Genomic DNA, 72,089 nt, shown 5'->3' with positions numbered 1-72,089 from the left:
TAGACATTTATATTTTTCTTTTCTTGTTTTGTTTAAATAAAAGGTTTTACCCTATTTTAATTCCCACTATATATTCCGTGATTGCTCATATCATCATCTACTAAAATTGTTTCTTTTTTCTTTATGGATATTGAATTATGGCTCGGTAGTTATTATGATTATAACTCTATTATGATAGTTTTGCAGCAGACACAAAATTAAAGTACGAACAATGATATATAATGAGAGAAAGGTTTTCAGTGCATGCTTGTGGTGTCGTTGCTCCACTAGCTACTCCTTGAAAGAGTTAATTGCATTGATTGTGATTGGTTTGTTTCGAAAAAAATCACTCAATATTAACCTTAGGGTATGCCTTTGCTCGATTCTTTTGATCTTTTACCAAAAACTTAAGTTTATGTCTATAGATTTGTTTTTGCTTTGAATTTTTTAAAGATTCATATTTAAATAACAAAATTTTATCACGTCTTCAGTTTTCTATAATCTTAATTATAGATATATGATCGGTTACTTTTTTAATTGGATATGGCATGTGAAAGAGTTAAGAATTTGAGCACTATTTTGAGTAGACATAATCTGTTTTTTTATATATGAAACTCATCAAACAATTTATGCCTTTTTACAAAAAAAATTGAACTTTTCCTTTTTAGATCGAAAAGGTATAATTCAAATTGACAAACTTGAAAAAAAATAGAAAATAAAATATAGTCTAAATGAATTATCTTCTTTTTAAAGACTAATTCTAACAAAAGTTTTTTTTTCAATATTAAGTATTTCATTACTAATAAATATGATTATTGATAGAAAGTTGAACATAAATAGTAAAATACGTCATTAATTCTATTTAGCGATGGATGAGTTACGAATTATCAACAAAATTTCTTAGCTATACTTTATTTACAATTTAAAATAAGTAGATTTTGGAAGCCTGATCAAATAAAATATTAGTTAAATACAATCATTCTTCATTATTTTATATGGAACTTGAATTTTTTTTGTTTTTATTTTGGCTCAAATTATTTAATAATAATTATTTTATTTTTTTCTAAACTATACTCATGGGTAGGTTATTTTTGTTGTGTGTATAGTTAAAATATAGTTTGAACTTTTTGACCTTCATTAAAGGTCATTCAACATAATAGAATTCAGTATGTGTATATATATATATTCTTTGTTTTCATTTAAGTCATTCTTTAGGGTCAAAGTTTTCACTCAAACAAGAACTATTTTCATCAAAACTAAAGTTTTGTGATCACTATTGTATTATTTTGTTGCAATTTATAGGTCGTAGATGAATTTACTGGTGGTAGATGTCGATCGGCTTTAAGGAATTTTTTTAGTTAAAGGTTAGGTTTAATTGTTTTGTTTTTAATTCTCTGGTTTGAGAATTTTTTTTGTGTAAAGGTTAAGTTTAGTAGTATTATTTTGATATCTTTATTATTGTATTATTTTGTGCATTAAGAAAAATTTTTTTGTAAAGGTTAGGTTTAATTAAATAAATTCTTCAAAAGATGCTGAATTTATAATTATTGTATTCATCTTTATTATTTAAACAAATATCCTATTTCATATAATGTTTGAACTCAATCAAATGAGGTACACGCGCGAGGCGCGTACACCTAAACTAGTATATTTTAAACACCGTGAGAAAAGCAGAAAAAAAGACCCAACAATTTTTTTTCTATTACAACAAACTGAAAAACACATAAAATAATACCATAGTTTATAATCTGAAACTACATTCCACGATTTTTTGGTGCTTGTGGTACTGAAATTATTCTCACAAGTCACAAATTCTTCTTTTGAATTCTATCATTTGTTAATTAGCTAAACCTTCTTACCTTCTTAAAAAAAAGGGGGAGTTGCGATAAAATAAAACTTTCTTCACAATTTTTGTTCCTGAACTAAAAATATTTTCATGCTCTTATAAAATGTAAGTATTTGGTGACTATGGATTCATCTCAACTCAGCATGCATTTTCAATATGAAATATAAGTAGATATATAAAAATCATCAAAATATTGATAATTTTTAATTCAGAACCCACAATTTTTAAGGTATAATGAGTTCAATATTCTAAAAACTTTTTAGAATGAACTCATTAAGTTTAACTCATAAAGTTGCCTATGCATATAGTTTGAATCAGAGTATTGAAATATTATAAAACATGTTGCATAAAAATATGAGTCAGAGTAACACCAAGATGAAAATAAGTACAGTAATTCATAGAAGCTAATCAAAAGTTTTGTAGTTTTATTTAGTGCTCAAAATATGTTTAGGCCCTTACATTGCCCTAATACTCCAATAAGAAGTGCTTGGTAAATTCCCCCTCATTTTAGCTTAAGATAAATTTTTCCTCGTGCCAAAGTAAAAACCCAACTTATAACATTAAATAAATTAAACAAAATAATTCATTCCTAATTAGGATTGTTTAGAAATATAATAAAAAACATAAAAATAAGAATTCATAAAAACGTATACGAACTTTTGGTGGCTCAAAATTCAACCATCTTAGCAAACATAGAACCTACTAACCTACTACTGCCTTTCATTTTTACTATTTATGATCATGTTATCGGTCAGCTATAGATGTGCAGGTCTTATCTAATCACCTCATGTCAAGATTTTTTTGATTTACCTTTATCTCTCATAATATTCACTATATTCAACCCTCACACCTTTTCACTGGGATATTTGTGTATCTTTTGTTCTCATGCTCGAATCATCTATTATATAAAAGTATGAGCTAGAGTAGCACAAAGATGAATATAAGTACTGTACTTCATAGAAGCTAATCAGAAGTTATGAAAATTATTTGTTGTCCAATATGTATTTAGACCGTTATATTTGTTAGAACATGCACAGCGAAAGCAACAATTTTATAGGATCAATAACTTACATAATATCTAAACCACATAACCAAAACGAAAATCAGAAAACTTACCTCTTGAAGCTTTCACACAGTTCGTTCAAAGCTTTGTTTGCCAGGTCTGTTGCCTTCTACTACTACCTAACTTAACCTTCACTCATCAAACTTGTGTGGGCAAGTTTTTTAGGATTCAAAGAAAGCATGATCATCTTCTAGACATAACCCCTATTTATTTTCGTTTTCTCTTAAAGAAGGGAAAATCAAGAGGCAAACGTTTTTGCCCTTTTAGTTGTCTAAAATGTTTTCAGCCTTTTCAACTGTCCAAAATGTTTTCAGCCCTTAAAATCCACTTAACGAGCAAAACGTTTTTATATCTTTTTCCTTATAGAACACCAGTAAATAATATTACTTCTTCTAGTAAGTTATTTTCTCTTTTTCAAAATTGATTAGTTAATCAGGTATAGCAGGGACCGCAGATTTAATAAGTGAGGCTTTCAATTATGATATTAATTCGGTGATGAAAGAATTATCATATCATAATAAATTATAAATCATTCCACTAAAAATCTGTAATTGTACTCCTCGATTTAATTTTAAAATCTACCATAACATCTTATTTAACTCCCCATGTTAGAATTACCGACATCAATCAATTAAATTGAATTTTTTGAAAAATTTAACTCATTGATAAATTTAATCCTTAATTTATAATGCTTAAATTATTTCACATGACGGATATAAAATCCACCTGCAGGGTTTTCACGTGAAAACCTATAAGCAACCATAAAGGGGTGTCTTCTATCTCGAGTTCGAGATATGTTTCTATCAACTAATTAATATTTCACTAAGTGATTTGTCATCATCCGACCTATTAGGAATATATTGACTAACAAAAGAGTCTTACCTTTTAATAGATTAAAACAATAACTAAACCACATAGATCATAATAATTATATCAAGATAAAGAGTATAAGTACATGTAATGAACCAGAGAAATTATTTATTAATATTAAGAACATAAACGAATCTCTCTAATTAGTCTGTTCAATACATACAAATGTACTAGCACAAGAAGTTGAAATATTACCATTCCCATAATTAAGATCAAATTATATTTAGTCTTGTGCTACAATCTTCAAGATGTTTGTCCTACCTCATCTTTGATTATGAACATTAATTTCTTACTTATAAAAACCGATAATTTTAATCTTCCGTGCATGAGTTAAAATACTCCATACACAAAATTGTCTACTACATAAGTAAAGGACGCGCATGTTAACACAATGATCTATTCAAATAAAGATTTTATTAATATAATAAATTGCCTTTACATGGAATGAAAATATAATATTATAACACAAACTACATGGTTAAAAGTATATCCTAACAATCTCCCACTTAGACTCATAATCATGAATGCACAATTTTAACACTCATTTCTTCCACATGCTTATCAAAAACCTTCTGGGTTAAACCCTTTGTAAATGGATCCGCCAAATTATTCTTTGACTCAATCTTCTAAACTCTCACATCGTTCCTTTGAATTATATATCCCAAATTAAGTGATATTTTATCTCAATATGCTTACTTCTTTTATGGCTTTACGATTCTTTCGAGTTCGCAATTGCACCACTATTGTCACAGTAAAGTAGTTGTGGTGTTTGCACTGAAGTAATAACTCTAAGCTCTTTCAGAAAGTTACCGAGCCAAACAGCTTCTTTAGTTGCCTCAGAAGCAGCTACATATTCGACTTCCATGGTGGAATTAGCAACACATGATTGCTTGATACTCCTCCAAACAATTGCTCCACCTCCTAAAGTAAACACATATCCTGAGGTAGATTTTCTAGAATATTTATCAGTATACCCAATAGGTACAAGATCCCCGGAGTGAAAAATAAGCATGTAATTCCTAGTCCTTTTAAGGTACTTAATTATATGCTTAACTACAGTCCAATTTTCTTGTCCAGTATTAGACTGAAATCTACTCACCATGCCTATCGTAAAGCAAATATCAGGTTTAGTGGACAACATAGCATACATAAGACTCCCTACAGCTGAAGCATAAGGGACCGCCTTCATTCTCTCTATCTCATCTATCATTTTAGGTGACTGATCATTTGATAGAGTAACTTCATATCTAAAAGGAAGAAATATCTTTTTTGGAATTTTACATGCTAAATCTTGAAAGAATAATATCAATATAAGGTTCTTGAGATAAGCCAAATATCTTTTGTTTGTGATCTTGCATAAGCTTGATCCCAAGGATATGAGTCGCTTCTCCCAAGTTTTTCATATCAAAATGTGACGACAACCACTCCTTAATAGATATCAACATGATCACATTATTTCCTATGAGAAAAATGTCATCTACGTACATAATCAAAAATACTACTCTATCTATATCCCACTTTTTTATAGACGCATGACTCATTTTCACATTGATCAAAATCGAAAGTCTTAATTGAATTGTCAAAATAAGTATCCCATGCCCTAGATGCTTGCTTCAAACAATTAATGGATTTCTTAAGTTTTCAAAACTTATGTTCATTACCACTTTTCATGAAACCTTCTGGTTGTGCCATATAAATGCACTTGTCAAGACTTCCATTGACGAAAGTCATCCTGATATCCATTTGTCAAATTTCATAATCATAATAAGAAACAATGGATAAGAGAATCCTAATGGATTTAACCATATCTACCGACGAAAAATTTTCCTCATAATCAATTTCTTCTTTTTGAGTAAACCATTTCGCGACAAGTCTAGCCTTAAAAATTTACACTTTTTCATCCACACCTCTCTTTTTATTATAGATCCATCTACAGTCAATGGGTTTGACTCCCTTGGGTGGTTCTACAAGTTTCTAGACTTGATTGGAATACATAAACTCTATTTCAGATTTCATAGCAGCAATCCATATTTTAGCATCTTTATCATGTAGTGCTTCAGCGTAATTAAGGGATTCCGTATTAGGCTCTTCAGGGATTCTATCATACAATTCTCCCAAGAGCGAAACCATAAAGGTTTTCTAATAATTCTTCCACTACGACGACTAGTCACTACAGGATCTGCTACTGCTGGAACTAAACTCTGAACACCTTGAATGTCTTCCTGCACTATGACAGATTCCTCAACATTACCTTAAATATTTTCCTCCATAATTTCAGTTTGTCCGTCGTTACTCCCACTACTTTGAAGTAGTGTAATTTCGAGTGTTTACTCTTGTGCAACCTCTTGCCTATTGACATTTCTCTCACTACGTGGATGCAATGGTATGTCAATAATGGTTTTTGGAATTTGTTCTTGTATTTCATTATTCGTTATTCTATTGGTCAATTCTTGTAAAATAATTTTACTTCTAGGAATGTGGTTCATTAAATAATCCTCTTCAAGAAATCTAGCATTTATCGAAATAATTACTTTCTGTTCCTTAGGACAATAAAATAAACCCCCTTTCGTCCCTTTTGGATATACAATAAAAATGCATACTTTTGTCCTAGATTTCAATTTATCAGTTTTTCCTTTTAGCACATGTGTTGGACAACTCCAAACCAGAATATACCATAGACTAGGCTTGTCCCCCCTCCATAATTCAGATGGGGCTAAAGGTACTGATTTTGAAGGAACCAAGTTCAGAATAAAGTTTGTTGTTTCTAATGCATAACCCCAAAAAGAAAAGGGAAAATTTGAATAACTTAATATTGATTTAACCATTTTCGTAAGAGTTCTATTTCAGCGTTCTGCCAGACCTACTTGTTGTGGTGTTCCTAGAGCAGAATATTGAGATGTAATTTCTGATTCTGATAAGTATTTAATGAATTCCACAGAAAGGTATTCCCCACCACGATCAAATCATAATGTATGGATATGTTTGTTATGTCACTTTTTCATTTCCATCTTAAATTCTTTGAATTTTTCAAAGCATTTAGATTTACGACGCAACAAATAAATGTATCCATATTTTGAGTAATCATCTGTGAAAGTCACAAAATACTCAAACCACCTCTTTCTTGTATATTCATAGGACATCACAAATCAGTATGAATTAATTCTAACTAATTACCGGCTCTATTTCCTTTGGTAGGAAAAGGTCTCTTGGTCATTTTACCTTCTAAACAAGATTCACAAGTTGGAAGTTCCTCCACTTTCAATGAACTCAAATGTCCATCAAAAACCAATCGTGAAATCCTATTTATGTTAATATGACCTTGATGTAAGTGTCATATGTATATTTCACTCAATTCCGAAATACTTTTTCTTTTATGTGATTGATCAATATTATTAAGTTTCATTATTTGTGGCATATTATGGGAAACATTCATTACAAACAAATCATGCATTCTAAGAGCAGAAATAATAAAATACTTATTAAATTTAATAATTGGACAATTATTAGCAAAATAAACATTATAACCAGCATTCATTATTCTTGAAGCTGAAATTAAATTCCTTCTTATAGAAGATACATAAAGAACATTATTCAGTCTTAAAACTCTAGAACTACTAAACAAAATGGAAATATTTTCAACTGCTAAGGCTAGTGTTGGTTCCCCATTTTCTTGAAATACAGTCAATTTATTTTTACTTAAGCACCGTGTTTACTAAAACCCCTGCAATGAAGTGTAGATATAATTAGTGGCTCCCGAATCTATAGCCCAAAATTACGTAGAAATAGCCGCTAAAAATATTTCAACGACATATGAAAAAGATATACCTTATTTTTGCATCTTAGCTATATAGCCGAGACACTGTTTCTTATAATACTAGGTTTCTTGCAATGATAGCACTTGAACTTAGGCTTAGCCATACCACCATTAGCACCTGAAACCTTATGAGGCTTCTTCTTCTTTTTCTTTTCTCCTTTCGGCTTAGAAATCGAAGAAGAAGGTTTGTCAACTATCAACGCCGCAGGAGGATCTTGTTTCTTAATGATAGATTCGGCCGCTAGGATCTTGTTGCTTAATGATAGATTCAGCCGCTTGCAGCTCATTCAATAGTTTTGCAAGAGATAAATCCATCTTATTCATGTTATAATTCAAGCAAAACTACTGAAAACTGTCCGACATAGCCTGTAGGACCATCTCAACCTGAGATTCCTTATCAATAACCGCACCAAGAATTTTTAGCTCATTCAACAAACTTATCATTTTCCCTAACCGAAGCTCCTTCAACCATTTTTGTGGTCAAAAGGGATTTCATGGTTGTCTGCTTTGCAGCAGGATTTTGCTCACCGAACATCTCTTTGAGAGATTCAAGCATATTCGTAAGCAGTAGTCATAGATTGATGTTGATGCTGCAACACATTTGCCATGGAGGCAAGAATGTAGCATCTTGCCATCTCGCCAGCCTTAACCCACTTATCGCAACCTTTAATTTCATCATCAGTGGGTTCATACGACTTAACAAGACATTCCTCAATTAGTACAAATTTAAAGCCCTCGACAATAAGAACAATATCTAAATTTCATTTTCAGTCCACATAGTTAGGACCTTCTAATTTGTTTTTATTCAGGATAGAATTTGAGGGATTGAATGAAGGCATGGTTAATCTGTTATATAATCCAATTAAAAACAGATCATTAGACATGCTACAGAATAATAAAATTCTTAAAAAACACATCACATATATAACCATGCACATAAATAGTTAGAATCGTTAGTGAAACTTAACCATTTAAGCAAATATACATGTAATGTAAAATATTTCATCTCTTAAATGAAACAAAACCAACACAGTTAGAGAGTAAATTATTGACTTAAGTTAGATAAATATCACATTTTATAAGTCTCTTGTACCATTGAACCAACATGTAACTTAGTTAGAAAGTCAATACAAGTCATAAAAAATATGAGACTAAAAAGCAGTATTACACTATACAAATTTATCTGATATGGAAGATGACCTACGTCAACATGTAAACTCATATTATATTCTAATATTAACCACTAAAAATCATAAGGAATGATCCCTATCACCACTGGTGCAAAAATAATTTTTTCAAAATTTTTAATTATTTTTAAAAATATAAAAATACCCCAAAACCCATCAAAACAACCCTGAATGGCCAAAAATGGCCTAGATCACAACTTCTTATGAGTATTGTTTAGTAGGTCATTTTCAATGAACATAGTCATTCGGAGTTCGTCAAAAATTTAAAAACTCAAAAAACGATCAAATCAGCAATTATTGACTAGGCTGTTTAGAGGATTAGGAGGGCTGCTTGCACTGCTTGGCCTTACCACTACTATTTATACAGTGAATAATAACTATGATTGTGCTTAGTCATAACTAATCATAATTTTACCCTTAATCCGCAAAAATAATTTTTACACAACTATGCAGAATTCGTTATATGCTTTCTTGATGATAAACTTAGATTCTCTTGAAATCAATAACACTATCAAAAACACGAAAAGCAGCCAACAACAACATGATTTATACAACTATTATCCAAAATATGTACAACAAATTATGTAATCTCTTTTACATTATCTAGCATATGTAATAAGACTGCAGATACCAATTATAGAACATGCACAGTGGAAGCAACAATTTTACATGATCAATAAATTATATATTATCTAGATAACATAATCAAAACGAAAATCAAAAGACTTACCTCTTGAAGGTTTCACACAATTCGTTCAAAGCTTTGTTTGTCAAGTCTATTGCCTTCTACTACTGCCTGACTTAACCTTTGCTTATCAAACTTGTGTGGGCAAGTGTTTTTGAATTCAAAGAAAGCATGATCATCTTCTGAACACAACCCCTATTTATTCCCATTTTCTCTTAAAGAAAGGAAAATCAAGAGGCAAACGTTTTTGCCGTTTTAGTTGTCCAAAATGTTTTCAGCCTTTTCAACTGTCCAAAATATTTTTAGCCCTTAAAAGCCACTTAACCAGCAAAACATTTTTATTTAAAGTCAAAAGATATCCTTTTCCTTATAGAAGACCAGTAAATATTATTATTTCTTCTAGTAAGTTATTTTCTCTTTTTCAAAATTAATTAGTTAATCAGGTGTGGCAGGGACCGCAGATATATTAAGTGAGGCTTTTAATTATGATATTAATTCGGTGATGAAAGAATTATCATATCATAATAAATTATAAATCATTCCACTAAAAATCTGCAATTATACTCCTCGATTTAATTTTAAAATCTGTCATTACATCTTATTTAACTCCCCATGTTAGAATTACTGATACCAATCAATTAAATAAAATTCTCTAAAAAATTTAACTCATTGATTAATTTAATCCTTTATTTATAATGCTTAACTTATTTCACATGGAAGATATAAAATCTACCTTCAGGGTTTTCACATGAAAACTTATAAGCAACCATAAAGGAGTGTCTTCTATCTCGAGTTTGAGACATGGTTCTATTAACTAATTAATATTTCACTAAGTGATTTGTCATCATCCGACCTATTAGGAATATATTGGCTCACAAAAGAGTCTCACATTTTAATAGATTAAAACAATAACCAAACGACATAGATCATAATAATTATATTAAGATAAAGAGCATAAATACATGTAACGGACTAGAGAAATCATTTATTATTATTCAGAACATAAACGAATATCTCTAATTGGTTTGTTCAATACATACAAAATGTACTAGCAAAAGAAGTTGGAATATTACCATTTTCATAATTAAGATCAAATTATATTTAATCTTGTGCTATAATTATCAAGATGTTTGTCCTACCTCATCTTTGATTGTGAACATTAATTTATTACTTATAAGCATCGACAATTTTAATCTTCCGTGCATAAGTTAAAATACTTCATACACAAAATTGTTTACTACCATAAGTAAAGAACACAAATATTAACACAATGATCTATTCAAATAAAGATTTTATTAATATAATAAATTGTCTTTACATGGGATGAAAATATAATATTATAACATAAGCTACATGATTAAGAATATATCCTAACAACATTGTCCTAATACTCCAATAAGAAGTGCTTGAAGAAACCCCTCATCTTAATTTAAAATAGATTTTTCCTGAAACCAAAGCAAAAATCAACTTATTACACTAAATAAATAATATATTTCATTCCTAATTAGAGTTGTTTTGCAATACATTATCAAACATAAAAGAATAAGAATTCATGAAAAATTATACAAACACAATGGTGGCTCAAAATTCAACCAATATCACAGAACCTACTAACCTTCTGCCACCTTTCATTTTTTCTATCTAAGATCATGTTATCGGTCTTCTTCTACCTCTTAAAAAATATTGAAGTAATCAATGTATAAGATTACAACTTATAGTACTTTTCATATAATTTTTGAATATCTAAATTTTAATTTCAAGATATGGAATTAGCTAATCTAATTTAACTTTAAAAATTAGTCAATTGACTCTCAAGAAAATGAAACATGACAAGTAACAACTAAAATAAAATGGAAGGAGTATCTATTAAGTCCACAATTTCGAAACCTTAAAGAACCGAATTTATGGGAAAAGTACTCCCTCCGTCTCATTTTACTCATTTCAATTTGACATTGCACATTGATCAAGAAAAATAATTAATAACATGGCTACTTTACCATAGTACTCCTATTAAATAATGTTTACATTTTAATTTGGAGAAAAAACAATTAATACTAAGGGTAAAAGGGGAAAAAGAATTGTCTTGTCTTGATTAATAAAAAATTGTCTTGATTAATAAAAAATGACAAGTAAAATGAGAAATCAAATTAGAAAATTTGGGACGAGTAAAATGATATGGCGGGAGTACTGTTTTTAATTTGCATAAACAACAATTCCAACTCTCAAAATAACTTAAGCTCCAAATGTTGAAGAATACTATACGGTGTTATCCAAACAACAATTCTAACTCCCAAAATAACTTAAGCTCCAAATGTTGAAGAATACTATACGGTGTTATCCAAGTCAAAATACCAACTTCCAAAATAACTTAAACTCCAAATGTTGAAGAATCCTTCAAAGTGTTATTCAAGTCAAAATACCAACTTCCATAGAGCACTACAACTTAGGCTTCAATTATTAAGGAATGCTCGAAGGAATAGCTAACGTAAAAACTGAAACAACCTGAAAGAATTCACTGAATTTGTTATTGTTGTTGTTGTTGTAACCTGAGAGAATGAAAAAGACAATATCACCTGAGAGTAGAGTAGAAATAGAAGGGTCAGGCTGAAGAAAACAACACCAGCATTTTGTAGACACCAAAGGCTTCTTTTCAAAGAAAGAAAATTAGAATTAAAAATAATAACCTGCATCTCAACCGTCATATTTCTCAAAATATATTGGTCCATTAAAGGTGCAAAAATATCTTTGAGGCCTTCCTTAGCTATTCTGGCTTTCAAGTCCTCCAAAGGTTTCTGATACTTCAAAATCAGCGATAATAAGTATCAAATCATGGGGAGATTAATTATCAGCACGTGATAATTCTACTATACCAACTTTATGTTTCAAACATTGTAAGAAAGGTGTTGGAAATTCAGAATTTACTATATGTCCTCAACGTTATTGTTCAAATATTATACGTAGAAGCATTAAACTCAAAATTTCTTCAAAGAATAAAATTTAGCCAATTATACAATTCACTCTTTCTTGTTGTTCCCAAAGATTGTATGTTCATATACTACATGTAATAAAAGCATATGCACAGAAAGATATGCAGATGATGGAAAGAAGAAGAGTGCTAAACCTCGTGAATAAAGGAGGTTTCGATAGAAGAATAAAGCTACAACCATATTCAGTGGCAACAAAAACTCAGTTAACCATAAATCAATGTTGATTCTTCAGCTTCGATTCATCTGTTTCTTACTTGATTTGTGTTGGAAAAAATGCAACAATATTGATATGAACATGAAATTAATGATAGTAAAAGAGTTGTCACAAACACTGTGTCGTGGCAAGCCACTGCCTTGAAAGCGATTTCAGCCCGACTCTGGTGCAAATCCTTCTAGCCGGTCACTCCCCAAGGCTCCAAAGCTACTTCCAAACACGTGCACTCATGGCTGGAAGTTTGGAGGTTTTCTAAACCAATTGCCCAAAATTGTCAAAGAATAAGAAGCCAAGATTACGGTAGAGAATTGATGAAGGGGGGAGAGTATTTATTTCCTATATTTCCTTCTTGCATCTTTAGTTCTAAATGATACTCCATAAATAGGCATATCATTTACGTTTCATTCATCAAAAGAATGAATGAAGACAAACAGAGTTAATGTACATAAATTAACATTACTCTTAAATTAATGGCAAGTCAAAAAGGGTAGTAACTTTTAAGACTTCTGATTGTCTTTCATTCACAAAGTTACATTTAATCGTCATTTGAATTATGTACATTTATGAAGTAGTAACTCCCAGATCCTATTAACTCTTATGACTTATGGATGTTCACATAAAGTTATTAGAGAGAGTTATGAGAGTTTTTAATCTTTGCATTAATTAAGAAGGAATTATCCTTCAATATGTAGGCACCAATTAAACAAAAGAGAATCTCTAAAATTCATTTGCATTCAAGGATATCTTTTATAAACTATGTCTTATTATCATCGTTCATCTGTCTTCAAGATATCTATAAAATTAATGAAAAGCAAATCAAATATTATCAATATAATTTTCTGAGGAAAAAAAGAATAATCCAAATCAAACAACATAGAACATATAGGGTCTAAGTATGTATAAACATGAACCGTCTTCAAGAATATCACCAGGAACACGAAATAAGTTAACATGTACTAAAAATTCATGTCTTTGTATATAAAGATACAATGTAGAGTTGTGCGTTTGATATTACCCCTCCTAATAACTGTGTGGAGTACCAATACAGCCAGAAGTTTGCCTATTATAATGTGAGTTTAGGTAGTAAGGATTCTTATTCAAATAAATGACTTGAAATATACATGAAAAGTTGAAAGTATTTACCTTCCATAAATAATGACATAAAAGGATTTAGTACACTTAATAAGTCCTAAACATTAAAGTTATAATTAAATATATATTTTTAAATGTTACAGATAAAATATTTGAATAGATTTTTTTTCATAAAACTTTCAAAAACACAGCCTAGGTGACCTTTATTTTTTAGAAAGGCAGCACCCAAATTTATTTAGCCGACATTTTTTGTTAAAACTTATTTAACGAAAATTTTAATTTTTTATTTTTGAAAAAGTAACCTACCAACCTAAAAACCTAACCCATACACGTAGAGTTAGGACTCTTTAATTTTTCTACTCAATATTATAAAAGTAATTAAAAAATAAAAAGATGATTTTGTCTAAAGGGAAGTCTTTTAATGAAGGGCAAAAAGTTCAAACAGCCCTTCACACTTTTAATATATTAGAGATTAGAGATTAGAGATTAGAGATTAGAGATTGAGATTGAGATAGAGATTAGAGATTAGAGATTAGAGATAATATATACCTTTTATTTTCTTTTTAATTTTTTTTAACTTTACATTATATTATGAATTAATTCTTGAAGTACAACCTGTATTGATGTGGAAAACTAATAGCATAGAATAACCAAAAGGTGGTAGTAATTGTTTTTCAATTAATTTGTTTATTCAACTACTGTTGGGGCATATAAAAAGGTTTTACTTTAATGCCTTTAAACGTTAAGCTTTTATTGCACAAAACTATAAATTGAATGTTAGCAAATTCAATCTATTTATTAGGCACCATATGAATCTTAATTATCTAAATATTTGCAATATCAATATTGAAAATTTCTAACAAAGTTTTCTATTGTTGTTATGCAGGATGCTAGTGCTAATGATATTTCACAGGGAACTTTTGAGGTCCAAGGTTATCCTGTAAATTTTTATGGCCCACATAATTAATTTATTTATTGGTTTAATAATAATTGAATAAGTTAAATCCTTAATCTATATGGAAAGTTACCTAGTAGGATAATTACTGACTCCTAGTAGGATAATAATTGTATCCACCAATCACGTTGATGGAACGTGAAAACATAACTGACTATTCCCATTATTAAAGGGGTCCTCTCTTTGCCAAAAGAAGAATAAGCTCCATCACAATTATTCTGAAAGTAAGGTAAAGAGAGAGAAACAATTCAGTGTTTCTGCTAAGTAAGGTAAAGAGAGAGAAACAATTCAGTGCTTCTGCTATTAAGCTTTTGCTTTCGCTAAAATCATGGAGAATTCATGTAAGTAATTCTTTATTGAATTACTTTTATTATGTGTACGTGAAAATCATTAAGTTCAACATTCCTGAATAATACAAAGGATTATGGATAGGATTGCTTATGTATAAGATTATTTAAGTTTATATAATCTGTTTTATGCTTACATGTGGTATCAGAGACTGGTTTTCGGAATAAGTGATTTTCCATTAAAATTAATGTTTCTCCAGATCTTGTGAATTTTAATTATGTTTGTTAGAAATTTCACAATTATTGAATAATGAAATTTGAAATATTGATATTATTATAATTGATTCTATTTAAAATAACATGAATTTAATCTTTGTTATTTTAAATATTAAAGAAACAACTCTTTGTTGTTAGAACGTTGTAGTATGCAATAATAAAATTTATTGTTTCTTAATATAACTTGAAATCATATATGTAAGATTCATTAATCACTAAAGTGGTCGAATCTTTATGAAATTAATTCCAAAATAAAGGTTAAAGTTTAAATTAATTACCCATTAATCTTGATGCTTATAATTAATCTAATAATTATGGGTAAATTAAATTTTTGGTCATAAGACATTTGTGGATCACCCAAAGGTTGATTGTTTGTTCGTATGACCAATAAATATTAAAGAAATAATTTTGATGTATCGTTAGTTTTATTTATTTATCCAAAGATGATAAATATTATTAATTAATGCATTAAATATTATCGTTTTGTGTTAAATATATTTTAAGTATCATTATGTTTAAAGTTGTATTTTGATGTTTCGCCCAAAGGAGAACATCAATATACATTTAAGTAAGTTATTTCTGAATTTGATAATGTGTTTAAACTCGTAACTCAAAGTATTAACAAATGAGCATGTTCTATTTCAGCACTTGCCCTTCATTAGCACTTTGCCTCTATTACGACTTTTAATGGCTTAACTTTTCAGATTGGTGAGAACAGATCAAATTCCATCTTAGGGTTTTAGATCTTGATGTTGCACTTTACTCTGAAAAGCCAACTGTTATTACTAAAGCTAGCAGTGATGAAGAAACGTCCTATTATAAGCACTGGGATCGGTCTAACAAATTAGGCCTAATGTTCATGCGAATGAATATTGCGAGCAACATTAAGACTACTCTTCTCAAAACTGAAAGTGCGAAAGAACTTCTGAAACTTGTGGAAGAGTATTCCCAAACTATTGATACGTCTCTTGCTGGGACACTAATGGGTACTTTGACCACCATGAATTTTGATGGTTCACGTACTATGCATGAGCATGTCACTGAAATGACAAATATAGCAGCAAGACTTAAGTCATTGGGAATGAAAGTGGAACAGAATTTCCTTGTGCAGTTCATTATCAACTCATTATCGTCTGAGTATGGTCCTTTTCAAATGAACTACAATACCATGAAAGACAAATGGAATGTGCATGAATTGCATGGTATGTTGGTTCAAGAGGAAACAAGGCTTAAGAATCAAGGAGCCCATTCAATTAACTTTGTAAATCATCAAGGAGCTAAAAAGAAATGAAAGAAGCTTAGTAAGGGACAACAGAAGCAACTTAATGTTAATTAGTCCTCATCTCAAGTACATAAGAAAGGAAACAAGAATAGAAAGTGTTATTTCTGTGGAAAATCTGGACACTTTTAGAAAGATTGCTTGAAATGTAAGGCATGGTTTGAGAAGAAAGGGATTCCTTACAATCCAAACTATAAACAAGAATGAAAGATTTGCTTATATGAGGAATAGAGTGAAGGCTCCAGTTGAAGCTGTCGGGACTTATCGTCTGATTCTCGATACTGGGCGTCACTTAGATTTAGTTGAAACTTATTATGTTCCTTCTCTTTCGAGAAATTTATTTTCATTGTCTAAGTTGGATAAGACTGGATATTCCTTTAATTTTGGTACTGGATGTTTTAGTTTGTTTAAGAATAATTATCTCATCGGTACTGGTACTCTTTGTGATAATTTATACAAATTGAATCTTGATAATCTGTTTGCCAAAACACTCCTAACTCTGCATCATAATGTTGGAACCAAATGAAGTTTCATGAATGAACAATCTGCTTACTTGTGGCATAAACGTTTAGGTCACATATCTAAAGAAAGGCTGGAAAGATTAATTAAGAATGAAATTTTTCCAGATGTAGATTTTACTGACCTTAATATTTGTGTTGATTGTATTAAAGGAAAACAAACAAAACACACAAAGAAAGGAGCCACAAAAAGCACACAGCTTCTTGAAATTATACACACTGATATATGTGGTCCTTTTAATATCACATCTTTCAATAAAGAAAAATATTTTATCACTTTTATTGATGACTTTTCACGTTATGGATATATCTATTTGTTGCATGAAAAATATCAAGCGATTAATGCCTTAGAGGTATTTATTACTGAGGTTGAAAGACAACTAGATAGAAAAGTAAAAATAATCAGGTCAGGTAGAGGTGGTGAATATTATGGAAGATATGATGAAAGTAGACAATACCCAGGTTCATTTGCTAAATTCCTCAAAAAGGATGGCATATGTGCTCAATACAAATGCCTGGCACACTACAACAAAATGGTGTGGCAGAAAGGCATAATTGTACATTAATGGATATGGTTAAGAGTATGTTAAGTAATTCATCTTTACCTTTTTCATTATGGATGTATGCTTTAAGGACTGCCTTTTACTTGCTAAACAGGGTTCCTAGTAAAGCAGTCCCAAAGACACCTTTTGAATTGTGGACTGGTAGGAAACCTAATTTGAGGCACCTGTATGTTTGGGGTTTCCCGGCAGAAATTAGAGTTAATAATCCACAAGAAAAGAAACTGAATTCAAGAACAATCAGTGGTTTCTTCATTGGTTATCCAGAAAAATCAAAAGGGTATAGATTTTACTGTCCTAATCATAGTACGAAAATAGTTTAAACTGGAAATGCTAGATTCATTGAGAATGACGAAGTTAGTGGGAGTGAAGCACCACGTAATGTGTAAATTAAAGAAGTTAGAGTACGAATTCCTCTACCCGGTACTTCTTTTAAATTTGTTGTTCCTGAAGATGTTGTACAACAAAGTAATCAACAAGAACAACAAATTAATATTCCTATTGATGAAGCCATAATTGATGAACCTGTAGTAGATGAACCACAAGAATTAGCATCAAGAAGATCTCAAAGACAAATGAGATCTGCTATTTTTGATGATTATTTGGTATATCTACATGAGTCAGAAACTGACTTGGGAATTGATGATGATCCAGTTTCATTTTTCACAAGCCATTGAAAGCAATAATTCTGATAAATGGATAAATGCTATGAAAGATGATTTAAAATCTATGGAACAGAATAAAGTTTGGGACCTTGTTGAATTACCCAAAGGTTGCAAAAGAGTTGGGTGTAAATGGGTTTTTAAGACCAAACGCGACTCAACTGGCAACATCGAACGTCACAAGGCTAAACTTGTTGCCAAAGGTTTCACTCAAAAGGATGGCATTGACTATAAAGAGACGTTTTCACCCGTCTCTAGAAAAGATTCACTCAGAATTATAATGGCCTTGGTAGCTCATAATGACTTAGAGCTACATCAAATGGATGTGAAAACAGCCTTTCTGAATGGAAATTTAGAGGAAGAAGTTTATATGAATCAACCTGAGGAGTTTTCTATTAAAGGAAAGGAACACATGATTTTTAAACTTAAGAAGTTAATATATGGACTTAAACAAGCTTTCTAACAATGGTATCTTAAGTTTAATGAAACGATTGTCACCATTGGATTTAAAGAAAACACTGTTGATCGGTGTATATATCTGAAGGTTAGTGGGAGTAAGTTAATTATGTTAGTCTTGTATGTTGATGACATTTTGTTGGATACTAATGATCTTGGTTTGTTACATGATACCAAGAAATATCTCTCTAACAACTTTAAAATGAAAGATATGGGTGAGGCATCCTATGTGATTGGAATAGAAATATTTCAAGATAGATTACAAGGATTGTTGGGATTGTCTCAGAAAACCTATATTAATAAAGTATTAAAGAGATTTAGAATGAAAAAATGCTCATCAAGTCCCGTTTCAATTTAGAAAGGAGATAAGTTTAGTCTCAATCAATGTCCAAAGAATGACTTAGAACGAAAGCAAATGAAAGATATTCCTTATGCATCAATAGTTGGGAGTCTTATGTATGCCTAAACATGTACAAGACCAGACATCAGTTTTACTGTTGGAATGCTGGGTCGATATCAAAGTAATCCTGAAATGGATCACTGGAAGGCTGCAAAGAAAGTGTTGGGATACTTACAAGGAACGAAAGATCATATGCTCACTTATAGAAGATCTGATCATCTAGATGTGGTTGGATATTCAAATTCAGATTATGCTGGTTTTGTGGATACAAGAAAATCCACATTTGGATATTTGTTTCTATTAGCTGGAGGAGCAATATCATGGAAGAGTGCAAAGCAGTCTGTTATAGCTGCATCCACTATGGAAGCTGAGTTTGTGGCATGCTTTGAGGCCACAGTCCAAGCTAATTGGCTGTGGAATTTTATTTCAGGACTTGGACTAGTCGACAATATAGCCAGGCCGCTAAAAATTTATTGTGATAATACCGCCGCAGTTTTCTTCTCGAAGAACGATAAGTATTCAAAAGGTGCTAAGCATATGGAATTGAAATACTTTTTGGTTAAAGAAGAAGTCCAGAAACATAAAGTGTCAATTGAACATATTAGCACTAAGCTTATGATTGCTGATCCTTTGACGAAAGGATTACCGCCCAAAACATTTATTGAACATGTTGAAAGGATGGGTCTTATTGATAGCAATGAATGATTTTATGTAAAGACTTTATTATGTTTATGAAATTGACACTTTGAGCTCAAATTATATATGTTTCTGTTGTTACTTGTTTTCTCTTGTCTACATAATATTGTGAATAATGATGATAGGTTCTGACTTAGATAAAGGATTCTAAGTATTATCGTTGGACCCATTATGTATTTGAAAGGTTATGTTAGGTAATATACTAATATTGTAGTACATGGAAGGAACTATGTCAAGTAAAGGAACATACAACCGCTATGACTCATTTTAGTTGATCTATTTAATGATGACAAATGATGTTGGATTTAACGTTAATAGCGCACATGATTGACGTACCTATTAAATCATTAAATTAACATTGTGTGTGTCAAATGGGAGAATATAAATTTCTATGGCCCACATAATTAATTTATTTATTGGTTTAATAATAATTGAATAAAATAAATCCTTAATCTATATGGAAAGTTACCTAGTAGGATAATTACTGACTCCTAGTAGGACAATTACTGACTCCTAGTAGGATAATGATTGTATCTCTTATATCGTTCTACTTTTTGTTTTTGTTTTTTTGAAACTAGATAAAGAAAAAAATCATAAAATTAGGATAATGCATTTCTTAATCGCGCAAAAAAAACCATAAAATTAGAACAATACATGTTTTGTTAATTGCGCAAAGCGCGGACATATTTACTAGTGTACTACTAAAGCAGTAACTTAGCTTAAAAACAAAATCGCCTGTGAAATGATCATAAGGTTAATTTATTACTAATTACTATGTAAAGAAAGACTACATCTAACTTTATACATTATTATAGCTGCACATTTCTTTCAATAAAGCACATTTTATAGAAAAATTACATGTTATGGTAATCCAAAATATTCATAGGATAAGTTAAATTAACATGATGTTGTTTCATTACGATAATGTAAGCGTGCTGATAGTTTGCGATTTTATAAAGAGTAAAGATAATATACTGAATAAGAAACTCCTGATAAGATTAATTAGATAATTCCTTTCAAATTCAACTTTATTGATTAAGTAATAAAGAGTTTTTACAAAATAAAAAAAATCCTAAAGAAAAAAGTAATATCCAATTTTTTTTTATTAATTTTAACATCTTAAATAGTAAGAAATGATTAAATGACGATCTTGCTTAGTGTGGGTGAATTGCATTTTTTGTCAAAGATCAGCGTCTTTTAATACAACTAGTTTTAGTGCATATGAATTGCACGTATGTATCATGTCAATTGATAAATATCACTTCTATTTAAATATGTAATTTAAAAGTATTTGAACATAATACTAATAAAATTACTTAATTAAAGGTCATATTAATAACAAATATAAATAATAATTCACATGTTATCACATCAACATAATATAGGGGCGCAAGGCTATAACATATATGACTCTCTTGAGTACTTGTTAACTAGGGTCTACCATATAAACTATATAATTCTTATATTTTTATGATTTTTAAGATGTATCAATTTCTACCATGTCTAAAGTGTTTTTGAGCTTTGACGGTCATTATAAAATATTTTCAAATTATGTTTAAAGAATTATTTAAATATGTAATTTAAATTTATTTGAACATAATAGTTAATAAAATTACTTAATTAGAGGCCTGAGGTCATCTTCATAAAAAATATAAGTAATGATTTGCGAGTGATCTAATCAGAGTAACATAGTGACTCTCTTGGGTTATTGTTAATTATGGTCAATGACTATGAACTACAATATGGCTTATGATTTCTATAATGTGTCTATGTCTGCTATGTTTAAAGTGTTTTGAACATCCTTCCAGAAATACTTTTAAGTTATATTTAAAAAGTTATTTTAAAGTACAGTTTAAATTTATTTAAATATAATAATTAATAATACATTTTTTTGGTCAAAAGGAGATTTTATTCATTACTAATAATATGCATCAGAGTCAGAAATAGTAGTAGGTAGTAGCTTGTACAAGCTCAACGGTAGTATGCAAAGGCCTAGCACTATTATTACAATAAGAATTTAAAGGAGGGCGCAAAAGGCCCATCAAAAAGAGGTTCATCAGTGTCAGCAGTGATTAGAGGTTTAACAAAATTCGGTGGTTTAGTCCATGCTTCAAAACAGCTACTGGAGTCAACTTCTGCCCTTGCTTCGCAAGCTTGTCAGCTACGTCTCGTAGGTTTATGCTACATCACTGGGCTCCCCGGGCTGTGGAGAAGATCCCTACATAAGAGATTAAATTATTATTAGTTTGTGTGGGTGAATCCAAGGAGTTGATTACCTCTAGAGAATCCGTAGCAATTTCCAGATGGGAGACCAGCATATCAGTAGCAATAAGAAGGCCAAAGAATAGACTGGTTGGTTCAGCTTCTAAAGGTGAATGGACGTTAATTCTAGATCTATAACCTTTCACCCAAAATCCAAGTGGATCACGAAAAATCCCCCCCAACTCCTCCAGCCTTCGTTAAGTGATTATAAGAACCATCAAAGTTTAGGTTTAGGCCTTTATTGGGGGGTTTTCAAGTTGTTTGAGGTTTAGGGATTACATGAGTAAGGTTCGTAGCCAAGAAGAAGTATTTTGCAACTCTAGTAAATGGAGTTGAGAGAGGGATATTAATTTTGGAGCCGTTGTAAAGGTTGTGGTTTTGAGTGAGCCATATATTCCACAGATAGAAAGGAAAGGCATCTTTCCAAGCTATTAAGTTTTGAATTGGAGGTGCTTGGATTTTGCTACACAGACATAACTAGTCTTCCCAATCCGAGGTCGAATTCCCTGGAAATGTGGGAGGATCTGCAGTTGGTTCCAGAACTTTTTGATGTTGGGACATTGAAGAAAGATATGTTGTATGGTTTTAGGTGCATTACATATAACACAATTTGGGTCAATAGTAATGCCAAGACGGAGGTATATTGTAGGGAGACTACCATGGTTACTTATCCAAAGAAAATATTTTATTTTGTTAGGGCAGTTGAGTTTCCATATCCAACGATGCTTAAGGGTATTAATTAGTTGCACTAGTTTATCTTGAAGGAGTCGAACACAAGCACTCTTAGTAGAGAAGATTCCATTTGGAGTTAGGGACCATATTTGAGAGTCCTTCATATGAGAAGAGAGTGGAATGGGGATGGATTTGATGAGGATTTTAGTGGCCAAAAGGAGGGGATAGGCCAGGTTATTAGTATGTCATTTTCCATCAACAATGATATTAGAAACACGCATGAGCATATCAGTTGTATGCAAGGGACCATGAAGGATTTGTGATAGAGGTTTGAGGTCAGGGATCCAATTATCACTGCAAAGTGATATATTAGTACCATCACCCAGAGTCCATCGCAACTTTTTTTCACAAAAATCCTATCCAATCATGATGTTTTTCCTTATAAAACTAGGTAATTTAACATGCTTGGATCTGTCAAGCAACCCGTACCTACGAGTGTACTTATGGATGAGGAGAGAAGCCCATAGGGAGTTATGGTTATTGAACAATATCCAAGAAAGACGGGCTAAGAGGGCCTCATTTTTTATACTACTTCTTTGTATGGCTAGGCCACTTTGGTCCTTTGGAAGGTTCAGGGTTTCCCATTTTATTAGGTGGAGTTTTTTACGAGTTGTTTTTGTTCCCCAAATGAAGTTACGTTGGAAGCGATCGATTTACTTGGACACCTCGACCGTAAATTGGATATAATGCATCAGGTGAGTAGGGATACTGTTTAGGGATGGTTTTGCAAGAGTAGTACGGCTAGCTATATTGAGGAGATTTGTTTTCCAACCCATTAGTTCTTTCCGCAGGTTATCAAAACAATTAGGAGATCCACTTTTGAGGGGATTTGTTAAGAATAGGAAAATCCAGATATTTATCAAAGTCATTACTTCTCTTGATGTGAAAGGAAGAGGAAATGAGCTTTCAGGTGTCAATGGGACAGTTTTTTTAAAAGATAATTTTAGATTTTTAGAGATTTATGCTTTGACTCGACCAAGTACAGAAATTGGATAAGATCAATTTTAAGGAAGTGTGGCTATCATCTTTAATAGTAGACATAAGAACCAGGTCATCAACAAAGAAGAGGTGGGGCAGAGGTGGATCGCCTCTAAAAATGCGAATTGGATCCCATTTTTGTAAGATAGCTTCATTAATGTTATGGGAAAGAACTTTCATTCATAAAATAAAGATATACGGTGATGTCAGGTCACCTTGGCATATACCTCTAGTTGAACTAAAGAAGTCAGTTCTTTCACCATTTATAAGAACTGCAGCAGTACTTGAACAAATACAGTTCATGATGAGATTAACAAGATTGGATGAGAAGTTGAAGTAAAGAAGGGTATGGCGGATAAACGACCATTCCAGTTTATCAAAAGCCTTTTTGAGGTCAATTTTCATTATGAATGAACCAACTTTCCCTTTGGTTTTCCTAAAGTAGTTAGTAACTTCTTGGACTATTATGGCATTATCACCCGCTTGATGGTTTTTAATAAAACTAGACTGGCATGGCTCTATGAGGTTGCTCATTAGAGGACTCATTCTCCTGGCTATAAGCTTAGTAATGATTTTGTAGGAAGTGTTACAGAGATTTATAGGCCGTAAGTTCTTGAGAGTAGTAGCATTATTTCATTTAGTGATTAAACAAATGTGAGTTTTTTTTATTATGTCAGGAATTCTTTCATCTTTAAAGGCTTGGAGGCACAAACGAGTAATAGAGAGCCCCACAATATGCCAATATTTTAGGTAAATAGAGGGTCCATACCATCAGGACCAAGCGCTTTATAAGGATGGAAGGAGAAGATAATATCTCAAACTTCCTTTTCAGTGGAGGGATTGCCCAGGTTTGCTTTATCAATATCCCTAATCTTAGTGGCATTGATGATTGGGGTGATCGCTAGAGATTTTTTATGACTAGTTTGGAACAACTTTTTAAAAAAGCAGTGGGTATGGGCCATGATGCCATCATGGTTGGTGATCCAATTATTATTTTCATCCTAGAGAGAGAGAATTCTATTTATCCTTTTTCGAATAAGAGTGGACGTGTGGAAAAAATTTGTATTGGCATCTCTATCGTGAAGCCAATTAATTCAGGATTTAAGTTTCTAAAAATCTTCTTACAACTTAAGAAGGTGATTAAAATCACTGATAAGATCATGTTCCATATTAGTAAGGAAGGAACTATGAGGATAATTGGGGGAGTTTTGAATTCCCTGAAGCTTTCTTCAAATAATTTTCTTTTTTTGAAAGATATTACCAAAAGTCTCCTTATTCTAAATAATGACATCTTTTGAAATTTTTCAATAGCGTCAGTCAAGTATGGGTTATGATCCAATTTTTTTTGGACCAGAGAGGGAAAGTCAGAGTGGGAGGACCACATAGTTTCAAATATGAAGATACCAGATTTGATCCTAAGGTCTTTTTTATAAAGTTGTAGGAGTTAAGGACAATGTTCAAAATGGGTCTAGGGTAGATGAATGAGTTGGACATCTGGGTGACTAAGGAGCCACTCATTATTGGCAAAAAACGTCCAATCTTTCGTAAATGAGAGCATTTTTTATTTAAAATATTTATTCAGCCACATGCATTTACTCCCATGAAAACCTATGTCAGTGAATTCATATAGTTGACCATGTCCCAAAAGTCCTTCGTGCGAGATTTATTAAGGGGGTTACCACCTTTTTTTTTCAGTACATAGCAAGAGTCCATTGAAGTCCCCACCAATGAGCTACTTACCTTTGTAGTTGTCTTTAATAGATTTTAAGTTTTGCCAAAGGATTTTACGTTTACATCTGTAAGTAATAGCATAAACACAACTAAACCACCAGGAAGTGTTCTTAGACGTTACTGTTATCATGGTGTGGATTTCCTGATCAGTAGTTGAGATTTGATCAAGTTCTAAGAAATTGTCATCCCACAGAATGGCCAGTCCTCCTGAGTTTCCTATTGCTGGAATATCAATCATTCTTGTAAAGGGAAAGTCATCAAGTAGGACTTGATAATCCTGTATTTTTGTTTCAAGAAAGGCCACCATAGGTGGCTTATGTCAATCCAGCAGAGACCTGAAATTTTGCCTAAAGTCGGGCCCATTCCCCCATCTACAGTTCCATATGATGATGTTCATGGATCTATTTAGGTAAGAGGAGTTTATCATGGTAATGTTTGTTGGAGGTTTTAGAGTCAGTTTCGGATCTGGGGTCCTCATTGTGGGTCCATTATCAGTACATAATTTCCTATCTGCGGGTTGAAAGGACGTTGTATATCGGTGGAGATTTTCTATAGATTCGGGGGACATATTACTATGAATTTCTTATCGTATTTCTCGTTGTATATCATTACTTTTAGGCATTTTACTACCATTAATTCTGTTCGAGTTTCTCGCATTACCTCGAGAGCCTCTTCTATTTCCTGAGTAGTTGTACGTATTGTTCTTAGAGGAAGTCAATTTAAAAGATTGGGTACCTGAGATGAGAAGGCTATGTTGTTTGGGTTGTTGGCTCTCATGGTCTCCAAAGACCCCATCTTCCCCACACCTTGGTAAAATGGCATCGCTTCTTGGGTCATACCCTACTCTTGTCAATGGTGATAGAGTGGGTCTATATTCTTAAAGTTGGGCATAAGTGGTGAAATTAATGGGACCCCCATCATGTTCGGCGGCTGAATGGGCCCCATATTGGGGTCTCCCAAACCAAAATATTGAAGAAAGGTATCACTGGCAGCTGGTAGTTCATCGGCAGTTGGAGAACCATAGACATCCACAAGTGGTGATTGTCAATTTTCATCGCTCTTCTCATCACGTTCAATGCTAGGATGTCAAGAATGGCTGGTTTTGGAGAAGAAGAATCATCTCTGCATTTTCCAACTGGACATGGATCACAACTAACTGCCCTTGAAGACATATTTCTATCCAAGAGTTGGGGTTGGGATTTGGCGGGACTTGAGGAGTGGTATATATTGGTATTGTTCAAGTTAGTAGACCCTTCAGAGGTACCAGTTGGATGGGAGGGAGTATCTTCTAGGCAGGAATGAAGTTCATATTGTAGTAGAATTGTGGGTTGGAGTTTTGAGAGTTCGATCATTGGGAAATTAGTGGTCTCCTTATCCATTTAACTTGTGGAGAATGGAGTATGAGAGAGAGAGAAATAAGTTTATAGTGCTTAATGTACTAGGAATATTTGCTTTATTTAAGGAAGGTATGTTATCTCCAAAGACTTTGGGAGGAGATTTATATATAGTGGGACCTGTACTTGCTAAATCTAACACTAGCAAAGTGTTTTTGGGGCTACTATTATTGGGGTCAATTACTGTATGACCAGTTGGAAAAGGGCTATTTTGTCTTAGTAAATATGTGGTAAGAGAAGTAGCCACATTAACTGAAGAGATAGCAGTCTGAAGATTTTTATTAGCTGGACAAGTAGAAGTTTGATGTGGCAAAATATGACCCTTTTTGTTTTGTCGAGTGGGGCCCTGGGAAATGGATGACTTAGTAATGGTGGTGAAATTAGAGGTATTTCGCTAATATGAAGGGGGGAGAAGTAGGGGTCATATAGGTTTTAGGGGTAGGGTTCACTGTAGGATGAAAAGTAGCCGTAAAATAATTAAAAAGATTATCATGTTGGATCCCTCCAAATTGGATTTTTCTATATATTTAAAAAAAATTGTATTAAGGAACTTACTTGTGTCTGCATGAATTAGTTTAACTGAGATACTTGGACTGTCATCACGATTAAAAGCTGGTCGTAATCTGTTGTTTGATGGGCCAGCCACATCCTTTTTTAGTGATAAAGTGTTGGGCTGTTGTCTCCTTTATTGAAAGTTAACTGTTTTCCAGTAATCCTCCTGTGAACGGAGAGATTCCAAAGCTTTACCAGTAGGAGCAATGGAGTTAGGTTGTTGTTTTCCCTTATCAGGACTATTGTTATTATAGTTTGCTGTGCAAGAGAGTTTTGTGTGGCCAATACAACCACATGCCTTACATAGAAGGTTTTCCCCCTCATAAAAAATTTGTTGTTTTAATTTTCCAATGTAAATATGGGTTTTGACTGGTACATCCATTGGAAGCTCGGCACAAATGCCGGGCATATCTTCCACGAAGTGTAGATGAGGTGCAAATATTTGTCTTGACCAATTTACCAAGTTTACTACCTATTTTTGAGAGGATAGTGTGATCATAGTATTTAGTGGGAAGTTTGGACAGTTGAATCCAAATGGCCATAAAGGTTTCGTGAGCTTTCGAGGGTACGAAATTAGGATACCATTTCCTAAGGGATAGATAATACCCATTCACAAACCAAGGGCCTTTCTGTAGTACATTAAGCATATTTTCTTCTTTAATAAACTTAACGGCATAATAATCATAACCTAGGCCCATGAGGGTCAGACTTTCACTGGGTTTCCAGAGACTGGCTATCTTTGTCCGTAGGTAATCATGAGCTACTTTTTTCTCATTTAATTTAATAATTAAGGAGAAAACCTAAGGTTTATAGATTCTAGTTTTATCTTCATTTGTATGGGTAATAGCAGCTAAATCTTGGAAAAGGTCTTGGGGATTTGTATTTTCAGTGTAGTTCATATCTTCATAGGTTTTCTCTTCATGGGGTAGAGAAGAGGATGGACTAGTACTGTTGGAGGTTGTGCGGGGAACCGATTTCAAAAGAACATTTGCAAAAGAGGATGGTTGGTGAGCCAAATCAAGGTATCTGGATATCTGGTAGATCCGAAGGAAAGGGTGGTGGGTCTGGTAGGGAAGGCGGTGGATTGGAGGAACTCATGGTGTTTTCTAGAGAGAAACCCGCTTTCACTTTTTAATAATTCACTTAATTAGAGTTCATATTAATAATAAATATAAGTAATGATTCACAAGCTAGACCACTGTAACATAGCGCAAGATTACAATAGTAATACATGACTTTCTTAGGTTGCTGTTATCTAGCGCAACACTTATGAACTATTGATTTTGTTACGATCTTTATAATGTATTGATGTCTAGCATGTTCAAAGTATGTAGAGTTTTGACTTTTTGTTATTATTTTTTTTTTCAAATTACATTAATTTTAAAAATTATTTAAAATTATAGTTTAATTTTGTAAAACATAATAACTAATAAATATACTTAATTAAAGATCACATTAATTATAAATGTAAGTAATGTTTCACAAGTTATCAGATGACAATAATATAATGGCACATGACTACAACATTGGAGTGTGACTTTCTCAAGTTGTTGTTGACTAGAGCAGATCCTATGAACGATATAATTTTTATGATTTCTATAATGTGTCGATGTCTATCATATCTAAAATGTTTAAATTTTTAACTATCGTTGTTGAAATATTTTTAAATTTATATTTTTAAAAATTACTTAAATATGCAAAAAAAAATTATTTAAAACTCGTAAATATTTTAAATTTAATTTATTGAATATACCTTTAAACTTGTAATATGCAAAATTTTAGATTTACAACTCTTAGATATTTTTAATTTAACTATATTGCGCTCGGTTAAATAACAAAACAAACTAAACCAACATAGAACTTTTTCCAATCAAGAAGAAATTAATTGTTGTTGTAATAAGTGATGAAGGGGTTTAACATTGTGGGAATTTGTCATTTCCCACTGAATGGGACTCCTCCATATATTGAAAAATATAACTAATAATTAATTAATGAGATAATTTAAAATTTTGAAGAAGACGGTCAAAAATGTCAAAAAGAAACTAGTTTAAGTGCGAACAGAACCTTTTACTATTGTAATCAAATTTTCGTCAAATTTTATGGCAAAAAGGATTTATTCATATATCTCAATTCATTGTATAACTTTATCTATCCTATTTTCAATACCAAACAATTCCTAAGTATTGCTTAAAGCATCTTTGAACTCTCCTTATCGTATTACTTAGAAATAATCAAAGTCGATGAATATTGAGAAATATAACTAATAATTAATTAATGAGATAATTTAAAATTTTGAAGAAGACGGTCAAAAATGTCAAAAAGAAACTAGTTTAAGTGCGAACAAAACCTTTTACTATTGTAATCAAATTTTCGTCAAATTTTATGGCAAAAAGGATTTATTCATATATCTCAATTCATTGTATAACTTTATCTATCCTATTTTCAATACCAAACAATTCCTAAGTATTGCTTAAAGCATCTTTGAACTCTCCTTATTGTATTACTTAGCGATAATCAAAGTCGATCAAGAAAGTAAAGTGTTCAATTTTAAAGCCCGGTATATATGCATTATTACTCCATATTTTATATGTTTGCAGGTTGTTGGGCCCACTTCTCTAACCAGGAGTGTTTTAAGAATGCATTTCTTTTTCATAGTTCGTTGTGTATTTATTTTATGATATATTAGTTGTAAAGTGTTTTACTTACTTTCAAAACAGCTTTGAGACTTGGGAGTGTTTGAATTCACTAGTTTATATTTCAGTAAAATAATAGTGTTTCTGTCCTACCTTTCAAAATTGCAATGTATATTTTAAAAAAAAATACTTTTTTTTCTCTCTTCTATATTTATCCTCTATTTCTCTTTTTTTTTAAGAAAATAAAATTCTCTCTTATATAACTAACCTTTACTTCTCTTTCTTGTTTTTTTTTTCATTCTCTTCCTATTTAGTTTCCTTTTTTTATATTTTTCTTTCTCAATTTTTCGGTACCTCGAGTACAAGTGACGCATGATGACAGAAATATCATAGTTGCTCATTGTATTTGTATTCACCATCATTTTTTTAAAAGAATTTTGATATTGTATTTGTTTTCTTTTTTTTTTTCTTTTTTGATTCTTTCCTTTTGTTTTGATCTCTCTTTTATCTCTAACTTCTATTTCTCTTTCCCACTTTTTCTTCTTTTTTAATTCTTTTTTAAAAAAAAAATCCTTTTTTCGTGTTTTTTCCTTTTATTTATTTTTGATTTTTTGTTCTATTTTTATTTTCTTTTCACTTTTTTTCCTTCCTTTCTTTCTCTCTTCACTTTTATTTCTCTTTCCTTCATTTTTGCTTTTCTATTTTTGGTTTTTAAATTTTTTATTTTAGTTTTTGTATTTTTTTCTTTTTTCTTTTTTTGGTTCTATTTTATATATTTTATTTCAAAAAGTATGGCTACGCTGAACACAAGTCATTGTTGATAATAAAAATATCATTATCGCTTATTGTATTGCTATTCACATCATCATTTATATTTTTGTATTCGCTTAATAATTATATTTGTATTTGTATTTTGTAGTTCGCGCTTGCATTTTTATTTATATTTCATAGCTCGTATTTGTATTTATATTTTATTGTTCACACTTATATTTGTATTTTATAGTTCGCATCATCATTTATATTTTATACAATCAGCACTTGTACTTAAAAAAAGATTGTATTTATATTTTATAGTTGACTTCATATTATATTTGTATTTTATGATTTTATTTTGTTTGTATTTGTACTTATATTCTATTTTCGTCGATGCACTTGTATATTTAAAGAACTATTTTTTTATTGTAAGTTAACCGCATATTGTATTTGTATTTGTAATTTCATTTATGGCATTTGTTTGTGTTTAAATTTGTGGTTGACAACATCATTTGTATTTTTAAACCAATTGAAAATGAATTGATATTTTTCTTTCTATGAACACTTGCATCTATATTCATTGATATGATTGTATTTTATTTATGCATATTGAATAATACAAATTTAAATGATATATTATAAAAATGTAAATGTTCCAATTGTATCAAATGATACATGTTTATACAACTTGAACCATACCTATACAAATGACACTTGTTTATATACAAATACAAAGATCAATTTGACCTATAAATACTAGTAATACATTTGCATTGAATGACACATTGTATATTTGTATATTTTAGAATTAAACAAATATAATTAATTCATATACTTGTTTGTATATACATACCATAAATTGTACATATTCACAGATAAACTATCCAAATACAAATAATAAATTTATTTAAAATATATAGTATGATACAAATAAATATATAAAATATAAAATACAACGACAACAAAAACAACAAGAAATGAGACAATAAAATATCAAAAAAAAATGATTAATAAAAAAGCGAAACAAAAATAACAAAAGAAAATATAAAAAAACCTGCAAAGAAAAAAATAAAAGCGAAAAAAGAAAAAAATATTAAAAAGGGAAAAGGAAAAAAATGAAAAGAAAAAATTAAAAATGAAAACGAAAAAGAAAAATAGAAAGAATAAAAAAGTTGAAAAAAATAGAAGGTTCATCCTCCGTTCTTTACTTCTACTCACGATAGCATTAACTAAATACTCCAACCCTATTTACTTGAATACATATGCACTTGCCTTCACAATTAGTAGGTTGATTTTATGAAATTTAGTTAGAACGAAATATGGTTGGGGTGGGTAATGGTGGAATAGGGTCATGTCTTGGGGATCCTAGGGGCCTGAGGGTGGGGTCAGCTTCGGGTGAGGGGTTAAACTTGAGACGCATAGGGCGAGGTGTTAGGGGAGGAGATTCGAGAGATGATAGGTTGAGGGTTGGTTCGTGGAACATAAGGACCCTTCAGGGTAAGTCGATAGAGCTAGTAAAGATCCTTAGGAAGAGAAGGATCCAAATTGCGTGTGTTCAGGAGACCAAATGGGTAGGCACTAAGGCTAGGAACGTGGATGGGTACAAGTTGTTGTACTCAGGTGGTGAGAGGCGTAGGAATGGAGTAGGTATATTAGTAGATGAAAAGCTTAGGGAGCAGGTAGTTGAGGTAAATAGGGTTAGTGATAGGGTGATTACTATTAAGTTGGTCATTGGGGGGCTTACGGTGCACATCTGTAATGCTTATGTGTCGTAGGTGGGCCTGGACGAGGAGGAGAAGAGGAGATTTTGGGAGGTTTTGGATGAAGTAATTTGGGGCGTGCCTAGTCCGGAGAAGATTCTCATAGGAGGGGACTTCAACGGGCATATTGGGTCTTTGCCGATGGGGTATGATGATGTGGATAGAGGCTTTGGTTTTGGGGATAGGAATGATGAGGGAGCTGCCCTTTTGAATTTTACGAGGGCGTTTGGGTTGGTGGTAGTTAATTCCAGCTTTCCGAAGAAGGAGGAACATCTGATTACTTTCTGTAGTAGGGTTGCCAAGACCCAGATTGACTTTTTGCTGCTTAGGAAGGTCGATAGAGTTTTGTGCAAGGATTGTAAGGTCATTTCGAATGAGAATCTTATGACCCAACATAGACATGGATTTGGTTTTCAAGATGGGCAAAAAGAGGAGGGGTGGGGAGAGTCGTCTTAGAGTTAGGTGGGGTGACCTGACTCCAGCAAGGGCTTTGGAGATAGGGGCGAAGTTGGTAGAGTTGGGGGCTTGGGAGGCTCGGGGGGGACGTGGATAGTATGTGGGAGAAAGTCATTTGGTGTATCAAGGAAACTGCTAGAGAGGTCCTGGATGTCTCGAAGGGTAGGCCTGGCCTGCACCGAGGGGATTGGTGGTGGATGAAGAAGTGAAGAAGAAGGTGGAGATGAAGAACATAGCTTACGTGAAACTGGTTGAGAGTAAGGATGAAGAGGAGAAATAGGTAAGCAAGGAGGAGTACAAGGTAGCTAAGAAAGAGGCTAAGTTAGCAGTTACGGTTGCTAAGTCAGCAGCTTTTGAGAAACTGTATTTGGGATTAGAGGAGAGAGGTAGAGAAAAAAGGTTGTTTAGGCTTACCAAGTCTAGAGAACGTAAGGGATGGGATTTGGACCAAGTGAAGTGCATTAAGGGGGAGGATGGTAGAGTTTTGGTAGAGGACGCTCTAATTCAGAAAGATGGCAGTCGTATTTCCATAAGCTCTTGAACGATGAGGAGGGCCGAGGTATTGTGTTAAGGGAGCTGGAGCACACTGAGGAGTCTCATGATTTTGGATATTATCGGCGTTTAAAGGTGGAGGAAGCCTGTGAGGCTATTCGCAAGATGCGGAGGGACAGGGCTACGGGGCCTGATGAGATTCCGGTAGATTTTTAGAAGTTTGCTAGCTGTGCAGGGTTGAGGTGGCTAACCCATTTGTTTAACAATATCTTCAAATCTGCTAAGATGCTCGAGGCATGGAGATGGAGCACGATGATTCCTGTCTATAAAAATAAAGGTGACATTCAGAATTGCAATAATTACCGTGGTATTAAGTTGTTGAGTCACACGATGAAGATTTGGGAGAGGGTTGTGGAGCGGAGGTTGAGAAATTTAGTTCATATTTTAGAGAATCAATTTGGTTTTATGACTGGTCGCTCGACGATTGAGGTAATTCACCTTGTGCGGAGGCTGTCTGAGCAGTATAGAAAGAGGAGGACGGATCTTCACATGGTGTTTATTGACCTGGAAAAGGCGTATGACAAGGTCCCTAGGGAGGTTCTGTGGAGATGCTTGGAAGCGAGGAATATACCAGTAGCATACATCCTTTCGATTAAGGACATGTACGAGGGGGTGAAGACCCGGGTAAGGACTGCGGGAGGAGATTCTGAGCATTTTTCGGTCATGATAGGGATGCATCAGGGATCGACTCTTAGCCCGTTCTTATTCACCTTGGTGATGGATGTGTTGACGAGGAATATACAAGGAGAGGTTCCTTGGTGTTGGCTTTTTGCGGATGATATAGTTTTGATTAATGAGTCGCACCGAGGTGTTAATGAGAAGTTGGAGGTTTGGAGACAGACCCTCGAATCTAAAGGATTCAGGTTAAGTAGGACCAAGACAGAGTACTTCGAGTGCAAGTTTAGTGACTCAAGGAGAAAGGACGAAGCGATAGTGCAATTGAAGTCGCAGGTAGTTTGTAAGAGGGATAGTTTTAAGTATCTTGGATCTATGATCCAGGGGAATAAAGAGATTGATGAGGATATTTCTTGGGGCAAGTTAGATGAAATAGAGGCTCGTCTTGGGACTTTTATGCGATAAGAAGGTGTCTCTCAAACTTAAAAGTAAATTCTATAAAGCTGTGGTTCGGCCAGCCATGTTATATGGAGCGGAGTGTTGGCCTGTTAAGATTTCTCACATCCAAAAGTTAAAGGTATTTGATGAGAATGTTACATTGGATGTGTGGTTATACGAGGGTTGATAGGGTAAGAAATGCTACTATTCGGGAAAAGATGGGTGTGGCTTCGGTGGAGGATAAGATGAGAAAAGTGAGGTTGAAACGGTTTTATCATGTAATGAAGAGGGACACGGATGTCACAGTTCGTAGGTGCAAGAGGTTGGCCTTAGAGGGTTTCAAAAGGGGTAGGGGTAGATCGAGGAAATACTGGAGAGGCGTGATTAGAAGTAACATGGAGCAGTTGTAACTTACTAAGGACATGACCCACGATAGGAAATTTTGGAGAAAGAGTAGTAAGGTAGAGGGCTAAGTAAGGTGGTCGATCTGTAGTCGGCAGATAGGAGAGATTGGCGTAGCTTGGGTGATAGGTCTAGGTTTGGGGGAGGGGAGCCCTTGGTTTGTTAATGTACTTTATTTTTGTGGATGTTATTGCTCTGTTAATTTATCATGTGCCCTCAGTCGGTTAATTTACTTCATTTTTTTAATATTTTTTTTGGTCTATGATCCACTATCTTGAGCCGGGGGTTTATCGAAAACAACCTCTCTACTTCTTCGAGGGTAGTGGTATGGACTGCGTACATCTTACCCTCCCCAGACTCCACTTTGTGGGAATATACTGGGTTTGTTGTTGTAGTTAGAACGAAATAGGAATTTGATATCACCAAATATCATATCGAATCGAAGTTTAATTTATCAATCATCAAATTAAAGGGTCGAAGTTTAAAAATATGGTATTTAGTATCTATTTTTAATTACCAATTATCGAACCCAAATTTTAAAAATACCAAATTGAATGTGAATCGTTCACCTCTATTTCTAGGCAAGAAAGTATAAAAAAAAAGCCAAAAGTAGAGTATCACTTACTCCCTCCATCCATCTTTACTGGTCTATTATACGAAAAATAAATGTTCAACAATGTTTTTCAATTTGAAAAACTAATGAATAATCGATTCTATCCTTAGTTATTAATCAAAGATCATTAATACATTATTCAAAAAATTAATTTAATCATATCCAAAAAAGAGATGTTGTAAAATTACCTTTTATCATTTTTTAGGAAAAAATTTGTAAGTAGCATACTTACACTTATAATTAGAACTTTCATTGCAATTGTTTCATAATTATGGAAAATAACAAGTTGTATTTTATATTTTAGGTAATGTTTGCTATTTAAATACATATACAAATGGAATAACAGTTTTTTTTAACTCAAATCAGTTGAGTTAAATAAGGAATAAACAGTCCCCTAATTTATGCCATGTATTTTTAATTTTGAAGATTCTTTTTCCTTAAATTACTTTTTTTTAACCTTTGTCGTTATTTTACAATCACTTAATTCAAAATTCAAAACACCATTGTCCTGATCAGTAACTCAAATCAATTTCAAAAACAGGTTGAAGACTCTAGAGTTGATGAGTGTGTAAATTTTTTTTTGTTTAAAACACTGCTAGTACAGGTATTTGAAAAAAAATTGAGTTTGTATTTGAATTTCAACAAATTTTGTGCAAATTAGTTGATGAACTCGTAATTTTCAAAAAATAAAATAAAAACACTGCGATTACAGGCATTGAATAAAAAAATTATGTTCGCATATGAAATTTAAATAAATTTAGAATAGTCGATTGTTTTGTGTGAAATAGTTTTTTTCAACGTAGAAGTTTTTCTTCTTTATGTCTATTTTAAAAATTTGATCTAAATCTATTTTTCAACGTAGAAGTTTTCCTTCTTGATGTCTATTTTAAAAATTTGATCTAAATCTATTATCCGTTCAATTTGAACGTTATTCGAGGTTAATTAATATTTGATCAAAAATGTGATTTTGATCGATATGTGTTTACCAGTTATATAATTTTTTCTGATTGTATTTATATATTCAGAACAATGTAATTGTTTTTGTCATGAACATAGTGATAACTTATGAGTTTATTTGAACCGAAATATATAAATACAATCTGAAAAAATGAATATAAATGAGTTTATCTGAATTGTAGTTGCATTTGTATTTTATGAGTTTAATTGTATGTTGTATGTTGTATGTTGTATATTGTAGTTGCATTTGTAATTGTATGTTGTGTTGTAGTGGCATTTGTATATTTAATAAATATAATTTTATTTTATTTTGACATTTGTATTTTATGAGTTCAATTGTGTGTTGTCTTGTAGTTGCATTTGTATATTTAATAAATGTAATTGTATTTTATTTTAATACTTATATTTTATGAGTTTAATTGTATGTTGTAGTTGCATTTGTATATTTAATAAATGTAATTGTATTTTATTTCGACATTTGTATATTATGACTTATTTCACTCATTTGACAGAATGAATATTAAGTATTTGTTAATTTATTTGTTAATTTAGTCCTTTGACAGAATGTATATATGTATTTGATTTAAGTAAAAAATGTGTTTTCATTTGTATTATGAAATATATATGTATAGTTCTGCATAAAATACATATACAAATTTAAAAGGGCTGAAAAATACATATAAAGACTTGTAAATGCATATGCAGACCTGTAAATACATATGAGATCTGACAAATACGTATGCAGAACTAGAAAATACAAAATGTCCTACTGAATTTGAGTTTTTTAACTAATTTTCTTTTAAAAAAATTCAGATTGTCCCAATCACAGAGTATGTCTATACAGTACATGACAAAGAGAAGCATTTTAGTGCTTGCCTCAAAGAAAAATAATGTTCTTGTCATGCATTTCAGTTGGACGAGATACCATGTGTACATGCTTGTGCAGTCTTAAATAGCAAGAATTTTAAGAAGGGATCATATTGCTCTGATCTATACAAGCCAAAACAGTATTGAGAACATATGATGTTCCAATTTGGCTTTTACCACACAAAGATGACTGGGTAATTCCACATAGCTTATTGGATGAGATATTTCTACCCCCAAAATACAAGCGGCCCCTGACAGACCTCCAAAGAAAGATCGTGAAAAATCAGGAAGAGATATGTTCCGAAAAAAAAATATCAATTCTTGTAGTGCATGTGGATTTGTGGGTCACAATAGGCGTTCATGTAGGAAATATAGTAAATAATACATTTATTGATATATTCAATCAAAAAAAAATCTCAATTTTTTTATTGACAATTATGTGAGTCATACAATTGAACTTATTTGCATAATATGTGACTAACTTTTCATTGACAATTATGTTTCATGTATTTGAGTTTCTTAAGTCATAAAGTTGTTGCAATTATGATGTTGAGCTTGTAAGTTTTCTTAGTTCATTATGATAAAGGAATGTAATTGATTCTATATGTATTCTATGAATGTGATAAAATACTGAAAATAAGACCATTTTTGAAGTATTGTATGTAAATAACAATACATATCTTAAATAACAATACATATCTTGGTAAATGTATAATCGAAAAAATATATAATTACATTAGAAATAACTAATACATGTGCATTTATGTATATGTACTTGCTAATGATTTTATGCAAATATATATGTATTTGATTTCAATAAAAATGTATTTTCATATGCGTTATGAAAGATATATGTATAGATTTGCATAAACATATACAAAACTAAAGAATATGAAAAATACATATAATGACCTATGAATACATATGCAGACCTGTAAAATATATATGTCGAACAAAATACATATGCAGAAACTAAAAAAAACAGTTAAAATACATATGCAGACCTGTAATGTCCAACTGAATTTGAGTTTTTTAAATAATCTTTTTTTAAATTTTAACTATTATAAATGGGATATATTAAAACATTCAAATTAATTTGATTCAACATCAATAATCAAAATATAACTTACAAGTTCTAAAAAACTTTCGACATGCTACCTGAAAGTAATATGTAAAACTTAAGAACTATTCAATGACATCTCTATCAACCTACAGTTAGTTATTGTCAAATATAAAATACTAAAAAAAATATCAAACTTCTAGCACTTCAGTGTCTTCTGTTATCCAGATTTTCCTAGCAGGCCTCATTGGTGCTTCGTCATCACTTTGTACCTTATCTTCTTCTTTTCTCAAATCATAATTCCACAAAAGTGAAGCATATCTTGTGCGAAGAAGGTCTGGGTCGAAGTCAACATAAGGAACACTTTCACCATATATAAGGCACTCAACATTGTTGACACCTAATTTTTGCCCTCCATAACTAAATTTAACTCCGAGTTTCATCGATTTTGGATAAGATTACAACATTTATTTTATCTAGATAAAAAGCTTTTCAAGATTTTATATATGTAAATGTGTCATTTTAAGTAATGATTATATATTATCGTATTCAATTGAACGAAATTTTATAATTTTGTTACTTAAATATTTTATATTATAAAATATCAAATTTTTATCAAAGTTTATCTTGAAAATAAATTCAAAATAATTAAAATTTTGATTTAAATATGATTTATTCTAAAAATAATTTATTTGGAGAAATACTTGTTTAATTTAGTTAGATCAAGAAGCTCGGGATTAAATGAGAAATTAATTCATATCGAATTTTGACCATTCTATTAAATTTAATCATAATTGAAACTAAATTGATCACAATTGCAATAGGCCAATTAACTTTTAATTTGACCATAATTTAAATAGAATAGGCTAAATCTTAATTGAAATTATTTTTGAATAACCTTTAGCCTAATTGAGGTTATTTTTTTCAAATAATTTAAAAAATTACTAAATTTCTAATTTAATTAGGATCATAATAATCCAATTAAATTTAATTAGGGTTATTTTGATCCAATTAAATCTAACCAGGGTTTTTTAGATCCAATTAAATCTAATTGGGGTTATTAAATAACCCCTACATTAAACCCAATTCATCTAGGCCAAATTAACAAACCCCCCAGCAGACCAAAATATTCCCCCCCCCCCCCCCCCCGGCCCCCCCCAAACAAAAAAATCTGCCTACCCGGGCCCAACAACAACAAAAAACCATCCCAGCCCACTTCATAAAGCTACCAACCCAATTTCAACAAACAATTTCAGCAGCCCAAAATCCCTTCACCAAAACCGCCCCAACCCTTCTCTCATTTGAAGTTGGGCCAGCTGTGCAGCCCAATAGCACTAGCTGACCCGAGCCAACTACCAATCCACCCTTATCCCCTCTTTCAACAACCCACAACAACAATTTCAACGATACCAGCAACAACATCGATCAACAGCGCCCAAATTCCATGCAAAACCAACCCGATTTCACTCGCGAACCCGATCCCAGACCCGATTTCAACGCATACAAAACAAACATGTAAGAGACAAAACTCAACAACAACAATTAGCAACGGTCGATTCCAGCTCATGGAAATGACACCTCATTCGTTATCTCTTCCTATCTAAACTCGTACTAATTAGTACCATACGTGGCTTTAGTTAGCTCGAAATTTCAGAATATTGTTCGAATTTCAAAAAATTTTGGAATCAAATTCCCCCCAAATCTATGGAACCTGAAGAAGGTTCCAAGAATTTCCACCTGTTGGTTTTCCATTGGTTGATTGTAAGGAAAAGGACGAGAACCCCTCTCATCATCGTCCATTTTGCCAAGGTCAATTGACAGCCTTGGGATTTGGGTTTTTTTAACCCAAAATCCCACATCGATAGAAGGACGAATGGACTCCCAATTGTGTCTTCTATATAAGCTCACGGGTGAGCTAAAAAAAGGGTTCGAAATTTGAGGGGGATTGAGAAAAAGAAACGGAAGGAAGAAAGAAAAAAGAAAGGGTTTGAAAAAGGAGAAAAAGAAAAATCGGGGAGCATAAATCCGTTTTCTTTCGTAAAATTCCTTTCGTGGTTTCGTCAGCTAATCAGAGTTTCGAGGTGACGATTACGATATTTTTTTGGTGGTTATGATTCCGACAGAAGCTCGAGTCCCGTTCTGGTGCTCCGAAACAGGTAATCCTTCATCTCTTTAGTTTTGAAATATTTTCCTCTTCTTCTAGTCGATTCTTCTTTTAGTATTTTAGCCATATAATTGTGTTATTCATAATCGTAGTTTTGCTGGGTTTGTTTGCTGTAGAGGCCTTGAATGTCGTAGGTTTGATTAGGATAATGTTCTTGTTGTGATATTCCTGTGATTTCAACCTCAAATCTGTGTTAAATATTCGATTTCTGCGTGTTCATGTATTTTGCTGAGATATGAGTTTTTTGTTGCGTGTTTCCCTCTTATGTATATGCGTATCTTTTAATGGAAAGTTGGGTCTGTGTAGTGTATATGGGTATGCGTCTTGTTGTTGGTAGGAAATTGTCCGTCAATTAGTGTTAATGAAGGAGCCCCCTCACTGTGTATGCGTGGTGTGTGTATATGTGCATATTATTCTGTGAGGTCCCTCGATCTGTGATGGTGTGTGCAAAATTATAGAAGATGTGAGTGATGTGGAGTATCTGTGAGTGTATGTATTCGAAATAGTAGCCTAGCATAGTGTCAGTGTTATATTCCTCTCGATTGATATTTTGCAAAAAGACGTTTCGAATACTACACACGTTTAGCCCAGTTTGTCCTTCTTGTTTTTGCTTTTTTTTTTTTAGGGATATAGTGGGCCTGTCACCATGTCTTCTTTGATTAATAATGTCAAAAAAAAACAAGGGAGTTCATCCTCCAAATAAATGTTAAGCTAATGTGCATTTCGAATATTTTTTGCGATTCGGTAATGAGGCTTTGTTTTCAAATTCAAAAAGCCTTGAATTTCCCTTTTGTTTTGTTGATTATCTGTCTGTCAATTGAATAAGAAAGACTGGATGCATATAACTGGAGCGTCTATTCATGTCGTTTAGTGTTATGTCGCTAAGAAAGATTGCTTAAATTGTGTTTGAAGTCTGGGTGATTTCCTTCGAAACATGTATACTGTTTTCTTTGTTTTATTCTAGATCATGTTGCTCGTCAAGTTTATGCCTCAAAAATATTCTTCAATAAGAATTATTCTTCAATAAGATAGATAAATTTATTAATCTCCTATTTAATTGGCATCATAGTAGACAAGTCAGTAGTTCCTTTAATGGTTTGGTTCCAAGGAAATCTGTCCAGATTGGTAGTTAACCTATTATTTATGTGGAAATGGTATGATTCATTTTCTCCGTTGATTTTACGTATATAAAATATAAATTGGTTGGCTAGTTTTAATAGTTATTTCTTGCAAACTTAAACCATTAAGTTGTATTCCAGATATTCTTCCTCGCTGATTATCTTACCTCGATCACTATATAGATGCTTCGTTTCTATTCATTTCTTTCCGTTATTTTGAGAATCAGGTTTCGCTTATAATTTAATTTGTTTATCTCATTCATTTTAGATCCTTTATGCTTTGAAGTTTAGTCTGGAAACATGTATTAATTTCTTTTTTTTTATTCTTTTTCTTCGCATGTGAATGTGGCAGAGTCCGAAATGGACTCAACCCCTCTTTGCATCCCAATGGGCCAATAAGGCCCACCTTCCGAGTCAACTCCTAGTGAAAGTTTAGACGAATTACATGGCATACGATAGGGGTGTTCATGGATAGATTTGGGTCGGTTATTGGTCAAAACCATAACCAAACCAACTTAGTCGATTTTTTAATTTCTAAAATCAAATCAAACCCATACAAAAAAATAATCGTTGGTTTAGTTCAGTTTATAACTTTAGTTAATGATAAAAGTTGAAATTTTTCTTACAAAAATCCAATCCAACATATGAGATGTCAACCGAGTGTTGTTCCTCAACCTTGAAACTAAGATGTCAATTTAGTGTTATACCTAGACAAAACCATGAACAACACCATATAAATGTTTCTACAAAAGTATTTAGAAACTACTTATAAGAGAATGATATGATAAATCCCCAAAAGGTAAACACATAATTTTTTTGCTCAATAGGGACCAAAAAGAAAGTTCAAAATTAGTGATTATTGATAGTCTAATAAAACCCACCTATAAAATCTCATAGACAACAAGATAATTTTCACAATTAGTATCATTTGCTATTCAAAGTGCGAAAATCATATAGAATCTCATAACGTACATCAACTAGATGGAGACATATGATTAAAAGTGCTATGACTAAAGTTAAATTCATGATTAAAATTTAAAATATAAAAAATATATATATATTATTTATGAATAATATATATATATATATATATATATAGTCGGTTATTTTAGAGTAAAATCAATATCGAACCACATAAGTATCGATTTTAAAAATTTAAAATCAAACCTAACCAAATGTTGATTTTTTTAATCGGTTTGGTTTGGTTCGCAGTTCGGTTTGGCTTTTAACCAAACCATGAACACTCCTAGCATACGAATATAAGAAGATGGAAGAAGAGGATGGACCGAAGCCCATTGATGAAAGATCATTAAATTTTGCATTGTTGTTCGTTTTTTGCTTGTTCTTTTATTTATTTATTTATTTATTCATTTGGGCCTTGAAGCCAAAGTTGTAAATTTAATACAGGTGGAGCAAATTTTGGACCAACGGGCCTAAAAAATAGTTTAGGACAGGTTATGGGTCAAGGCCCAACATTTAGATTAGGACAGGTGAAAAATGGGTCGAAGGCCCAATTAGATTAGGACAGGTTTCGTTGATTTGGACTCAATGGCCTAAGTCTCTCACTTCCTTCTCCCTTTTTCCTTTTATGTATTTACTTGCTTATTAGTTTGTTTAGACTTGGTTAAAATCCCTACTAAATTTCTCAAAACTACTTCACACAAGTCTTTTAAAAAAATTCAATCATTTTTCAACAAATTAATCTTTTTGAAGTTAGTCAAAAGATGTTTTCAAACAGTCCAAATAACCGCAAGTTAGTGGATGTTTTAGGTGCTTTAAAAACCTTCCCAAAATGTTGATAGGAATTGCTTATTTAGAATCTTTAAATTTAAACGATTTATCTATTTTGGATCGTTTAAAGTATCATATAAAGATTTTCTTAATTTCTTTTTAAATAAATTAAGTGACGACTCTTAAAAGTCAAAATTTTCGCAAAACAAGCATATATCGCCATATACAATCCACAATCCCTGTAAAATATGCTCTTCAATATCCTTGATCGTGTGATATCTTATATTTATTGATCATGTGACATTCTATATGTGGTGCAAACTTTGAAAGTATTCTTGCCATGAATACAAATCAAAAAATTGTTTAAATCTATATTACATGTTTTTCTTACAAAAAAAAATACAGAACATAGTGTGTGTATATTTACTATAACATCATACATATTAAATTACAACAAATACATATATCACTGCATATATATTTTTAAAATACATGTCTGTTTCAGAATACATAAATAATTCATGTATTTACAAAATACATATTATAGTAATATTGAACAAACAAATACAAATATAAATGCATATCAAATACATATTTTAACATTGACAAATACAACTTTTGTCCTGATGTCTCAACAATAACAAAAATAATTACATATGTTAATTGTAGCAAATACATATCTTAACAATAACATATACAATTTCATATCTTAACAGTAAGAAATAAAACTACATACATATACATGTCTGAACAACACAAAATACATATCTTAAATAATAAAAAAATACTACAAATACATATGTTACCAATTGAAAAATAAATTTAAGCATAATCATGTGTATTAAAAAATATATATACCAGCATACGACCCATAATCTATAAAAATACAATACAAATACCTCTTTCACTTTTTCTTCTTCGAATTCATATTCAGATGAATTTTGATCAACAGGACTTGGTTCTCTTTTTCACAAATTTTTAAATTTATTGGGGTTTTGGATATGAAGGTTTTTTCAATCCTTTCCGCTTCATAATTTTTGCAATCTTCTCCTGATCGTTACAATGTTTCGATCTTACCTCTTCAATGCTCACTTCTCTCTCCGACTGAATAAGCGTAGAAATAAATTTAAAACCTTTATCTTGTGTTAAATCAAGACTAAATGATGGTGACCCCCCACCCCCCACCAAAAAAAATGGAATAACTAGGTTAAAGAAAAAAATATAAAATATATAAATTATATGGAAGAGATAAAATGCAGTAACTGTAAATATCAATTTACCTTATTTGATGGAGCACAATATTTATCAATAATTGAAAAAAATAGGCAAAAATTAAAAAAAAAAAAAAAAAAAAAAAGGAAAGAATATACGATTAGATTGGAGAGAAGTTAAATAATGGAGTGAAAATAAAAAAAGGTAAAGTATGTAGAGTAAAACACGCGCCTATGGAGTATAAAATGTAAAAAGTAAAAGTGATGCTGTTATTGTAATTTTAGTCTTAAATTTGTTACTTTCGGTAATTTTTCCTTGTTATTTATTTTTCCTTGTTATTTCTTTTACACATCGAGAGTACTTATGACTTTTAACTGTAAAGCCAATTTTAAAATTCAATCCAAAATCCGAACACCCTCGTATTTCTTTTCTTTCCAAAAGTTTTTCAGCAAAACCCTCAGGGGTTGGCCTGGTGGTAATTGGCTTGAGCCTTGAGGTCAAGGTCTCAAGTTCGATTCCCACTGGGTGCAAACAATTTTTGAGTCCAATCGAACTGGGTGAAACCCTAAATTAACCGTGGTGCACTTGCAGAAAACTCCTTGCCGAGGGTCTGTGCACCCCGGGATTAGTCGGGACTCGAAGAGTGCTCGGACACCCGGTGCAAATCAAAAAAAAAAAAGTTTCACAGCGACAGCAAACAGAAGATCTTAAAAATAGTTCATATAGGCTAATGACTTCCAACCCGGGTTTCTTTTTCTCAACGGTACCAGTCGCAGTCTGTCATGCCAAACAACTCAATGTGCTTTCAAAAGCTACAGGAAACTATTCCAAACTATTATTTGGGAAGAGATAATGGTCAGTGCTTTTCCTGTTAGCCACTACATTTCTGTGCCTCAAATGTACGTGGTGCACTTGAAAAACGGCCCAAGCTGCTAAAAGATAAAAAGTGTGCTTTTGTCCGGTGAAAGAACTGGCCAGGGCAATTGGATAGCGTCCCAACTGAGGCAAAATTAACCTGAAGAGAGCCACAGCAGCCGGATCAAGTCAGTGTGTCCATCTGACTTGACAAGATCCTTGCAAGCCAACACAACTCGATGAATTAACACAGTTCACGTGAACCAACCAGCATTAAAGCAGGCTAACGGCATAACATATATTGCTACCAAGAGAACACAACTTTAACTTATCTTATGATTTCTGCTTTACAATTCTGGTTATGCAGACAGAGATGAATTCCTCCGGAATGTACAGAGATCATGTGAGACTTCTATAACAATGGGTGCACATGACGAGTAATAACCTGAAATGTCCTAACTATTGCCAAAATGTTGTTGACAGACCTCTGATACTAACTAGGAGAGGAGAGGCCATAACTGCTGATCAACATAAAAAGGAAAAAAAAAACAATATAATTAATATACAAAACTCAGCTGCCTAGGAATATGCTACAGAGCTCTCTAGACGTTGGATTATCCGCTCTACAATTGCAACGGAATGCCTAAGATACATATATACAAAGCATTAATAGCATCACTGCTCTCTCCTCCGGTGCACCTCCACGCACAAATTACTCAGATTAGTATAAACAAGCCGCACCTACCTGCAACAGTATGTCAGGCATAAAAACAGATGCCTAAAGAACGACATGAAACCACTGCCTAAACTGTTAAATTTTTCAACAAAGTATCTGTACCAGCAGCTGTAGCTTCCATGCTTGGGTTATCATTTTATCTTGGTCTCCAAAAGCCAGGACCTGCAGAGCAGAAGCCACCAACATCCAAGTGTTGTGTAAGAAACACCTTGCTTATTGCATAAGTAATAAATAAGCCGAATTAGAAAAAGCAAGGCATCCCACAAAAACAATAAACTGAACCCCTCCCCCAAACACCTCCCCCTCTTTATTACTTGGTACCTTCTCACTCACTTCACTCTTTGTTCAATTTCACATTGAAAGGTCATATCCTATTACTGGCCAGCTAAATGTCATATGTTCTGCTTTCCAGCATCAACTCACCAAATTTACAATTTCAGTAGGCTATACTGTAACCGATTTTGTTTGGCTATTAACAAAGAAAGTTACTTCAGAGGTGTAAATCAAGGCCTGCATCTACAAATGCACATCAGTAGACAGTGGTCGGTGGGTAAAGTTTTTGCCGAACCTTCAAAGAGAACTTCGATGCAGTGTGCAAGTTATGCATCCCATGCCCCATGTACCAACTTAAAATGGCTCACAGTTCAATTTGACAACTTCGAGAAATATAAAATCTGGTAGATTAAACTCACACTTAAAACATGAGGGGGTACTTCAATAACAGAAGTATATTTGAAATAGAGCAACAGTATGCAGTTTCCACATGGATAAAAGAATCCAACCTCTAGATGTCGCTGGAATTGGGTATTCAGGCGGTGGTCTGTGAGTAAGGATTTCCCTGCTATTCATACCCCGGGGAGGGTAACCCCACTTGTGGCTTGGTAAAGGTGGTTCACGTGGAACAGGATATGATCCAGCAGCATAGTGACCTCTGGAGCCATCTGGAAAGCATGGTCCTGAAAGATACAAGCAACAGTGAAACCAAGGAAATATAGAGAGTTGAAACACTTGGGGATTGCAGAATGCCAAAGGCCTTACCAGAATAATGGGATGGTGCCATCCAGCTCTCTCCAATTTCACATTGCACTGATTTCATTCCATTACGATCTCTGGAAAAACTTCTATTATCTGCATTCTGCATATGGAGTACATTGGAATAAGGGGTTGCTATATCCCTCCGCTGATCAGCTTGAACATAAGAGAACTGATTTGAAGGAGCGGGGTGAGGTGGCCGCAAGTGGAAGCCCTTGCCAGAAGCCCCATCAGGTGGATGCACTCCATTAGACAAGCCAAATGGTGGACGAGAAACAGCTCCATTGCCGGAAGGACGTGACCTAACAGAGTCGAGCACCTTCAATGGTCCCTCAGCATGAATCTCTCTGCTGTCACGGGGCTGACAATGAATAGCATCTGAGACTGTCGGATGAACTTGTGCAACTGTACATCGCTGAAAAACGGCTTCCTGCAAGTTGTCTTTAATATTCTGCAAAACATTAACATTCAGATAGCACATTAAAATAATTCTACCAAGCAATAGTTGATCGTACCAATACAAATTCACAAGAAAAAAATTATCCATAGCCCAGAAGTAAAACAAATGTACCTGGGAACCCATTGAACACTTTGACTGAACACTCCCAGGGACGGAATTCAATATAGAAGACGGAGGCGGAAAAGAAGATGGTGCAGGTGTAACTGAGGGTAGACGTGGTGGAAGTGGAGGGGGAGATGTTGGCAAAGGAGGAGATGATGGGGGACCATCCTTCGGAAGTGGGGGATGGAAGGGACCTCCAAAACCGTTCCCATCATCAGTACGTGAAATCTGAGCAGAATCTGCTCCAACACTGCAACTGATGGAACCAATTTCCCCTTCACACACAGGGGACACATCTTCCATTTCAAGTTCACCGTCAACATCTTCCAGGATATGTTTGTGCTTCTCAATAGGCAGGATGGCTTCCTCGTTGTTGGACTTTCCAGAAGGGTGTTCTGGAGTGACAGACTCAAAACCTTCACCATCAGAATCACTTACTCCTTCATCCTTAAGCATTGGAAGCATGCAAAACCCAGGAAGTTGAAGACTTGAATTGCTGAAGAAGTACAAGTAAGACTCACAATATCAAGACATCTCAACGGGAAAGTCTGAAATCATAAAGTTTCCATTACCTTAAACAATAACATCTACAATGGTACAAAATAAGTTACCTTCCATATTCATCGACCAGCATACCCTCCATTTCTCTAACTGGATCATCGAAAGGTCTTTCTGTCCTCATGGGACGCCGGCAGAATGCACGATTCGAACCACGATCAGATTCAAGTGCTCGTATGTGGGGTAGAATAACTGACTCAGGAAGAATCTTCCTTTCCTGCCAAACCCTCAAAACCTACCAAGAAATAGACAATGAAATCCAGGGTTTGACCCAACATTAAATTTGCTAGACATGCAACAGAAGGAACAGAAAAAAGAAATGTTTCTCTTACTTTCAAACATTGCCTTTGATTTTCCTGAGAACTACTTCCAGGCGCGGCTGCTGATATTAGACGTGGCAATACTGCCTGAATCGCGGGAGGATATATGCCAGCAATATGACCTATAATTACAAATACAAGCAGTTAACATCGTAGCAGGAAGATACAAAAGCAGCACACAAGTGCAACGCCACAAAATAGAAAATACTCATACAAGTTACCTTTTAGTCCTCTAGAACATTGCGCAATAGAATCAACAAGAAAGAAAAGATCCACCCTTCTATGTAAGCTTGACTCGCTTTCCAACTTTTGAGCAATGATCTCCACAACCTGTGTCCATCATTCAACATCAGAAATCAGGACTAGCATGCATATTGCAAAATAAAAAATACAAATTTCATCAAAATTCCCAGCCCTTGTCTATAAAAACTCAAAACTTCATATTCCGAATTATGTTTCCCTTTTTCTGGGACAAGGGGCCAAGATGCAAGGACTTATCAAATACACCTAAACTCAGGGCACCAAAACCAAAAAGTCCCTGTTCCAACAAGTATGTCACGGTGAAAAAGAAAAAAGTAACTGAACTTATAAAGCTAAGAAATTACATCTAGTGTGCATTAGGGAAACGAATTAATTCAATATTTGTCAGGAAACACAGGATACAAATGTCAACCAGGTACCGGATCAACCTCACCTTATTGTATCTGTAGTTTATTCTTCTCAAAGAGGACAGATTTAAAACCTTTAATTCCAGTTCTCGAACTCCATCCATACAATATAATGATATATCATTTTTTACCCTTGAATCACCTTAGACATCTCTATATCAATCAAACTTCAGCCAACAAAAGAACAACACGAATGGGATCCCAAATAATTACCACACAGTTCTCTCTTTAACAGTTTAAAGACGAGGAAGGAGAACAAGGTGGTAGTAAGGCTGGATTCCCAGGTTGTTTGTAGGAGGGATAGTTTTAAGTATCTCGGGTCCATGATTCATGATTCAGGGAAATGGAGATATTGATGAGGACATCTCCCACCGTATTGGAGCAGGATGGATGAAGTGGAGGCTAGCCTCGGGAGTGTTGTGGGATAAGAAAGTGCCGCCCAAACTTAAAGGCAAATTCTACAGAGTAGTAGTCCGTCCGGCCATGCTGTATGGAGTGGAGTGTTGGCCAGTCAAGAATCCCATATTCAAAAATTGAAGGTGGCGGAAATGCGGATGTTGCGTTGGATGTGTGAGCTTACTAAGGGTGATAGGGTTAGGAATGAGACTATCCGGGAGGTTGGAGTGGCTTCGGTGGAGGACAAGATGCGGGAAGTTCGGTTGAGATGGTTCGGTCATGTGATGAGGAGGGGCACGGATGCCCCAATTCGTAGGTGTGAGAGGCTAGCTTTGGATGGTTTCAGGCGGGGTAGGGATAGGCCGAAGAAATATTGGAGAGAGGTGATTAGACATGACATAGAGCAGTTACAGCTTACTGAGGACATGACCCTAGATAGGAAGGTTTGGAGGACGCGGAATTAGGATAGAAGGCTAGTGCATGTGGGTGGGTCGTCGTTAGTAGTTAGGAGAGCTTTGGGGGGGGGGGGGGGGGAAGGGGGGGGGGGGCCTTTGGTCCGTTAGTGTAGGGTATTACTTTGTGGATGTCTTATTTCTGTTTTTCCATCTTGTTTCATGCTTTATTATAAATTTGTTTATTATTCTTTGTCTTGAGTCGGGGGTCTATCGGAAACAACCTTTCTACTTCTCCGAAGGTAGTGGTATGGACTGCGTACATTTTACCCTCCCCAGACCCCACTGTGTGGGAATACACTGGGTTTGTTGTTGTTGTTGTTCTCTTTAACAGTTTAATTGCATAAACATCACGTCCCCTCCCTGTTGGGAATTAACATACACTTCACAGTCCCTTAAAACAAATAGGACCAAATTACTTGTACTGACCTGAACGCTCTAACTAAAAGATATTTAGATAGGATTAGAGCTTAGAAAATTCAATTCAATAAAGCTCTTTCTAGTAGAAGATTAGTTACTAGTTCGAATTTGATACAAATTTATATTTTTTGGGAATTGGTTGGTCTGTGTTCCTATCTATTAATAGGATTTTGGTTTACACGACTTGTTGCGGCAAATGCTTGTCAAAAAGCCTTTGTAACTAATCGTGTTGGGGATTTTGGTTTATTATTAGGAATTTTAGGTTTTTATTGGATAACGGGGAGTTTCGAATTTAGGGATTTATTCAAAATATTCAATAACTTGATTTATAATAATGAGGTCAATTTTTTATTTGTTACTTTATGCGCTGTTCTCTTATTTGTCGGTGCAGTTGCTAAATCCGCCCAATTCCCCCTTCATGTATGGTTACCTGATGCCATGGAGGGGCCTACTCCTATTTCGGCTCTTATGCATGCTGCTACTATGGTAGCGGCGGGGATTTTTCTTGTAGCTCGGCTTCTTCCTCTTTTCAGAGTTATACCTTACATAATGTATTTGATCTCGATACAACCAAGCAACAAACTTGCTTTTCTGTTCGACACCCTTTCCCCTAACCTAGTGAATCATGAAGAAAGCCGAAAGGGACACTAAATAAACAAGCCACCAAACTTGTAAACTGCCCGAAAAGCAGCGAAAATAAAACACTATTAATCAGCTACAGACGGTTATTTGCAATAGTACAGGGGAAAGGAGGAAAACAAATCAAGAAGATTCAGCAGATAAGTTTAACAAACACTAAAACACTTTTATTTTTGGGATAAAACACTATTAACAAACTATAATAAAGAAAAATATCGTGACAAAACGCATGCAACTTTACCTTGGAACTAACACCAAATTTAGCACAGTCAAAAGCAACACGTGTGGCCCGGAGAATGCTTTCTTTTGTCCTTGTCAGTATCCCAAGAGTGGCCTCAAAGGAACCCAAAGCAACACTGGCTTCTTCTCCTCTGCTGCTCAGTTTCGCACCGGTCCTTGGTTTGTCATGTAGCTGATGAGCCAAGGGACTAGAGCTTCCAACACTTACATGCATGCTAGTATCTGCGCTAGATATGTTGCAAGTTAAAGTATTTGGTGTAGATGCCCTAGCAAAGGAATCCATCCCATCAGTAAGAGAGGATGTCGAACGGGTGGTTGAAACAGCTTTATCGCCAAATTGATCATCAGATACAGAGCTCAAACCAGACATGTGCAACTCCTTGAGTGACACATCCACAACTTTTTCAGGACTTGAAGATGAAGTCACACTTAAATTCTTTGATGCTGATCCAGCTTCTTTCATATTAATTGACCTATATTAAGGCATACAGTGAAGTATCAGTACCTCAAACAGATTAGGGACCAAGAGCAAATAAGACGGAGACTACAAAATTATCGGAAAAAATGAAAATATCTTACTCTTCATTGTCTTGAATGCTCACATCTAATGACACCTGGCACAACTTGTTATTTTTACCACATTCAGCCTCTGCACTACCCAACCCCATAATACCACCTTTTGGCGGTGAACTCATTATTACCTCATCATTAGATCCACAATCAGCAGATCTCCCAGAAGCTTCAGAAATTGGATCTTCAAAATGTTTTGCCGACTCTGTAGCTTCATTTTCACAATTTTCATCAGATGTCATGACTGGCCCTGGTGAGGAACATTCACATTTGAAGGTACCCTGCAACTCACCATCATCAGGCTTGGCATTAGCAGAATGTGCAACAAAAGTGCTAGAAGGGCAGTCATTTGATGACTCCACTTTTTGAGGCGTCTGTATAACAGCATCCGAGACATCACATTTCTCTTCACAGGACACCTTTGCTGAGCTATCATCACAACCTAAAGGTGTAGTAAGAGCTGGTACTTCTGATAAATATTCCAAGCCTTCCCGAGCTACTATCGCTTTAGCACTAGCCAAAATAGTAGCGTCTTCCTGTACAGCACTAGCTGGGCTTCCCATTCTACCCACATCAGAGTTATTCTTATGTTTAATACCTCCAGACAGCTCAGAGCAAACCTCCTTCGAACTCGGGCAATACCTGTTGATAGATGTCTTCATGTCACAAAACCCATCCACATCTGGTTTCTCATCATCTGCAGCATAAGCTGACATGGCCTCCAAGGCACGATGAAGCCGTTTGGATGGAGGTAAAGTAGATTCACCATCCAGCGAACCACCAAACTGCTTACGGATCTCCCAAAAAGGTGGTCTCTTGGAAGAACATTTCTTTGATGGAGATGAATCGTATGCATCACCTCTAATACAAGTAGAGTTCTGAAGGCAAGATCCATCTCCCTCGGTTACCTGTTCCAAAAACTTGTCAGAAGCTCCTGGTGATTTTGCATCATTCAGAACCTCATTATCTAGCACCTCTCCTTCAGGTGCCGATCTACCCATACGAACCCTGGCTCTCTTCACCAGTGGTAAGTGCTCATCACCATCATCTTTCAACTCCTTGGAACTTTTTTCCTCAGATTTTACAGGGTCACCTGGCAAAACATCTGTAGTCCTAGCAGTCGGTGCCTCCGGAGATATATCTTTGTCTAAACCAACACAGGACTCGGCTAAATCAGTGTGCAGCCTCTTTCTATTGGGCTTCCGTTTCTTCTTGTGTATTACCACACTACTTTGGAACTCAAGCCTTTGGCTCAACTCAACCTCCGATTCACATTGCACAGCACACCTATATACAGGTTTACAACCAGATTCAACACTGCTGCCTTCATTTAAGCTAACGTTACCAGAGTCGACGGTAGCAATTTCCGAACCACTCTCTTCTGTGCTGCCATTAGAAACAAAAGCGGGTTGTTCCATATTGTTCCTCTCTAAACCATCTGATGGGTTTCCATCCATTTTATTCCTTCTCGCAGATCTATCCCTTACTGTATTAGCACCATATCCAGCATTCATGCTGTGAGAACCAGAGGGCAACAAACGATTTTGAAGTACTTCATGACCAGTTCTCAATGAACTTCTCAACCTGCGAGCAGATGGAGCCCTTCTTTCCATAGCACCATTTCTTGAGCTTCCACCTACAATTTTCCTTCGGGTAGAATAAGCCTTTGTAGCTGGCCCATCCATAACCTCCACGCTAATAGGAACAACTGATACCATTTCACCATCATGGGAGACATCGTCTTTTGCAGCAACTGCACCCTCCTCGTTTTCAAAGTCTGGTTCACTTTCATCTCCAAGGTTCTCCTTTGATGAAGATTCAACTGTGTTAAGAGCTTCACCCTCCAAATGAGCTCTGGTCAATTCAACTGCTACATTGTCACTCCTAACAGCAACTTCATCGGTAGAACTACCATTGACTGGTTGCTCCTTTTTCAACTTCTCAAAGCAATCGACAATCTCATGCACAGCACGAATAAAATCAGCACCTTTTCCACGACGTTTAACATAAAGAGATTGTTTCTTATCTTCGGTAAATGCTTCAACATCCACTGGATTGCAGAAGGCTCTGAATTCAGAAAAGAATTACCAAATATCAAAGTCATGGAACGGGAGATAGAAAATAAGGATGTCATACACACAAAGTAAGAATATATAGCAGAATTAATAGCCAACACAACTCTTAACAGTAAAGGAATATAAAGCACTAGGTACTATTACTACCATATGATTAAAAAAAATGGGGTAGCCAAATTACATGTGGTCAAAAAACCTCAAGCCTTATTCTACCTCCTTGGCTAAAAATTGAGTTAAGACTATTTTGTCAGTTAAAACTATCAATTCCCAACATATGAAGCTCCCAATGTACAAAAGTATCAGTCAATGAATCTTACTAATGGTGCATCTGACAACCTTTAATTCCTGATGCTCAGTATACATCCTCAAAAACATTGGTTCTCTTAATCTCAATGTGATAAATTCTTAATTCTAAAGCGTGCTTCAACAGTTAAAGCATCTAGGTGATCAAATCTTACTAAAAGTACAACGAGTACTTCTAAGGAATCTAAAAAGATGACTTCATTCAATCAAGTTTGCACATACTGAAAGAGGTTTAACCACACAAAAGTTACCAAGGTTTAGAATAAAAATAAAAAATATAATAAGTCACGATCAAGAAATAGAGTACTCACATTTGTTGGGTTCCAAAAAAGTAAACTAACACTTTCTTCCGGTCTCTTGAATAACCCCACTTCTCTGGCTCACTCACCTGTCATAAGCAACAAAATCATGCTTAGGCTTCTCCTTTCAGAGCTTACAGCTGTTGGTCAAATGAGAGGTAAAGGAAATTGAAAAAGAAAAAGACTAGGTGCTTCTGGCCATCATGTAAGAATACATAAATCTAAATCTAAGAAAAAACATATTTTAGGATAATAACTTAGTCAAATAAGTAAGGAAATACTCAAAGAAAGCAATTAGGCGTTTCAGGCCATCATGTGAGAATATACGATTTCTTTTTTCAAATCTGGTAATAGAACTGATGAAAAAACATTTTAGGATGTCAACAACAACAACATACCCCATGTATTCCCACATAGTGGGGTCTGGGGAGGGTAGAGTGTACGCAGACCATACCACTACCACAGGTGAAGTAGAGAGGTTTCCGATAGACCCCCAACTCAGGACCGATAATAGTATACCAAACACAAAACATAAATGCATATAAACTAATACAATATGCAAAATAAACTAACACTGCTAGTTAATACAAGAAACAATACAACCACAAGATAATACTATAAACTATCTATTTGAAATCATAGACATCGCTCAAACACCACGAACAAGAAACTCCAGGCACAAACAAAGTACTCTCCCCTACTGTTACCAACACACTCCTACCCCCTAACCCTCTACCCTAATCCGCGTCCTCCATATCTTCTTATCAATGATCATGTCTTTCATAAGCTGTAACTGCTTCATATCATGCCTAATCACCTCCCTCCAATATTTCTTCGGGCTACCTCTACCCCTCCTGAATCCATCCATAGCTAGTATCTCAAACCTCCGAACTGGAGCATCTGAGCCACTCCTCATTACGTGCCCGAACCAACGTAAACAGACTATTCTCATCTTGTCCTCCACCAAAGCTACTCCCACCTTCTCACAAATAATCTCATTCCTCACCCTATCTTTCCTAGTACGGCCACACATCCATCGCAACATCCTCATCTCCATCACCTTCAACTTTTGAATGTGGGAGTTTCTTAACTGGCCAACACTCCGCTTCATAAAACATAGTCGGTCGGACTACCACTCAGTAAAACTTACCTTTTAAGTTGCGGAGGCACCTTCTTATCACATAAGACTCCCGAAGCGAGCCTCCATTTCAACCATCCTGCACCAATCCTGTGCGTGACATCCTCATCAATTTCACCATTCCCCTGAATCATAGACCCCAGATACTTGAAACACTCCCTATTCTGAATGGCCTGAGAATCTAACTTCACTACCACGTTAGCCTCTTGCGACAAATCATTAAACTTACACTTTAAGTACTCCGTCTTGATCTTGCTCAACCAAGATCCTTTAGACTCAAGGATCTGTCTCCAAATCTACAACTTATGTCGAAGAGTAAATTAAATAGAACTTCTATAAAACCGAGAAATCCACAAGACAATGGCACAAGGTTTGAAACTCTATATAATAGACCTGACCCTCTACTCTTCTCAACTTAAATACCAAACTTGCGTGCAGGGTTAACTTATCAAGAACATGAAATAGTTCATTTGTAATGTCATATAAAATGATAAGACAAAATTAATGGTTGCATATGCTTTGCGCAAAAACAAGAACCCATAAATAAGCTTAGTAGGTGTTATTTGTACCCTATAGAATACTGATTCCTGCGAAAATCTCAGTTATTGGCAGAAGGTAAACATTAACAAATGTTGCCCGTAGTATCTAAGGCAACCTCTTAACTATCTAGTCCTCTGGCTTTGAAATGTATCTTAAGAGTTTAAGCTGAAACCTTTCAGAACCTTTTTTTAAAAACTGATAAATAAACAAACTTTTCCATAAATAGTCTCTCTCACACTTGACAACCACTATGAGGTGGTGCTGGTAACTAATTATGTGTTCCAATGGTCAACGAATTGGGTGCAAACCTTAAAATAAAGCATTCTAATCCAACAACCCCCCCCCCCCTAAAAAAAAGCAAGTGATTTTTCCCATCCACCCAAGCCTTGGTGGGCAAAGTTACCAAACACCTGTATTAATAAAATCCAAGTGCGTGCAAGTTGCCTAGACACCATTGTTATAAGAAAAAGACATCATGACCACTAAAAGTAGTTTTTTTTTTTTTTCAGGGATAGACTCTTAGCCCTTTTTTATTTGTCTTGGTGATGGATGTTCTGACACGTCATATTCAAGGGGGATGCCTTGGTGTATGCTTTTTGTTGATGATGTGGTATTGATTGATGAGACTCGGGAGGAGTTAATGATAAGTTGGAGATTTGGAGACAAGACCCCTAAGTCTAAAGGATCTAGTTTGAGCAGGACCAAGAAGGAGTACTTGGAGTGTAAGTTTAGCAATGTGTCGTAGGAGGCTGATGTGACTGTGAAGCTGGACTTTCAGGTCATTCAGAAGAGGGAGAGTTTCAAGTATCTGGGTCTATGATTCAAGGCAATGGGGGAGATAGATGAGGATGTCACACATCATATTGGGGCAGGGTGGTTGAAATGGAGGCTTGCTTCGGGAGCTTTATGTGATAAGAAGGTACCCCCGAAGCTTAAAGGTAAGTTCTACAAAGTGGCAGTCCGACCGGCTATGTTGTATGGAGCGGAATGCTGACCAGTTAAGAACTCCCACATCCAAAAGTTAAAGGTGGCAGAGATGAGGATGTTGCAATGAATGTGTGGTCATACCAGGAAAGATAGGGTGAGGAATGAGATTATTCGGAAGAAGGTGGGAGTGGCTTCGGTAGAGGACAAGATGCGAGAAGTGAGGTTATGTTGGTTCGGGCACGCGATAAGGAAGGGTTCTGATGCTCCAGTGCGGAGGTGTGAGACAATGGCTATGGATGATTTTAAGAGGGGTAAAGGTAGGCCAAAAAAATATTGGAAGGTGGTGATTAGGCATGATATGGAGCAGTTACAGCTTACGAAGGACACGACCCTTGATAGGAAGGTGTGGAGGATGTGAATTAGGGTAAAGGGTTAGGGGTGGGAGTGCATCGGTAACAGTAGGGGGCGTTCTTTTTTTGTTTCTAAAGTTTCTTGTTCGTGGGTGGAGTGTTGTCTATGGTTTCGGATATATAGTTTTTAGTAGTATCTTATGGCTTTAGTATTATCTTGTGGCTAGCGTCGTTAGTTTATTTTGCCTATGCAAATTTATATACATTTATGTTTTGTGTTTAGTATACTGTAATTGGTTCTAAGCCGAAGGTCTATCGAAAACAGCCTCTACTTCAACTGAGGTAGGGGTATGATCTGCATACACTCTACCCTCCCCAGACCCCACTAGGTGGGAATACACTGGGTATGTTGTTGCAGTTGTTGTATTTATGATGATGTACACTTGGTAAAAGTGCCCGTACAAGCATAGTTGTTAAATACACACCTCTTGTTAATACTAAACACTTTTTTTCCTTGAAAGGTAAAATACTAGATACTTCTAAGTTATTAGGTTGCAATACTTCCTTTCTTTTTTTTAATAATCGTGGTGTCCGAAAAAGCTTTCACGCACCTCGACAAATCCATGGGAAATCTACCGCCTCCCTCCAACAATAGATATCTATAGATATCAAGTAACTATGTCCACCAAGGCTAGAACAGATGGGAAGAATCACCTAGTGTTTTTTGTCTCAATTGGGACTTAAACCTGAGACCTCAGATTCTCAACCCACTTCATTGACCACTAGGCAATACTTCTTGTATAAATTTTAGATCATAACTTAATTTTCACAGCATAAAACAAACAAATATGGGAAACTATTTTTCTTTATAAAGAAAATATGGGGAAACTAGCTATGACAAGAAGCACCTTCGTTCTCAAGATGACTATACACAAGCCACATACTATTTAGAAAATTAACCATAAACATTTGAGTAACCTCTAAAAGTAGTCAAATAATGTTCTATGACATAGTAATGTTGTTTTACAAACAAAATATACAAACTGAAAGTAAAAAATAATTGTTCAATGGAAAAAGGTACAATGAAGAAGCTTATATGTAATACAAGTAAAAGATAACAAGAAATAGACAATAAATATCTATTTGGAATACTGGTGGCGTTCATACCACTTTGCAATACACCTCCACAAAACACCTGCTATATTTCAACAACATAAATTCAAATAACTTAGCAGATCAAGAGTTACGAAACACACAGTAAGCAAAAATATACAACCAGGCTTGTTGAAAACTAATCCAGATTATTAGATTATTTTTATTCAAATGCAAAAATTAAAATTAATATCCCCTTTAAAATACATTTACCGATTTTTTGAAATTGGAAACTATCCATTTAAAATACAATTACTAGTGTTCTTATGATACATTTTCTTTCCTATTCCAGATACCACAAATGTTCATCAATAATCTTTCCTTCACATCAAAAAACTATTTTGCCAAACCATGTTTAGTGTGTAGACGCTCTTCCGAAAGATCGACCTAATGATTACTCAAATACATGGCCCAGTATATTAGTATATTGTTTATTCATAGCAAATCGAAGAAAACATTCTACATTGCATCAAACTACAGGGCTTATGCAAACCTCAAAAATGCCTTGAACAAAGCAAAGTCAACGTTCTCTATACACAAAACACTAATAAATACTCATTACTGTTTTGGTTGTAGAGATCTAGTGTCCTTACAAACATATTTACTACCTTCGCCATTGGTTCAATGTTTTAAACGCCACACTGAGGGAAAAGTGCACCACATCTCCCATGAGGCACACAACCTTTCCCATGAGGAGCAATTTCAATACCAATAACTTAGCATTACGTAATTTTTTGAAAAATAAGATTTTTAACATTACATGAGTTCTTTTAACCTTTTGGTCCTTAAGTTTGAAAAAGGGTCTAATTGATGAGGACATAAGTGAAGTTCACAACCATCGCCAGTTTCAATTTCCTCGTGGATATGAGGTAACAAGTCATTGTAGAAGTTATACTTTCTACACCAGCAAAGCCAAAAACAGAAGAACAAAATCTAATACGCTAACAATGATCCATTTGATTTCATATAATTTTTTACTAGTGTCTTATCCCGCGAAAGAGGCTTGTAAGGCTACCTATTTCCAAGGAAAAAGGCAAATTCAACCACTTTGAATTATAATAATCTAAAAAGAGACAAAAACACAATGCGTCAAAATGGCAACGAAGATACCTAATCCTCACAACAGCTTTCATCCACATATTACATAGGGCTTAGCAAATAAATTTTGTCCTTTTCCTTTCACAATTCTACTAACGACTTTAAGTTAGACTTATCATCCACTTGGCAATGTAATCAAAAGCAAAGAAGCAAAAAAAAGCTCGGTCCATTAGGACTTCAAATTCAAAGCACAAATAAAGTGTTCGCTTCAGTGCTATTAAAAGCAAAAAAGCTCAAAACGCGAATAAAGAGTCGTCTTTAATGAAAAAAGTGCAAAGGGAGAAATATTATAAATATGTATGTTGTATCCAAGATTAATAATTATAAGCATGAACGACAAATATATGAAGAAAGAAATTGAAAAAAATTACGATACTGTGAAATATTGATTGTGTAGCATCGGCTCTTCAGAAAAGGCTCATAGGCAAGGAAAAGTATGCCTTAGAAAATTGATGACACTGAATTGCACATTAAGAGAGGTGAAGCTCTCAACACATTTTCAGCCTCACTTTAGGGCTTAAGCGCGCCTTTGATAACAATGGTGGACCTTAATGGAGAAAGGCACAAAGACGGGAAAATACAAATATATATGTTTAGCCCAAGAGTTACAATCATAAGCATGAATGACAAATATATGAACAAAGAAATTGAATTTGTTACGATAAAGTGAAATATCAATGGTTTAGTGTTGTCTCTTCAAAGGAGAACGATTGACAAGGAAAAGTATGTCTTCGAACCTTGATGACAACATTGAGGCGCAATAAGCGATGGGAAGCACCCAACACATTCGGAGCCTCGCTTTAATGCTTAAGCGTGCCTTTGACAACAGTCCCCCTGGTAATATTATTGTGCATCTTTTACCTTTGCATTAATAACATATTTGGATTGGCTTATTTTAAGTGTTTTTAAGTCTAAATAGTTTTTAAGCACTGTTGTAGCGTTTCGACAAATTTAAAAGATTTTAAGCTAAGATAATAAAAATAAGCCAAAAATCTTAAGTAGGATTTTAACTTATGCCTTTTGATTTATAAGCCAAAAGTCAAACGATCAATCCAAAAAGGCTTTGATAATGCTACCAATATCTTCAAAAGTTTACAACCAAGAGAACTTGACACTGTCAATTATAACGTCAAAGGATGTGCCTCGTGAAATTAAATTTTTCTTGGATACTTGACTACTAAAAGGAATCAACATATACACCAAAACAAAGAGATAACTAGAACGGGAAATGAGGCTAATGAAACAACTACCATCAAACCAAATAAGCCAGTGCGAGTTAATTATCCTTTTTATTAGTTAAACATACAATAGCACACGTTCATCAATTAAAAAACAAGGCTAACATTAATACCACATATTATGTTATATGGAGCTGAGTGTTGGCCGGGTAAGAATTCTCATATTCAAAAATTGAAGGTGGCTGAAATGAGGATGTTGCGTTGGATGTGTGGTTTTACTAGGGCTGACAAGATTAGGAATGAAATTATTCGGGAAAAGGTAGGAGTGGTGTCGGTGGAGGATAAAATGCGGGAAGTGAGGTTGAGATGGTTTGGCCATGTGATGAGGAGGGACGCAGATGCCCCGGTTCGTAGGTGTGAGAGGTTGGCCTGGGATGGTTTCACGTGACATGGAGCAGTTACAGTTGACTGAGGACATGACCCTGGATAGGAAGGTATGGAGGATAAACATTAGGATAGAGGGTTAAGGTGGGTGGATGAGTCGTAGTCAGTAGGTAGGAGGGCTTGGGTATCTTTTGTTTGGCAGTGTTGCATATTTTTGTGGATGGCGTGGCGAATCTATGTTTTTTATCGTGTTCCATGCTTTTGATGTTTTTATATACTGTCCTTTGCCTTGAGTTGGGGGTCTATCGGAAACAGCCTCTCTACTTCGTTAGAGGTAAATGGTATGGTCTGCGTACACTCTACCCTCCCCAGACCCCACGATGTAGGAATCTACTACACAATCTAAAGAAATCTGTTGAAGGGCATCTTGCAATGATAAATTCACCAGATGTTACATTGTCAGCAGCACCCATGATAGCGATGTTCTTTGTTACATGAACCATATTGGTATAAACAACCTAAGTTGCTCAGACTCTACAAAAATATTGTCGCATCCGTGTTGGATCCTTCCAAAAAAAAAAAAACACTATTTTTTAGAGGTTCCAACACTCAGTTGTCCACATTTTTGAAGAGTTCGAGCAACATAGTAAACAACAACCATCCACAAAAGCAAGCGCTATTATGAAGTTCAAAGTTAGGTATGCCATCTCGATTGTAAGGCAAGAAAAAGAAAGGGTAGAAAGCTCATCAATCACTATCAATCACTTTCTAATGGAGATAAAAATCACTTCTTAAAATGTGAGAGGCCTTAATTGTGTTGACAAACGCGGTGAACGAAAAAATTTATTCAATTAGCGACTAGCGAATTTCTTTCGTCTTCAGCAACATACAAGTGGATTATGAGGAGGAAGAGTGGACGCAACCTTATCCCTACCCCTCAAAGGTAAAGAGGTGGTTTCTAAAACTAGTTAGATCTCTCCGGACCAGCATGTGGAATGACTTTTGGCTTTGGAAGCTGACAGTCCAAAGGATGGAGTTGTTTTTTTAAAAGACAAAAGAAGTATAGTCTTGATCTGAAAGGCACTTTCTCCTTGACCATTCCTAACTCAGATCTCTTCCAACTTTTCTTCTGTCGTTCCCCGAGTTCACATGCATCATAGTAGGTTCGAAAGATAAATAGTCCCATGGACCATTTGTGGCGCCTTCAGTGTCACCATATTCACCTTAGAAAAGGAGAATGACCATTATATCTCATCTACTATGATAGATTTTTAGGACTTCATTGAAGAGTTAAAAGTCATTGTTGCTTAAAAAATGAAGCTTCTGAAGTCTAACTCGAAGAGTGGAAACCTAAAATCTTTAAATCACTTCAGCACTACAAATTCTAATATGCTCTCTAATTTGCTGGAAATGGATAAGGCAGCTAATACTACAAACCTTTCAAATGACTAATAATTACTAGGGGCGAGATGGCAAATAAAATTGAGTGAAATTGTAAAAGAAAAGGAGCTATTTGTCGGAAAAAACAAGTGTCCACTCGCTTCAGCATAGGGATAATGCCACCAGTATTTGCCATAAAATGGTCAATGCACAGCACAAGTACAACCACATCAATTCTCTAAAAATTGAGGGAGAGGTTGTCATGGACGAGGGTGTAATCATAAATCAACAGCAATAACACTGATCAAAATTTGCGAACAAGAAGATGAAGAAGAAGAGGCGGCTCCAAAGACAACAAAGATGACCTTTAGTTTCCTAAATGACCTAAGATATTTGTTGTCTGTTTTTATCTTTAATTTGGATCTAGGTCAGGCAATCTTGGGCCCGACTTACTTATTTGATTGTAAACAATTTTGTTTTGGTTATGAAAAGGGCTCTTGCACGATTTTGATTTAAAAGAAAAAAAAGTCTTTCCACCCCAAACACCAATCTCTACGCTGAATAGGATACTCCAAGACCCCTCATGGTTGACAATCTCAAAAGATGATAATGTAACACTTCATAGTCTCTTTTAAGGAGGAAGAAATATTGGGGTTATTAAAGACAGAGCCAAGGCCCCAAGGCCGGATGGTTTCACTAGGAATTTCTTCCAAAAATGTTGGATGTAGTCTAGCATGATCTTTACAAAAATTAATACCTATCTACGTATTGGGAGTTTTTACATGATCTCATCTAAACTACTGGACAAAAAACTTAAGATTATCCGAAAATTGTGTTATCTCCTAAACAAATGGCTTTCATCAACAACGGTAGACACGCATGAATGTTGCTCTTATTGCTCTTATTGCTAGTGAAGGCCCAGATTCAAAAATAAAGCAAGGCACTCTTAGCGTCTTATGCAAATTAGAGATAGAGGTGGTGTTTAACCATGTTCATTAAGATCTTTTGCTCTCTTTTTGGAAGGATATGAACTTTCGACAAAAATGAATCAATATATTTCCTTTTGCATTTCTGATCTCAAGTTTAGTATTATTATCAATGGTCCCCCCTAGAGTTTTTTTAATAACATCGGTGTCCAGGCCAACTTCTGCACACCTCGACTAAATACACAAATACCTACCATCTCCCACCAACAACAAATATCAGGTAACTCGGTCCACCAAGGCTAGGACAGATTGGAAGAATCACCTAGTTTTTTATCTTTGCTAGGATTGGGATTGGTACTAGAGACCTCGGTTCTCAACCCACTTCATTAACCACCAAGGTTTCTTTGCTTCTCATAAAGGCTTAACACAAGGAGACTATCTAGTGCCTTTCCTTTTCATTTTGGTGATATAGGGAATGAGTTTAATGTTGAGTATGGCTCAGGGTTCAACTGATATGGATGCAAGGGTTTTCACCATGTGTTACAGAGTACAAAAAATCTCCCACAAGTTGCAAATGATACTTTGATTATTTGCGATTTCAAAGTATCGAAGATCCTATTTATCAGTATCAGAGTCACTCTTATGGCTTCTGAGGCCCTTTTTGGACTTTTTTAAGTATCATTTGCTTCTGGTTAGGTTCAACTGAGACGGATTCAAGGGTTTTCACCATGTGTTACCGAGTATAAAAAATCTCCCATACTTTGCAAATGATACTTTGATTATTTGCAATTTCAAAGTACCGAAGAACCTATTTATCAGTATCAGTCACCCAGTCACCCTTATGGCTTTTAAGGCCACTTTTGGACTTTTTACGTATCATTTGTTTCTGGGTAATGATGTTCCCAACATTCATTTGCTTGTTAATTTTTTATGATAGCATTATTGGCACCATGCCCGCCACTTTCTTTTGGCCTCTTCTAGGTGCAGAGTCTACATCCATCTCCATTTGGGATGGAACACTAGAAAAATGCAAAGAGAAACACTCTAATTGTAGAAGGCAGTATCTCTCGCCTGGGGGTATAGATTTGTTTTCATTACCTACCAATACTAAGGCTCTTTTACCTCTATTTTTCCCCGTCTCTATGAACCTGGATAATTCAAGAAGAGACTTTTTGGCAAGGAAAACAAAGATAAGAGGTCCTTCATTCTTGTCAAGTGGGAACATGTAACCTTAGTAAGAAAGCATCACCCTCGATAAAAGAGCAGGAGGATTAGGAATTAGAAACCTGATCTCGTAGCACAAGTATAAGGTGTAAATAGTTGTGGAGGCTCAGTAAAGAAGATAATGCCCTTTAGAGAAAAGCCAGCAGTGGTTAATATGAATTGCTAAGTCAATGAATTTCTTGAGCCTCGCCCTCTCTTATTGTATTAGCATTTGAAAGAACATCATAGGCTCATGGGACTTTTTCGTGGGGTAGATATATTTCTACATATCAGAAATGGAAGGAAGATTTGATTTTGGCAAGACACTAGAATTGAAACTACTCGCTGAATGGTTTGTTTCTTGCTCTTTTTCCATAGCTCAATCAACAAAACATATTCCTACTCATGAATGCTGAAGAAAAACCTATGCAAATGGAACCACATTAGACATAACTTGAGATCAAAAAATGAGAGAATTTCCAAATTAAGCTACACAAGCATCAAATTGGGTCTGATGTTAAGTATCAATTGACTGAAAGTCTAGCGTATTAAACACACTAGCAAATTAGTTGCAAACGTTATCTAGATACACTTCAATTCAAAACACAATGTAGGAAGAATTAAAACATAATCAAAAGTAGCTGAAGCTCACAAGAAGAAAATGTAGAAGCAATAAATGGTCAGATTAGGAAGTCTCAAGTCCTAAGTTCTTTCTCCCTTTAACACATCATGTTGGACTTCATTTTGAAAAATGATCTCATATGCATCAGACAATGCATCATAGAGACAGACGGTAGGTTTAAAGTTTATGTTGCGCATCCAAAGGAACTTTATGTTGCTACATCATTCCCGAGATCCCAAGGACAAAATATTCTATAATATCAAAGTCCAATTTAGAACTGTCTAAATCCTTATGGAACTCGAATGCCAATCTAACTTATTAGCCAAAGAAACTCACTTCGCATGAAAAAGACTTGAGATTTTGCATTGCTATATTACCCGAGAGTATTAGATACCATTATTAGATGAGACGATAATTTTTTTTCTTTACTTCGCATTTGAAACCAACAAACTAACTTATTTCTTTCCCTTTTCCTGCTCATTAATCATTAATCTTTCATTCAAATTACAGAAAAAAAAGAATAAAAACAAGGGAACCAAAACAAATACTCCTTCCATTTCTATTTATTTGACATAAAATGGCACCTTTTTAAATTTTGGTAAGTTCTTTATTCTAAGATTCTCATTTTACCCCTAATGACGCTCTGTTACAGAAATGGCATGGCATATTTAAGACTACGCACACCTTGGGTTTAAGACCACAAGATTCAAAACCCTTTTTTACAATCTTACTTCATCTCCAATCCAACTAGGATACGAAATGAAATAAAGAATGTAATATCTATCCTTGCTGCCCGATTAGAACCGAGTACAGCAGGATAATTCTGCAAATACATTTAATGCAAAACGATCCCACTTATATATTTTTTTCACGAAAACATCCCCACACAACTTATCAAAAAATAAAATTACACAAAATCTTGCCAAAGGATTGATTACCTTTTACTAATCCCAACGAAAACTTATTGCCCCAGAGATTATAGTTGATATACATGTTAATATCATGAATACGCAGGGTATGTTGTTGTTGATGGTGTATACAAGTTAATATCATAATCACTTCCCAAAGTAATAATTCTGAAGAACAGTGAAGAACTAGAGTTTAACAAGAAAGTAGAATCAAGATTTACGGGATATTCAACTTCAAGTTCGCAGAAAATCAACCTGTTACAATCAGCCAAATCTCTTCCTTGTTTGTTTCATCTCTTACACTCTCTTATATAACCAAGAAACCAGTTGTTTCAGCTATTGAAGACTCAGTGGATAATAAAGTCCCAATAATTACACTTCTAACTACAGTCTTTTTGGATTTTCAAGCACTTAAAAGACCCTAATCTACTCCAAAAAAAAGGTGTTTTTTTTTTTTTTGCAAAACCATCAGATTCAGGTAAACAAGCTATATAAATGGTAAATGATAAGACGTTAGTCCTCAAGAAAACCCCAATCTCTTCCTTGCTTGTCTCATCTCTTTCACTCTCTTAAATAACCAATAAATCAATTGGTTAAGAGATTGGAAACTCCGTGGATAATAAAGTCCCTATTTTTTACACTTTCACCTTCAGTCTTTTTGCATTTTCGAGAACTTGAAAGCTCTAATCTACTCTAAAAAGGCGAATTTTTTATTGCATGCCCCAATCTCTTCCTTATTTGTCTCATCTCACACTCTCTCGAATAACCAAGAAATCAGTTGTGTCAAAGATTGGAAACTCTGTGGATAATAAAGTCTCCTTTGATTACTCTTCTTTTTGCATTTTTCTTAAAGATTGGAGACTCCGCGGATAATCAAGTCTCATTTTTTACACTTCTAACTACAATTTTTTTCACTTTTCAAGAACCTAAAGGCCCTAATCAACTCTGAAAAGGTTAATTTTTCGCAACATCATCAGATCCATGACTCCAATAGTTACAAAAGAAACAACTTGTCTCATAAACACAAGAAAGAATCACAAATAATCCATAAAAATGAACCTAAAAAACATCGAAATAGAAAAGCATCGTCGACATACCGTAGCAGGCCAAGCTGGAAACCCTTTAACCTTAGCAAGGACAAGATCACCGACTTTCCACTGACGACAAGCTGCAGCGGCCGCCGCCGCTTTACTTGTACCTTTTTTTCTACTGGGCGCCATATAAGCCTAAACTAATCAAACCCCAAACAAACGATTCCTAAACGTAAAGGAACCAAAACCTCTCAATTTGATAGATAGATTATAAGGCATTTATAGGTCCAAAACACCCCCCCCCACCCCAAAGAGGAAAAAAAAAAAAGAAATTCACGAATTGGAAAAATCTAAACACAAAGTCGATAGACAAAAGAACCTGGAAAAGAGAGAAATAGCAGTGGGGTTTTAAAACCCTAACCCTAATTGGTACAAAGAGGAGGAGGGAGAAAAGGGGGCAGGAGAGTTCTATGGCGAAAGGCCGTTCACTCATGAAAAAAAATTATAGTATAAATAAATAAAGTAAAAGAAACAGATATGACCGTGGAGATTTGTAGGGGTGGCCGGGTTGCTAAAGTGCACCGAAGGGGTTGGATGCAGTTAAGAATTTTGTAACGCATTTAGGCTATCGTGCGCGTCGTGCGGGTATTATGCAATTTGCTTTGCTTTATTTTATATTTGAGATAAAAATAAAAATAGGTGTGGAAGCACGGGACTCAACAAACTTGTTATTGACACCTGCGCTTGGATGTGGCAGATGCTGAATAAACCTATGATATGGGCTTTAGAGCCCATACACTTTGGGCTTAAAGAAAGGAAAAATGGATTGCTTGTATGGGGAAAATTCGTGGGCAACGAACTTAAGTTTATAATTAGGTATTTCATAGCAATAATTTCATAATTATCTGAAATAATAATTTATATATATATTTAATGTGCAAGATAATATTAAATACATATATAAATACGGTTAATTATTTTACTTTTAGATAACAACTTGAATTTAAAAAAACAAAAAAAAATTAGTTTCCTTAAATCATGTTCATCTAATTAATTAAAGATTAATTGAAGGTTCTACTTCTAACAATAGAAAGTCTTTTCAATGAGTTTCAAAACTCAAAATAGATTTGATTGATTAAAATAATATTTTTCTCTCTTTTCTTTTTCTTCTTTTCAGTTTTTTTCCTTCATATTTTTCATTTTTCATTTTTTAACTGCTTCTTTTTATCTTGCAATTAGTTTTCTCCTCCATTTTTTACATTTTTTTTCTTTACACTTTTTTTGTATTTTTTTCTTTATTATTTCATTTTTTTCCTTTTTTGTTTCTTTTTTTTTTCCTTTTCTATTTTTTATATATAGTTTTTTTTTGTTATTTTGTTTGTTCTTGTATTGTATATTTATATGTTTTTTACATTTTTATATTTATTTGTATCAAATTATAAGCATTAAATAAATTTATTATTTGAATAGTTTACCTGTGAATATACAGAATTTATCATTTGTATTTGTGTAAAAATAAGTGTACGTATTAATTGTATTTACTTGAATCTAAAATATACAAATATGCAATGTACCATTTATTATAAATGTAGCGTTAGTATTTGTATGTCAAATCTAATATTTGTATCTCTATATATATAAATATGTATTATTTGTATATGTATGGTTCAAGTTGTTAAACATGTATCATTTCATACAAATGTAACATTTATTTTTGTATAATTTATCATTTGTATTGTTCAATTTGTATCAATAAAATACAATTTATATGAATGAATATAAACACAAGTGTTCATAGAAAGAAAAATAACAATTCTTTTTCACTTGTTAAAAATACAAATGATGCAATACAAATTTAAATACGAATAAATGAAATTACAAATATAAACAAATATACGGTCAACTTAAAAATACAAATGCAAAATAATATTTTAGAAATACATGTATATCGATGAAAATAAAATAAAAACAAAAATACAAACAAAATAAAATCATAAGATAAAAATATAATATGCAGTCAGCAATAAAATACAAATATAAAATAATTTTTTAAAATGCAAGTGCAAATAATATAAAATATAAATGATACTACGAACTATAAAATACAAATACAAGTACGAACTATAAAATCCAAATACAAGTACAAATTATAAAATACATACAAATCCAAGTGTGAATCATAAAATATGAATACAATTAAATCAACGGATATAAATATAAATAATAATGTGAATAAAAATACAATAAATGATTATGGTGTTTTCATTATCATCAATGATTTGTGTTCGACGTAGTCATATTTTTTGAAAATTCAATAAAAAGACATAAAATAGAACACAAAAGAAAATGAGAAAGAAAAAAATAGAAAATAGAAAAAAAGTAGAAGCTAGAGATAGAAGTAAAAAAACAAAAATGGAAAAAGAAAAAAATCAAAAGAAAAAGAAGTGAAAAAGGAAAAAAAAAAGGGAAGAAAGAGAAATAAAAGCTAGAAATAAAAGAGTAAACATAGAAGTGAAAATAAAGAAACAAAAAAAAAGAAAAAAATGAAGAAAACGAAAATAGAGAAAAGAAAATAAATATATGAGAAAGAAAAAAATGAAAAAAAAATCAATAAAAACAAAAAAGGAAAAAAAGAGAAATCGAAGAGAAAAAAATAGAAAAGAAAAAAGAAATTAAAATAGATAAAAAAAATAGAGCGATAAAAAACTGACAAGAAAAAAAAAGGCTAGAGATATAAGAGAAAGAAAGAGAGAAAAATAATGGAAGATAAGTAGTCACTAAAATATTGTTATTATTGATATCCCACATAATTTTTTTTAAAGTGTTGTCATTTAGCTTGATTATAGACTTAAGTTTGCTACTTCTTGTATTTTCTCCAATATTCCTTCATACGATTTCAAAATAGTTTATCTTTTGTAAATCTCTCGTTCTAAATTTCATTATTCCAAAATTTTGATGATAGAAGCTGGTACTCGAAATCTAGAGAAAATATAAAATCGTCAAAGTAAAGATGATGAGAATGGTAGACGAAGGAAGCATTGAAGGGAAGATCCTGAGAGACATTGACGAAAATTGAGTATTAGTACAGTTTTCGATTGGTTTAAATCAAGTAAGTGTATGTCACCAAGGATCTAACGAGTATAGCCACATCAAAGAAGGCATACTCTATGTAGAGAAGAGATTGAATAGTCGTTCCTCACAATATCCCCTTAAAACATAACAATTGTCTTCCAAACCATGAATGAAACAGAAAATCTCATTAGTTTAATTTCAAATAGAAAAAGAATGTCACAACCCCAAAAATAGAGTTCGTGATGGTACTTGTCACATCCGTCGGTATAGGTAATACTATCACAACCCAAACTTAATAATCAAAGTAAATCAGAATTGGAAGAAGAATGACAATAATCCCAATATGGTATAGAATTGAAATACAAGTCTAAATGAGACATCCCAGGTCTGGTTGTCACTAGTACAAGCCTCTTAAATAGAATGATATCAAATAAGCTAATGTATCTTAACTACGAATAAAGTATAATATAAAATAAAAAGAGATTCTATTTCCATCTTCGCAACACCAATATCGAGAGGACACAATTTACGCTTCACTACTAATTGGCATTTGCACGGGTTTCAGAAAAAGAAAAGGCAAGGCTGAGTACAAAATATGCATACTAAGCAACCATTGTTATAATCAACTCTAATCCAAAGTGATGGTGAGACCATCACCCTAACTATCAAATTTACTCCAAATTAGCCTGCACTCAGAAAAGTCCCAACTTATCATAATAGATAACACATTTATCAAGATAATCAAATCAGTGCCTTAAGGTACTTATTTACAAGTACAAGATCAATGGCAATAGATTTAAGTCGCATCAAAAGGGAATCTCATAACCCAATATAAATATCAACTCACCAGCTCAAACCTACAATCCCAGCTAAAGTAGAGGATGTGCACATCCCACAAATAGTAAATATGACACAACAGTCTCAATGAATCAAGCCATAACAATACTTCACGTCTCATAATATCTCAACCTCCAAATCACTGAAAAGATGGTATAATAATGTATTGTAGTGTAACACCCCCATTTTCAGGCTAGACTTTGAATAGTTGTTGCTACATGTGTAAACTTTAATCCCATGATTTTTATGTGAATACATGTGTCATGATCATTATCCTAGTGTGTGAAGTGCTTTTAAGGTGAAAAATTTTCATAGGAATCGCTTAGAATAAAGTTGAGCTAAGAGCTTTTGATTCAGCCATATCTTTGTAATTGATTCTATAAGGCTCTACTTTGAATGTATATAACTTTTT

The 72,089-nt window shown here is 33.8% G+C and overlaps 1 protein-coding gene and 1 long non-coding RNA gene across 2 annotated transcripts; one reads left to right on the top strand and one right to left on the bottom strand.

The window, feature by feature from the left end:
- Nucleotides 1-39,782: 39,782 nt before the first annotated feature.
- On the top strand, nucleotides 39,783-43,477 carry LOC124887396. Its single transcript, XR_007045083.1, has 2 exons — nucleotides 39,783-40,737; nucleotides 43,076-43,477. It is a non-coding gene; the product is annotated as an uncharacterized LOC124887396 (long non-coding RNA).
- Nucleotides 43,478-45,962: 2,485 nt separating this feature from the next.
- On the bottom strand, nucleotides 45,963-68,427 carry LOC107842503 (protein HUA2-LIKE 3). Its single transcript, XM_016686386.2, has 12 exons — nucleotides 67,835-68,427; nucleotides 54,944-55,020; nucleotides 52,264-54,321; nucleotides 51,686-52,157; nucleotides 49,091-49,199; nucleotides 48,882-48,991; nucleotides 48,603-48,784; nucleotides 48,001-48,487; nucleotides 47,436-47,880; nucleotides 47,180-47,353; nucleotides 46,500-46,559; nucleotides 45,963-46,406 (listed from the first exon to the last, which is right to left on the bottom strand). The coding sequence occupies exons 1-11, from the start codon at nucleotides 67,955-67,957 to the stop codon at nucleotides 46,534-46,536; spliced, it is 4,263 nt and encodes a 1,420-aa protein (XP_016541872.2). The 5' UTR covers nucleotides 67,958-68,427; the 3' UTR covers nucleotides 45,963-46,406; nucleotides 46,500-46,533.
- Between the last annotated feature and the right edge of the window lie 3,662 nt (nucleotides 68,428-72,089).

The sequence above is a fragment of the Capsicum annuum genome, chromosome 9 (assembly GCF_002878395.1).
Source record: "Capsicum annuum cultivar UCD-10X-F1 chromosome 9, UCD10Xv1.1, whole genome shotgun sequence".
In the NCBI taxonomy this organism is placed as follows: Eukaryota; Viridiplantae; Streptophyta; class Magnoliopsida; order Solanales; family Solanaceae; genus Capsicum; species Capsicum annuum.
This window is presented reverse-complemented; position numbering and strand designations above follow the sequence as displayed.

Excerpts from the sequence above, each read along its gene's own strand:
- LOC107842503 (XM_016686386.2), bottom strand. The coding sequence starts at position 67,957 with ATGGCGCCCAGTAGAAAAAAAGGTACAAGTAAAGCGGCGGCGGCCGCT. Across the intron at positions 48,992-49,090 it reads ATGTTCTAGAGGACTAAAAG|GTCATATTGCTGGCATATAT; the intron begins GTAACTTGTATG and ends TTGTAATTATAG. Across the intron at positions 48,785-48,881 it reads ATCAAAGGCAATGTTTGAAA|GTTTTGAGGGTTTGGCAGGA; the intron begins GTAAGAGAAACA and ends ATTTCTTGGTAG.